The sequence below is a fragment of the Hipposideros armiger genome, unplaced genomic scaffold (genome assembly GCF_001890085.2).
Source record: "Hipposideros armiger isolate ML-2016 unplaced genomic scaffold, ASM189008v1 scaffold_168, whole genome shotgun sequence".
NCBI classification, from domain to species: Eukaryota; Metazoa; Chordata; class Mammalia; order Chiroptera; family Hipposideridae; genus Hipposideros; species Hipposideros armiger.
In genome coordinates, this window is record NW_017731518.1 from 1,708,504 (window position 1) to 1,767,307 (window position 58,804).

The window sequence follows — 58,804 nt, forward strand, 5'->3', positions numbered from 1 at the left end:
GGCCGCTCACGCTGGCTGCTGGCTACACACGGTAGCCCATGGCAACCCACTGCCACAGGGGCTGCAGCCTACACCGTTGCCGGCGACTCACGGCCGCCCAGCTTCAGGTTGAGCTGTTGTTCAGCATCTTAGCTGTAGAGGGCAGTGTCACTGGCCCTCATATGTGGGATCCGGACCGGGGCCCTCTGGTGTCCCAAGCCAGTTCTTAACCAATGCGCCACTTGGCCGGCCCTCCCATTTCTAAATTTACCTCATAATCCAATATGTCTGCTGCAGCCCAGTCAGCATTTCTGTATTCTGATCTGCAAGAAGGAGAAGGAGAAGGGCATGCTTCCTTTAGGGACACTCCTTAGATGTTGCACAGACTACTTCTCCTTGAGTTTCTTTGGTGAAATATTAAGCCTGTAGCTACACCTATTATAGCTGTGAGGAAGGCTGGGAAATGTAGTTTTTATTCTGGGAGGACATAGGTCTGGCTAGCTAACATTCAGAGCTTCTATTTCCATGAGAGAGAAGGAAAGAAAACTGGGCGACTAGGCATATATGCCACATCAATTTCTTCTTCGTCAAGTCGGTCGAGCAGTTCCTAAATATCAGTGCAACTGCTAGGCTGATTTGCCACACTTCCATGAAATTGGCCAGTAAGGAAAAAGCAAGCTCAAATGGATTTAGACAGTGTATTACTCAGAGCACAATGGGCAACATGAGTTTCGTGTTTACATTGGTCCCCCTTGTCCCCCAAGTTTTGTGGGTGTCAATGTAGAGTAAATTCATGTGGGTGCTGAGCAACATTGAACCTGTGTCACAGCTGAGGAGCACTGAGCTTAGGAAACCCTCCTCCTCTCAGAAGAGAGGCATTATCTTTACCTTGGAATGTAAGCACATTTTCTCTGGGGATGGGGGAAGACCTTATTATCATGGAATGTCTTGTCTTCAGGGATGAAGATGTTCTCTATCATACTGGTCAGGAGACAAATCTGCCTTTGTCCCAGAGCAAGATACTACCTCCCAAACAAAAGCCTTGAAAAAGTGGTCCAAGACATGTGGAAATGCCAGAGCAATGACCTCCCAACATTCCCCCTTTCGAAAATCTGCATAAATGTATGGAACTAGTTAAATAAGGGACTATCACACTTTTTTTGAAACCCATAGATTTAGTTACTATTCTCGTAGTGTGTTAAATTCTCACACAGATCTATAAGGGGACAAGGATGAGGGTGTTTATCTCAGCACTGTTTGGGGGTGGTGGAAAGTTAGAGACAGCCTAGGTGTCCATCACTGGGGAATGGAGAAGTCAAATGTGGTTGGTACACACTATGGAATACTCTACACCAGTTAAAAAAGTGGAAAAACTAGATGTACATATATCAGCAAGGCAAGATCCTGAAAATATGGTTGAAAAAAAAGTTAGAAACTATCAAATCTATAGTACATCTATATATCCTAATAAACTTACACAACAGCATCACTCATACATGCACCAGGATTTCCACGCATTTTAAAAATCCAAGGCTAAATAGTAAACATATCAGGGACATCGCCTGTTGGGGAGGGGAATGGGAGTGGGGAAAGAAGATAAAAGAGAATGAATAAATTAAATAAAGCGAGAGAGGGGCCTTGGAGGTTCCATGTGCCATGAACTCATAGATTATGATTAACTCAGCCCTCTGCACATGAGGTTAAATGAAAAGGAATCAATAGCCCCCAGTGGTTGGGAAATCTTCAGCTTCTGAATCAGTGAAGGTCAGCTCCAAGTTTACCAGGTTCACAACTGCACATCATGTGACATGGCGCCCACCCCTTCGTGGCCATTGACAACATCTCAATGGTTTGCAGGATGAATTCTTGGATGCTTCTTCTTGACGGGCATTGTCAAGTGCAATTTTCTTAGGACCCAGAACTGTCCTCATTAGTAACAGCAATACAGTGCATTCCATCCACATTCAATAAGAAGATAGCTTAAAAATCATCTACAAAATTCATGTCACAAGCAATCTCATCTTAAGAAAGTTTTTATCTTAGTACATGGATACATTTTACCTTTTTTGCCAGAATAATATATATATATATATATATATATATATATATATATATACACACACACACACACACACACACATATACATATATACATACAGTAAAACCTTGGATTGCAAGTAACTTGATTGCAAGTGTTCCGCAAGACAAACNACACACACACACACACACACACACACACATAAATGAAGTGATTAGTAATTTTTTCTGAGGTACCAGACAATTAAGTGTGTTCTCTTCCCAACCCAGATCTGGGGCATTTTTATGTGAGATGGGATTAAGAATTCCATTTTTAGCTGGTGTGAGGAGAAAATAGAAGTGTTATTATTTTGTTGACCTAAAAAAATCACTAGCTCAAAAAGGAAAGAATATTTAAGACCCAGTTGACCTTGGAATTGGGTGAAATGTAGTGTGACTTTGGACCATTCATTTAAACTTTCTGGGCCTCAGTGTCCTTGTCTATAAAGTGAGGATGGTGCATAGTTCGTAGGGTTGTAAAACCATCCATGTGGAGAACTTGGCTCAGTGTCTAACAGAAAGTGTGCATGGAAATAAGTTGCTGTTTTTGCTTGTTCTTGTTCATTGTATATCTTTTGTATCACTGGTGTTGTCACATTCCTTGCTCTCCTTAGCATACCAGCAGCATCAAGGGAAGAAATGATGTTTGCAAGGTCATCCTGGGGCAGAGGAAACTTCTTCATTTTATGTCTACCACACTAGAAAAACACTGCCATCAGATAAAGGATACAGTTTCCTGAGGGTGGAAGTCAAGGTCTTGCCTTTCATGTTCAACAACACTGAACTTCCAATTCACCATAGGAAATGCTAATCAGACACCCAGCTGCCCTTGGTTAGCAATTATACTCAATTATGTCTGTATTCTTAGCAGTCAGTAGAAAGCCTGGCATAGTAAAGGCTCAAGGAATCTTAACAACCTTTAAAACCCCCATTTTAAAGGCAAAGAAACTGACGCATGGACTTGAGACTTGACTAAAGCTCCACAGTTAATTAATCAGTGGTGGAATCCATTTGTTTTGAATCACAAATGAGAGATTTTTTTTTTCTTTATTGGTGACTGTTTGGTCATTCCATCAAAGAATTGTGGGAGGGCAGGGGGTGGATTTCTAGCAATCTGTATTATTGGCTTGTTTTCTCTGAGTCCTTTAGCCTCTCCTGGGTAAATATTCGGCAGCCACCCAAGGCCTTGATGCCCCTGAGTTTTCACATCCTTTCTGAACCTCTGACTTCACTGCGGTATTCTTTGATATTTTGTCCCCCCTTCCCACGCCCCCCCCCCGGCCCCCCCCTTGCTGGCAAAGAATGCCTCATCTGAGTTTCCTAATCTGAAAAAACTGTGCGAATGACATCTTCCTGCCTACTTGAAGGAGTCTATGCTCCAACACCCACCAGCTCACTCCTAGCCCATCCCCTTATTTTATTTTCTTCAGAAGGCTTAGCTCTGCCTAAACTTATCTATTTATTTTCTGTCTCCCTCGCAGAACGCTAGCATGGAGGGGGAAGCAGAGTCCTCTGTTTCACTCATTGCTGTATCCCCAGTGCCTCCAATACTTCCTGGCACACAGTCGAGGTCCTCAATCATTATCTGTGGTCATATGCTTTTAGACAGTATCTTCTATTTACTGAGCATTTAACTCTATGGTAAGAACTGTATTCAATGTTTAATGCATTACCTCATCCTTCTCATTCATATTCTTAAAGCACCCTGGCAAGGTGGCTCTGCTATCCATCCTCCTTAGGGTGCCCCCCAGCGGTTAGGTATAAATAGCTCCGGGACACATGGCTGGATTCCAGCCCAGGTTTCTCTCTTTCTTCCCTTTGCCCTTTTGCAGCCGTACTCAGCGTTCACAGCGTCACCTTGTATATAGTCAAAGCCCAGAAAGGTAGTTTGCTTAGTGGTTAATAGAAAGGACCAAAAAAAAAAAATAGGGATCCTGGCTCTGCTTCAATGGGTGGAGGCCGGGGTAGAAAGGATCATTTCTTATCATTGTTATCATCAGGCGGTCGCAGGTTTAGTCCAAAGCAGAAAACACGCTTGTCATGCTTCTGAGCGTCCCGGAAGGGCCAAATCTGTTGAATCGCCTGCTCACAGGTGGCCCTGCACTTGCAAGGCTAATTCCACCATCCTGGGCTGGCAGCCAAAGGTCAGGCCTCGGCCACACCCTCCCGCCCCAGGCGGTGACCTGGAGCTGCCTGCGTCAGGACAACGCCCACTGGGGGAGGCACCTCTGCAGGAGACACCTTTGGAACAGTCCTCTCCCCCTAACGTCAGGTTAAAAACCTCAGCACCACGTGCCTTAGACAAACCTGCCTGCGACTGACTGCCTAGAGCTAGAGATCTCACTCACCCAGAGCCAGCATGTCGGCTGTGGTCCTGGAGAGCCAACGCATGGGCAGGAAACTCTCTGACTTTGGCCTGGTGAGCCAGGGTGGCCCTCAGCTGCGCAGGGAGGGGATTTGGGCCCTGGGGTTAAAAGAGGTCCGCGGAACATGGGTGTTTCCTCCTTCTGTAAGCTCACCACAAAGTCTGACTCCATTTGAAGATGATGAAATGTCCAGGAAATCAACAGAGAGAACAGGCCCTCAGCTGTTTCCCACGGAGGACATCCGTCCCACGTGGCTCTCAGGGGAAAGAGCAACACTCTAGGAGTTGCCCATCTGGCTTCCAGAGCTGCCACCAACTGGCTGTGTGTCTTTGGACAGGACCCCTTTCTTCCCTGTCCCCTGCTTTCTTTTCTGTACATTGAAGGGGCTGGTCCTGAACCATCTGGAATGGGAGGTGGGATCTTTCTGGTCTGCTCTTCCATGATGTTCATATAGTGCTCTCAGCCAGGTAGGAAAATGGCAAAATTGTATCCTTTTTTCACCTTTGGGAGAATATGAGGCATGAAGAAAGTCTCAGATCTACTTAGACCTGGGGAAGGAGAACATGACACAGAGAGGAACATGAGCAAGAGTTAGCCTTGGACTTGGAATGTGAGAGAGCCCTAAATGGGACTTGGGGATAGTGCCCGGGGTGTGTCCCAGTCTCTGGGGTTTGTGCTTTTCTCTGGAGGTGCACAATTGCAGAATACATTCTTTTTTTTTTTCCACACTCCTGGACATTAGGGTTCAGATGTCACGCTCCCCTCTGAGTGATAACGTGACTCTGCAGCCACCTGTTGTCTGGAGGTTCAGTGAAAACCGTCTAGAGAACAGGAAGGTTAGCGAGGAGAGAGTGGTCGATGTTTTAGTATACCAGAGGAACTGCAGAACTTTGGATTGACTTTTTTTTTTTTGAGTCCCTAGAGAGAGAGACTTCCTTTGAAAATGACATGTGGTGCTTGGGAGATGGCATAACTTGGTGTTGAAAGGGGGACAGCATGGGGGTCAGACAGGCCCCAGAATAGATCCTGGCTCTGTCCTCATTTAGTGCCTGTGTTGTTAGCATCAGTGTCCCCACAACCATGTTGAGGAGGTTAGGGGCAGCAATAGGGTCAGGGAGCCACGGGAGCTTAAAGATTTATTTACGAAGCCCTTAGAAGATTGTGAACCCTGAATTGTCACTCTCCATGACTCGGGATAAATAGGAGGGCTTGGAGCACTCCCTGGTACCCCGTCTGCATGCAAAGCAGGGTATTTAACTTTGTAGAGGCTCAGGTTTAGTTATTTATTAATTTATTTTATTTTTTCAGGTTTATTCATTTGAAAAGTTGGGATAAAAATACCCACATCCTAGGATTGGTATGAAGATTAGATGAAATAATGTCTATAAAGCTCTTAGCACAGTTTCTGGGAGCATAGGCAAGTGTCGCTGGTGTCTAGCTAGAGCTGATTTATTTGTTCAACAAAATGTGTCTGGAACACTGGCAGGGGGGACAAGCAGTGGATTGGGCACAGTGGCTGGTCTAGCTTTGTCGTGGGGTGATGAAGTCAGGAGACCTGGGCTCTCGCTTCTGGTTTTCCTCAGCTATGGGTGGGGAAAGCAACCTCACTGGGGCGAGAAAGTTCCATTTGGTATCTGTAAAGTTGGGGGGAGGGTTTGGACTAGCATCGTCTTTAGGATTCCTTTTGGCTCTGACAGTCTGCAAAAAAGAAACAGTTGATGCCTTCGTGAAGCTCCCAACTCAGATGAAGGGCGCACACTGGGTGTAATTCTGGGAGAAGGCTGGAGGGCATATGGTATGTCAAGTACTCTACATATGCGACAAGCACAGGAATCCTGCAAGAGACCTTGGCTCATTCATTCACCCAACGAAGACTTATTGAGCACCTACTATGTGCCAGGCACAGCAGAGTTTCTGCCCTGCTGAGACTTAACAGGCTAGTGGAGAAGACAGACAATAAAAAATTAACCAAATGAACATACAGTTTCATGTAGAGATAGTGCTGTGAAGAAATATAGAGCAGAGCAATGATATAGAAGATAAGGGCACTCAGAAGCCACAGCTATGAATGGCAAAGCCAGTATTCTAACCCAGATAGAACTGACACCCTGTCTGGTCCTCCACCCCACAGTTTCCCTCTGTAGCTAAATGCTGGAATGTAGAGATAGAGTGTGTTCATGGCGAGATGTTTGCATCTTGTTTTCAGTTGTCTTACACTGTAGATAGGTGTGTGCATAATCACACAATCAAATATACACCTCCTATTATGCCCCCCTCAAAAGCACCAAGATTGGTAGGCAGTGCCCCTGGAATATTCTAGCCAAAGAGTATTATCACTTGTAAATTTGAAAAGTGTTCTTTTCCAAAGAAAATAAATGTATTGCTTAGGCACAACCAAAGAGAATATATTTCTATCATTAAATGTATTGCTCAATCATCAAAATTCTTTTCTTCCTGATTCCTAGTAAAGTTCTTTCTCCCTGCTCTCCTTCTTTCTACTTAGTGTCTGAGCAACTCTTCCCTACCTTTACCCATCTTGGATGTACCCGTGTTTCTAGGTCAACTCACATGTCTGTTGGAAACAAATAAGGTAGAGATTATGAGCCAATAGAAACATGTTCTGAAATGGGTTGCCCAAGGTCCCATGCTGGGTCAACATAGCAATGTTGGAATTAGTATCTACCCAAGGCCACACCATTTCACAAACTTCCATGAGCTTCCTTTCACTTAAAGTCCCTCAGCCTTTGAAAAGAGGAACTAGAGTAAGGACTTTAGTTGTTCCAGTCCAGGCTCTGCCACTCATGAGCTAGGTGTCTTTGGGAAAGCCTCTTAAACCTGCTGAGTCTGTTTCCTCATTTGCAAAATCATGGCATCCACTTCATGGGGGCTATTGTGAGGACTAAGTGAGCTATTATTACATGTAAAGTCTTAGAACGGTGCTAGTTGCTGCCAATGATGCTTATTAACTGTGAAAAGTACCAAGTATGGCTCCTGGCACACAGTGGGTACTCATGGCAGGCTCTACTATTAATATTAAGAACACTAAAGAGTAGTGACTTATTGTATGGTATATGTGAATTTGCTGAGCCATTTGAGAAAAGTCATTATTAAAAAAATAGGATGTATATTTGTTAGTGGTGTCAAAATCTGTCATGGTGAAGAATCATCTGGGATGCTTTTGAAAATGCAGCTTCTAAGATCCTACCCCAGATAATTCTGATGTGATAGGCTTGGGAGGAGCCCGGGAATCTGCCTCTGAGCAAGGAATCACCAGGTAAGTTTAGAGTGGAGGTCGAAGGAACACTCGCTGAGAAACCCGGATTAGGAAGTGTGTGGGGAGAATGGGCGGGCATGGATAAGGGGTGGTACTGAGTCACGGGGCTCAGGCCAGAGCAAAGCCCTTGCTTTGGAAGGGTCTACGGCCTTAATATATGGACCTTACATTCATTGAAGAGGGAATTGTATAGAATGACTGATATTTAAGCTACTCGTGTTTGAAAGGAGGAGAGAGAGGGGTGCCGTGCATTCACCCCAATGAAGAGTTGAAAGGGCAAGGGGAAAACCAGTTTGCTGTGGGGTGTGGGGGCGGGGGAGTTTCCTGGGGCTGGGCCTCAGGAGACTCCTGAATATCAGAAAGAAGCATTTGATCCTGCTGGCCATGGGGAACTTGAAGAGCTCTGAGTAGAAGGATGTGAACACAATTCTGTTAGGGCTGAATCAATGTGGCTCACTAAGAGCTGGATTAGTGTGATGGTGGTGGGAACAAAAGCAGGGCCTGACCTCGAAAGTCACGTGTGCAGAAGGTCAGATTGGACTTAGTGATTGGCGGGACAGGCACAGGCGTGGGACGTTGGTGGTGATGGAGTTTTGAGCACGGTGCATTCAAGTCTGAATTGCCCCAGTCATAGGTGACACCTGTGGAGACGTATCAGGAATGTGTTACTTTTCCTGGAGGCCAACAGGAAAAGAGAATGTTGCTAAGGGGACTAGAAACAGGGCCATTCTTTGTCATTTCAAGGAAACGAGGAAGGACTAAGGGCCCAGTGTTCTCTGGTAGGCAGAGGACTGACGTCAGAAACGCATCTGTGTATCTTTGGCAGGGCTTAAAAGAGGGAGAAGGCAGGGTAGAGTCTATAAGAAGTTGTGATTGGTAGACAATATGCTGCAGTCAAATGGCCTGGGTTCCTATCCTAGGTCCACTACTGTGTGACTATGAGTAAGTTACTTGACTTCTCTAAGGCTTCATTTTGTCATCAGTGAAAGGGGACACTTGGAGATTAATAAAATTTACCTTCTAGATTGTTATAAAAACTAAATGAAATCATCCAAATCAAGTGCTTATTATAATGCCTGCAACATTATAGGCCCTGAGTAAATGATGGGTTAACAATTGTTTAGAAAGATGACATCATGGTATATAGGGATATACTAAAGTTCAGTCTCCTGGTTCATTTGAAGCTCTCTCTAATCACACTAACTGATAATTTTGGTTTTCCCCCCACACCTCTGTTTCAGGTTAATGCCTGGGAAAATCTAAATTCTCTGAATTGAAAGAATTTCGTCTTAAAGGGCCATCAGTATTTCTGCAGGGCTTATAATGCCAAGTCACTGATAGAACCCTCCCAGCACAGCCTTCTCGCTGAGATAATGTAACACTCATTTCACTAATTTCTTTAATTTGCTTACAAGAGGGTAATTTTTCAGCACATTTTCTCTTTCCAGTGTTAGGTACATGCTGTTTTGTTGTGGGCACGCATGGAACTTTATATATTATTACAAAACTTAATATAAAAATTTTAAAAGATTTCAGCAAACTTTCTGGAATGCCAACCATAATCCCACCTTAATTTGCTGTTACATGCATGTGGAAAGCGCTAGATCCTTGATATTCTTTGCTATTTTGTTTATCTACCTTCTAATAGGTTATTTGTGTACTTTTATGTATTGTATGACTATTTTTGTACATTGGATATCTAAGATCCTAGTATATAAGAACAAGTTAATACTTCCTTGAGATCTTTGCTGAAGGCTAAGAAGTCATTCCTGCATATATACAACATTTCCATCATTTTAATAGACTTCTCTTAGTATTCTATGTAAACAATTTTATCTTCTTCTTTTTCTCATCTGAATACAATTTAGACAGGGCTTATAATTAGTATGTGAGGACTCTAAGAAGGCTAAATGATTTGCTCAAAGTGGTCCAGCTTTGAAATGAAAGAGAGGATCCCAACTCAGGTCTTTAGACTCAAAAGCCTGCATGGGTTCTCTTTTTATGACTTTCCATCATATATTGTTCAATGTTTTCTTGGGGTGCTTTTTGAACCACTTTTAAGGATTTTTAAATTTATTTTTTAGTTATTTGGTTTACCGTGTGTCTATTAAGCCAAAATTTGAGCTCCTGGAGGATGAGGCATTGTCATATTCATCTTTGTATCTCTCTTAGCCCTATTAACTGGCACTTGGTAGGTGCTCATTAAAAGTATTGACTATAGGGTGACTGGTGACATCAGTGAATAATTGAAGCTTCCTAAAGTTGAAATCCGACCTAAAACCATCATTGAAAATATGGCTGCTCTCGACTTAACTTATTTCTGCCACACTATCTACTTCCGCATAGAATATATGTAGCTCTTTGTATTCCAAGGCTTAACTAGAAGGAAGTTCATGATGGCCTCTGCCTTGCCCATTTCACAGGAATGAACTGCAAACTGTAGAAAACATTTTAACCAAGTGCATTTAATCCTGTAGGAAACAAGCTACATTGAAGACAACTCTGGTAAAAATGGTGCCATCTCACTGATCTTCTCCCTCAAAGAAGAAGTTGGTGCTCTGGCCAAAGTCTTGCGCTTATTTGAGGTAAGAGATTTATTTATTTCCGCCCATGGGTAGTGGCATCGTTGACTTCTGTGTCATTTTCTAGTTGGATGCCGTGAACACAGGATCTGGAATCAGAAGACGTGATTTTCAGCTTAGGCTCTTACATTAACCAACCGCGTGACTTTAATTGTCTTTCATTTTCTCTGAGCTTCAGCTTTATAATCGGAATCATTCAAAATTACTGGTTGCACATCGGGGAAGCCAGCCCAGGCCTCGGAGTTCTTTTCTCAAACTTCCCTTGAATTAATGACTACCTTCTCAGTTTCCCAAAGCACTTGTTACTTTTCTTTTTCTTTTTCTTTTCTTTTTTAGCACTTGTTACTTTTAACGGCAGAACTTTCTTGCTCTAAGTGTATATATATTTCTGTCTGTCCCTGGATAGTTTCCTCAGGCAGGAAACTTTGGCTCAGTCACCTTATATCCTCTATGGACCCACATTTTTATATATTAAAGTGTTCAATTAAGAATGAAATTAAATTTAAATATAAGCAAAAGAAAGACTTTTCTTTTATTCTTTTGCCCTGGATTTTAAGAAGGAATATTTTGGAGCCAATTCATTTTTTTACCTCGAGTTCTTTAATAAAATTCACTCTGATGACTGAATACATAACTAAGTGAAGAAGAGACAAATCTGCCTCGCAGAAGAATTCCACATAATTTAAGTAGATACTCTGGACTCAAAGAAGGAGAGGGAAACTCCCCACTTGAGTGTGGGCAGCACAGAGTGATTTTCTTCCAAAGAAAACAGTATGAAAACAGGAGGAAAGAATAACTTTTCAGTGGAGAACTCAACAAACAGTAGCTCAGCCACATGATCAAGGTCAACATCAGCGGTGATAAGTCATGTCGACAGTATGTACCTTTGAGATGATGTGAGAGGAATGACAATTTACCACTGTGCAATTCCTCTCCAAACTCCGTAACCCCAGTGTAACCATGAGAAAAACATCTGACAAATCTCAATTAAGGGACATGGTACAAAGTAACTGACCTGTACACCTTAAAATGGTCTAGGTCATCAAAAACAAGGAATATCTAAGAAATTGCCATAGCCAAGAGGAGCCCTAAGGGACATGGTGACTAAGTGTAACATGGTATCTTGAATGGGATCCTAGAACAGAAAAAAGACTTTAGAAATAGAAGAAATTCAAATATAGTATAGTCTTTAGTTTATGATATTGCAACTATATTGGTTTATTGATGTTTCACCATCAATAGAAGATGTTAATAATAGGCAAAGCTGGAAGCAGAGTATATGGGAATTCTCTGTACTATACTCTCAATTTTTCTGTAAGTCTAAAATTGATCTAAAAAAATAAAGTCTATTAAGAAAACTTAAACTTGGCTATCCACAAAGGAGCTGGGGGTGGGAAAAGGTCTGCTTGAGTGAGAGCAAGCAGTGCGTGGAGACGAGAAACAGTGCTTTCTGAATGACAAGCTGTTCATGAGAAATAATATTTCTGTAAAATGCTCCTCTGTAACATTTTAGCCTTTGTATTATCCAGTTAATCAGCATTTCCCCCCTGAGAGGTCAGGCCTTACTCAGAGTTAATAAAGTAAATAATATTAATAGTGAATTAATGGAGTGTTTTCAACTTAATAAATAAACCACAAGTAACTAAATTACTCAGACTGGATGAAATGTCTCCTAGGAGTGTGTGTGTGTGTGTGTGTGTGTGTGTGTGTGTGTGTGTGTGTGTGTGAGTATACTCTGGGTGAACTTTTTAAAAGTTAAATTGACTGAGGGGACATTGGTTGGTAACATTATATAAGTTTCAAGTGTAAAATTCTATAATTCATCTTCTGTATATTGCATTGTGTGCTCACCATTTGGGGTAACCTTTTAAAACATTATTCAAAATCTCAATTGCCCTGGTCAATAAGTGGTGTTACTATATGCATTTACAGAGGAGGAAACAGAGGTTACTGTACTGGATGACTGGAGAAAGGGTTGCTGTGAGTGTGTATCGATTTTATTTTTTCCAGACTTATTTCAGAAGTTTTCTTAGACATTGTACAGGCCAGCATACCTTCTATCCTTATGACCAGGCTGGCAAAATGCAGAGTCAAGTTACAATCATTCAAAGTGCCAAGGCAAGGAAAAACATCTCATGCTTCATTTGCTTCTCATTCAACTTGGTGAAGAAGGCATTACTCCATTTTATGAACAAGAGAACTGACCTTCTGAGGGCAAACCACACAGCTAACGCGTGGTGGGTGGAGATGGGGTTGAGTTCTGGATCTCAGATTCCAAAGCCCACGAGCTCCCTCTGACACCCCACGCCTCTGCCACGTATAGCTGTCCGTGCACATCTGAAGCACCTCTGCAGTTTGTAAAAGAATGCAAATATTCTGGCCACATCCTCCCATTCTCCAGGAGGAGGGGAACCTGTAACCAGGTCTTCTTTCTTTTTTTCAAATGGAAAAATGCGTCAAAGTACAAGAAAAATAACTACCCATAATTCCACCATCAGCAATCAACCACTGTCAACATTTTGACATATTCACTTTCATTTTTTTCATGTATGACTATAGTTTCCAACATTACAAATTAGCATATTGTTTCTTTAAAAAAATTGGAACATTAAAGATACAGCTGTAGTCCTTTCTGATCTCCCTTCAACCCTGTCATCCTACAAACTTCCTGGCCAATGCAACATTATTATAAGTCTAATAGATTTCCTTCTAGTCCTTTAAAAAGCTGTATTGATATTGACAGGTACCATGTTATGCACATTGTTTGGAAACCTCTTGGAGTCAGTTCAATAGAGCGGTCAAGGGCACGGACTGTGGCTTTGGGAGGGTTGTTTGATTTCTCTGTGTTTTAGCTTCTTATCTGTAAAATGGGAATAATAATAGTGTCTGCTTCAAAGGGTAGTTCAGAGGATTAAATGACGTAAGAATACATGTGAAACCCTCAGAATAGTTCCATAATAACTGTTCAGTAAGAACTGCTATATATATATATATATTTTGAATGCAATGTTTTGAGACATGTATTTGTTAACACGTACAGATCAAGGTCATAACCTTTCCATTCTGAAGAGTAGTTCTTACAATGTGTACTCCATGTGATGGAAGCTTTCTTAGCCCCCGAGCACCACCAACAAGGCATCCTTGCTCCTCAAGGAAAAAGAGAGGTCTGCAGAGGGAGGGCAGACTTCTCCCGGGATGGCCAGCTTTCATTCCCTGCTTCAGAGTCCACCTTGTTTATCAGATGATTAGCTCCAAGGTCACCATCCCATAAAGAGATAGACGGTGTTGCTTGCCAGTGGCTTGTAGCTTTGTAGGCCTCGGCTACTAACAACATCAGAACACAACACAATGGGGTTGATGTGTATAGTAGAGACACAGAGTGCTATGTTTACATGTGTTGGGTGGGTGGTGGGGGCACAGAAGCAGATGTTTTAGTGAATTGGGGCCAAATTCCAACTATATTAGGAAAATACTGAAACCTTTACCTGCTAACCTGCGAATGTCCCACTGTCCTCCGTACATTGTTCTTACCCTCAATTCTTTATGCATGTATTGAAACATTTTCCATAACTCTCTAGTTTTTAGCCTCTACTACTTCATGTCCCGTGTGTTCTTTTAAAAAAAGTCCCCTGGGTCTTGACTGCAAGTGGCTTAGTAATGGGCCATAAGATTAGAAGCAGGCTTCTTGAGGAAGGAAGTTGCAAAGAAGAGGTATCCTTTCCTCCACCAGCACGCCACTGATCCCCTTTTGTGAATTAACACAAATCAGCGGATATACGGAGTTCTAAAGTGCAGGGGTATGTTCTATTTGCATCATTTAATTATGGAGACATTGAGGTTTAGATGAAGCAAGCTGCCCAAGGCTAGACACTTGGAGTTAAACATTGCTTCAGCATTTCCCCCCTTTTTAACAGTGGCATGGTCTTTTGGAAACAAATGGAAAAGGGACACTCTATGTTTGTCACATTCACTTTCTATACTTTACCTCTCCCTCGATGACCCATGCCTTCCCCTCGCCAGATATTCAGTGAGCTCCTACTCTCTTATGTATGCATTCAGTTAATATTTTTTGAGTAGCTACTGTTGTCAGACCCTATGCAGGTGCTGGGGAGGCCGTGGGGAGCCAGTCATTCGTTCTCCATCCCTACAGACCTTAGAAGAGCTCAGGGCTCCATGAGCATTCTTTTTTTTTTTTTTTTAAATTTATTGGGGAATTGGGGGATGGGAATAGCGCTGGGGAATTGGGGGAAGGAGAACAGACAAGTTGCTGTTGTTTTGTTCTTCAGTCTAGTTGTGGAGGACATTGCTTCACTGGCCCAATCATTGTGCTCTTCCTGGGTGAGGCAGATCAGTCACCGGCTTCTGGACATCCACTCACTGCGGCTGCTGGCCGCTCACACTGGCTGCCGGCTACACACGGTAGCCCATGGCAACCCACTGCCACAGGGGCTGCAGCCTACGCCATCGACGGCAACTCACGGCAGCCCAGCTCCAGGTTGAGCTGTTGGTTCAGCATCTTAGCTGTAGAGGGCAGTGTCACTGACCCTCATATGTGAGATCTGAATCGGGGCCCTCTGGCATCCCAAGCCAGCTCTTAACCAACATGCCACTCGGCCGGTCACCCATGAGCATTTCTTAACCCAGACTTGAGACAAAGTTGGCCAGGGGAGGTTTCCTTCAGACAATGTTTAAGTTGAAACTAAAGGGGTTCTGGCCAGGGGAGAGGCAGGGGGCAGTAAATTCCAGGAAAAATAAACAAATGACTTGAAGTGAGAGAATAAACCAGTGGTCAGTTCACGAAATCCTCACATTCTTTACCACCTGCCAACCTCAGTGCTCCTGGGGACCAAGGCCGGGTGGCAGAGGGGACATACAAGCAGATAAGTGGTTTATTTCTCTACAGTTTGGATTTTAAGGCCTGCCAGTGACCTCTGGGTCTGGCGAGCAGAATTCGATCAAGAGTGAATCACGAGGGTTGCTTTTACCCCTCTGCAGCCTTAGGTCCAGCATTAACATGTTTACAGGGAACATTTCTTCTTTAATCAAAGAGCTTTGCGTCCTACTGGAGCAAAAAAGTTCTTAAAACCCAGATGACTTTTTCATTTTATTTAACCTCCAAAATATAGAGAACACCCAAGTAACTCGCTTCCTGCTTAAGAAATAAAACTTTGTAAAAATAGCTAATGTCCCTGGGGACCCCTCCCCATGTACTCCCTCCTCAGAGGTAGCCATTAATCTGAATTTAATATATGTTATTCCCACGCATCTTTTTGTACTTTGTTGTATCCATTTGCGATACACAGCATACTTTTGCAAGTTTTATTCTTCATAAAAGTGTACTCATATTGTAACTCCCCTTTGGTAGCTTTCTTGAAGAGAGGGTAGTGAACATCGTTTTTGACATTTGTCCCTGCAGTCCTGGCTCAGTCACTTTTCCCTCTCTGTATTCCGTTGTGTGGCTATAACTTACTTCCTGTTGGTGGAAGTGGCTTAGGGATGGGCTGTAAGGTGGATACTTCGGTGGTTCCCAGCGGTACTCCATCCAGATGGTGCTGCACTAAACACTTTGTGCAGGTCTGATGACCTATTTTTTTACTAGAAGAACCTCAAATGGAAAACTGGCACTGTTTCTAGCTGCTGAACAGTTCAGAGCTGGACACACTTGAGAAATAACAACACACAGAGCTTACTTTTCAAACTTTCATTATGAAAGTAGATCTCATGCTGTGACCACTTAGAGTGCTGTGGCCTGTTGACTGCACGTGTGTTGTGGTTGTCCCCCGGTAGCCTGGGCTGGAACAGGCCACACACACACACACACACACACACACACAAATATATATATATATATATATATATATATATATATATATATATATATATATATATATATATATATATATATATATATATATATATATTTATTTATTTAGTTTTTAAATTAGTTTTGGCTGTACAAAGCAATACAATAGGTATATATAGTCACAGGGCCATTTATTTATTTATTATTTATTTATTTATTTACATTTTTTATTAGTTTCGGGTGTACAAAGCAAGGCAATAGGTATATATAGTCACAGGGCCTTTTTGATCTTATCACTCTGGGAGCAAGATAAGGTGTAGAAAGAGGAACAGAAGGAAAAGATAGTCCTTTTTCTTTAAAGCCTTGAAAAGAGCCTGGATTAAGCTGCTCCCCCAGCTCTCCCCAGAAAGGGGTCTCCTCTGACTGAGATGCAACCCCGACTACATGGAGGGGAGGGTGGGGAAGAAATAATCTACCGAAGAGAGAGAAGAAGACTGATGGAGAAAAGGCCAAGAGATTACAACAGAGACACTTCTGGAGGAAGTGACAGGAGGGTCCCGAAAGATGGTCTCCAGGGTGTGACTCCTACTGCGAGTTCTTGAACCGGCTCGAGAACTCTCCTCTGGGGTCAGGGTGGGGAGACTGTTGAGCTCTCTCTAGAACTTAGTCCTACTTTCCTAAATGTTTCTGGTTTCCTGTTAATCCCAGTAGATTTAATTTCCAGGCTCTTGATCACTCAGGGCTGTTGCTGGCCCTGTCACAACAGGAGATCAGTAAAATTTACAAGATGCCCGGCCTGCACCTCCATGAGACTTCTTCTCTAATATTTCTAACTGTCATTTCTCACCCCCAATACCGTAGTAGCCTCCAGACTATTTCTGCCCTTGCCCCACTACCGTCTATTCATAAAACAGCTGCCAGGAGGCTTCTTTTAAAACATGAGTCAAGGGATGTCTCTCTGTTGCCTGATTACCCCCCGTAGCTTCTTACATCACTTGGAGTATAAACCAGAGTCAAGGCCATGGCCAACAATACCTTACACGGTCCTTTGCCAGTTCCTTCTCTGCCTCATGTCCTATCGCCCTCCCTCTGGCTCACTCTGCTCCAGTCACCCTGGACTCCTTGATGGTCCTCAGTCATACGGTACACTATCGTACCCCAGGACCCTTGCACTTGCTGTTCCTGCCTGGCTTGCTCCCTCCCTAACTTCAGGTCTATGCTTAAATGTCGCCTGTTTATTTGTTGAGTCCTTCCCATATTGTTTAAAATAGCACCTCCATTCCATTGCACCCCTGGAATAACTGATCCCTCTTTCCTGCCTTGGCTTTCGCCATTCCATCTGAAGATTATATTTTACTTACTTATCACAGTTACCGTGTATTTTCTTCCTTGAGAATGTAAGCTCCAGGAGGGCAGGCATATTTTCTTACTTTGTTCACTGTTGTACCCTAGGACCTAAAAAAATGTTTGGCACATGGAAGGTGCTTGATTTGGTGCATTACAGGAAGCCCCGGTGTGTTGACTTGAGACCAGTGATTTGGGACATTCTCAGTGAATGTTTTTGATGTTACCTCTGAAATGGGCCACCGCATAACTTCTTTTATGCTTCCTCTTAGGCCACAGCATGCCATGGTCCAAGAAGCCCTCCCATTCCAGTCTAGTCTCATCTGAAAATATGCTCAACTTTTCCTCCCCCATTTTGAAATATGCTCTTAGGAAAGGAGCTGAGAAAAGTTTAGGGCACAGCAAATATTGAAGGGTAAAATGACAAATAAAACTTAATGTATTTCGATTCCCAGGGAAATGTGTATATATCCCAAGTTGGGAGAGGCAGAGTATAATGAGTTCTTACTGAATACCTCTGAATGAAGCCAAAATTGTGCTTTTTCTCTTTTTTAATTCTCATCAAGCTGCCAGGTAATATTACAATATTACCTTCATTTTGAACACGAACAAACAAAAGTTCAGAATGGCCAGCTAACGTATCCAAAGGTACTGAGTGGCAGAACCAGAATTTGAACTCATATTAGTTCACTATACCATTGTCCTTTCCTCAAGCAATGAAACGGAGGAGGAGGGGAAGGGGGCTAGGCTGGAGGTCAAGAAAAGATCCAGAAGAGCAAATCCAATTTTCACCACTGTGAACTCTGTGTATTTATAGCTTTATCCCCTTTAGAAAGATTTTCCTCAAGGGTGAGAGCAGAAAGGGGTTTCTGATCAATCCTTGTTAAAATAGACTGTTCACTTCACTTTTCTTTTCTTTGGTCCCCACACTTTCTGCTCAAGAGTCCTGATTATCAAAGTGTTACACAGCTATTTTATGCATAAATTAACCTTTAGATCAGGAAATTGTCTTTGAAATGTTTAGCTGTAAACCTTCCTTGCCTCCTCCCAGAGATCCCCATGGGGTAAGATGAAGAGTCCTTTCTTTATCCCTCACCCAAAGGTGCGGTGAGTGTGTATGGGTCAGTTTGTAAACCTGCACAGAGCTCATGCTTAAAAAAAATTCATTTACTAAAGCTTTGTTTAGCAACCAGAATTATTGGTATCTAAGTATCTATACTGATAAGCTGGAAAAAACTTCAGTACAGAAATTGCATGACAAACTAGAGAGCTAATTATTAACAAATTGATTAAAATGGGAAAGAAACAGTGTAGGGAATTTGGCTGGGTGTTCTTAGCCAGACACTTCACTCACATTTAAAAGCGATATTTTTCTTTTCATTGTATGGGCAATATTATCAAGACTTTTGGCAAATAAATGGAAGTTACATATAATCTTGTCATAACTCATTTTGATGCATTTCATTCTAGTCTTTTGGGGGGGACTGGGCATAGTTTTTTAAAACATGTTTTAATGATCACATACCTATATCTATCGTAAGTATTTTCCTGAGTGGTTATCATTATAACCCATGGAAGTGATAAAGTGATTTTTTTCATTATAAAAGTAATACATATTGTTTTTAGAGAAACTGAAGTTGGATAAAAAAAAGAAACTAGAAACAGGAAAACAAGACCCCCTCTAGGCCCATTATTTAGAGACCACCACTGTCAACAAATCTTGGCGCGATGACTGACACTTTATTTCATGCAGGGAGCTATTGCTTGCTTTTTAATAACCTCCACTAAGTGATTATACTATTGTCCACCTCACCATTCCTCTATTACGGGAATTTCATTCGTTTACAAAATTTGGTAAAAAATTTCCCCATAAGTTAGACCTCCAGAATTGTAAAAACTGAGGCTTTGGGCACAAATTGTTTTATGGCTAATCCCAAAGTAAAAAGCTTCCCCCTGGAAGTGCTGTTGCCAGGGGTGGGGTGTGGGCGGGGAACATTAACAGCCTATCGTCAGCCTCCCAGCCCTTCTTCGACCCTACACCCCCTCACACACACACCGCCTTTCCTTAGTCAGCAAGCAAGCGCGCCAGGGCTATGGCCATTCTGGCTATTGGTTTTGCTCTAGTCTCTGCAGGGATTAGCTATTTCTTCTTTTGAAGTTTCGACTTAGGTAAATAGCAGGTGGGGCTTACCCACTCTGTTTTTTCCTGAGCCAAAAATGATGACATTATTCTTTGCTTTGTGTAGAAAGCTACCTCTGTTTGCCTGGAAAGCTTCAGAGAAGGAACGCTATCTCTCTGCTCTGGCCTTCCCTCCTCCACGTTCTCTCTCTCTAGTCGCATTGTCCTCTTGTTGGGTAACCTGGCATTGCTGTCAGGGGCCTGTGCTGTGCATCTGGCATTCACAGATAATGACTCCATCATGCGCCCTTGGGGAGTGTGCGAAGAAAGAGCAGGAAGGGTCCCTGTGGGGGGCTACTATACCCAGAGGTTTGCATGTGTTGTGTGCTTGGCATCATAGTCATCACAATGACGAAAGGTGATGTTTGGGGAATGCTCACTGTTCCCCTGGCAGGAGAGGCAGTGTGGCTAGAAGATGGATGACTCTGAGGTTAGAAAAAAATGGGCCTCTCTCTCCCGCCACTTTTGGCAAAACATCTGCATCTCTGATCATTTTTTTTTTTAAAGATTTTTGTTGGGGAATTGGGGGAAGGGGAACAGACAAGTTGCTGTCCTTTTGTTCTTCAGTCTAGTTGTGGAGGACGTTGCTTCACTGGCCCAAGTTTGCACCATCATTGTGCTCTTCCCGGGCGAGGCAGATCAGTCGCCGGCTTCTGGACGGCCGCTCACTGTGGCTGCTGGCCGCTCATGCTGGCTGCTGGCTACACACGGTAGCCCATGGCAACCCACTGCCACAGGGGCTGCAGCCCACGCTGTCACCGGCGACTCACGGCAGCCCAGCTCCAGGTTGAGCTGTTGTTCAGCATCTTAGCCGTGGAGGGCAGTGTCACTGGCCCTCATATGTGGGATCCGAACCGGGGTCCTCTGGTGTCCCAAGCCAGCTCATAACCAACGCGCCACTCGGCCGGCTCTGATTTCATTTTTTACATCTGCTTTAACCTTCTCAAAGGATTGTTGGGAAGGTCACAGAAAACAATTCTAAGCTGTACAGTGACATTCAAAGTGAAAAGGTATCATTGTCGTAATTATCCATGTTGTTTGTCTTCAACCACATGCCATTAACCATCAGGGGAAAAACATATGTGTACTTCTTGAACTACAAGTTTCATGAATTTCGTTTCTTGAAATGGTGGAGTTATTCAAGTTCAACGTTTTTCAGGTTTACATTTTGTTCATTTCAATCTTTGGGGAAACCCATGTTGTTTATTTTAATAAACTATAGAGGGTACTCCTTAGTTTTCTTCACAATGAACATTCCTATCAATGAAATCACAGACTTTCTGAATAAGTAGCAGATAACTTGCCACACGTTTAAATTTGAAGACCAATTTAAGAAAATGACTCTTTTTTTAAATGACAAAACCCATAGTAGCTAAACTATCACCAGCCAAAGACATTGAAGTTGAGTAGCTATAAGTAATTATCATTTTTTACGGCATTTAATAAAAGCAGCCCATATGCTAATCTCCCCTTCTCCATGAGGCCTCATGTGTCCCCCCTATTAAATGCTGCAGTCTGCCCTACTCCCCTAGCACTGCCTGTCTGTCTCCTGTGCTCTGCTCTGCCTTGTATTCTTTCCTTAGCCCTTATCATTAGAAAATAATAAATCAGTTATCTTTTATGTTTGTTGTCTCCCCACAACTTGAATGTCTGCTTTATAAAAGGAAGCATCTTTGTTTTGTTCACTGATGTATCCCAACCACCTAGAAGTGTCATCGGTACCTGGTAGGTGCTACAGATGCATTTGTTGCATATTTGAATGAAAAGCACTTATATACAAACAAGAGTGGTAATTACATTAGATTATTTTTTACTGAGCCTTTACCATGTCCCTGGCGGTGTGCACATCTTATCCAATGTTCCCAGCCAATTAATGAAGCAGGTACCATTAATACCACCAAATGACAGATGGGGACACTGAGGGTTAGAAACATGAAAGCAAATTGTTTAAGGTTTCATAGCCGATATAATTAAGAGCTTGGATTTAAACCTAATAAGCCTGACTCTGGTGGAGCCTCTTCAAGCAGAATGATGTTGCATTTACATTGTTGATTTATTGAGATATTATTATCGAGATTCCATGGGATTTAATTTGGGATATGTACAAAAATATGTACATATTTTTGGCAACCACTGTCCTAGACATTAGAACCAAATCAATATCCCATTATTGCAACTCTAGGCCTTCAGCAGATTTCCATGTGATAAAATTCTGCAGCATTGGATCTCTTCCCCCCACCTTATGCCATTTGTTAAAAAAAAAAAAGTAAACAGTTTGTGTAACTTTCAGGACTTCCTTCTACTCGAATCATAAAAACAATCTTGTTCCTCCCCTGCCTGCATTTCACTGTGTTGTGTGTTTGGTCTGTGTTACTCCCGGTGTCTGTCCCCTTCACACTCCCAATTCTCTTTTCTAGGAAAATGATATAAACCTGACCCACATCGAATCCAGACCTTCGCGTTTAAAGAAAGATGAGTATGAATTTTTTACTCACCTGGATAAACGCAGCATGCCTGCTCTGGCCAACATCATCAAGATCTTGAGACACGACATCGGTGCCACCGTGCATGAGCTCTCCAGAGACAAGGAGAAAGACACAGGTGAGAAACAGTGGTATTTTGCAACACCAGCGACTTAACCATCTGGTCATAAAATAATGGCAAAATAAATACGTACCCTAGGAGACACCCTGGGAAATCAGGGGAGAGGATGTAGCTTAGGGACCTGGACAAGTGCCTAACATATTTTAGACGTTCAGTAAATGTTAGTTCTTTCCCCTTCCTCAGGATAGCTGTTTCTTTTATTAGTCGTTTTTGTTCTGTGGCTGCAATTTTTATACATCTTCTATTTCTGGATTATCTTGCTTTCAATCTCCTATCTGCAGAGGTGGGATGGTGAGGGGGTCCAGGGTGCTTTCTATGTAAATACAACTTCAAGACAAATTCCGTAGTTATCTCCATTCCAACCAGACGGCTGTCCCCATGTCCTTCTCATAATATGCCAGTTCTGGGGCTGGGGACTGCCTGGCTCCATGTTCCTAAGGCTCTCACTGTCATTGTCCATCTCTTTATCTTCTCTTCCACTAGCTTAGGAGCTTCTTACAGGCAAGGGAGTCTCTTACTTATATTTATATCCTTGGAGGTTAGCCCAGTGAACACAGAACACAGGTGCCGAGCAAACCTTTGGGAGTAAATGGTTAAATTGGGGAGTTGTCCAGACTGGATCTGCCTTCTTATCAACTTGCTGAAATGCTGTCCTGAGCAATAAGGCAGTAAAGCAGAGCAATGAAGTGTAGGCATTACAAGTATGGACTTGGGGTTGGGCAGACTTCAGGTCAAGTCCTGCCTCTTCCACTTCTTGACTTTGAGACCCCTGATACGTCCCTTTAACTGCTCTAAGGGCTTCTGTGAGGGTTAAATGAGATCATACATAAACAGTGCTAAGAACATGCCTGTCTGGATAAATCATCGAATGCGGTTGTCGTTACGATTATGATTATCCTAAAAAAAATAGAGAGCGGAACAAGGTGACTGCTTTTTAGGATACAAATCCTATTCAGATGAGCTAGTTTTAATAGACTTTTAATTTTTTTAAAGCAGTTTTAAGTTTCCAGAAAACTTGCGCAGGAAGTACAGCGTTCCCATATGCCCTCTTTCTCCTCCCCCCACCGTACCCCTTGTTATTCACATCTTGCATTCGTGTGGTCCATGTTTATAACTGATGAGCCATAGTTATATATTATTATTAACTGAAATCCATAGTTGACATTAGAGGTCATGCTTTGTATTGTTTGGTTCTATTGGTTTTGACAAATGCAGATACTGACGTGGTGATTGATGATAGTGGGTGATGTCATGTCTCCACCATAACTGTCTCATGCAGAATGGTTTCACTACCCCTAAAATGCCCCATGCTCCACTTGTTCACCCCTGTTCCCTTATTCAGGCCCTCTGGCAACCACTGATTTTTTTTTTTACTGTCTTCACTTGTCTTTTCCAGAATGTCATGCAGTTGGAATTATAGAGTATGTAGCCTTTGAAGACTGGTGTCTTCCACTTAGAACCCGCATTTAAGGCTTTTCCATGTCTTTGTGTGACTGAATGATATCCCATTGTATGGATGTGTCCCATCTCCTTTACCGGTTCATCTACCAAGGGACATTTTGGTTGCTTCCAAATTTTGGCCATTACAAATCAAGCTATTATAAACATTCATGTGCAGGATTTTATGTGGGCCGAGTTTCTAGCTCATTTGGATCAGTACTTAGGAGTGCAATTGCTGACTGAGGTGAGCTATTGTTTTTTCCTAAATAAACCATTTTTTTCTATTGTAAAATCAAAAGGTTTTTATTTTTATTTTTTTTTGGTAAAAACACTGAAGACTTTACGTCAAGAGGATTTCAGGCTCTGTTGCTGAAACTAGCATTTTAATAGGCCAAGACGCTTTAAAATGAGACAAGACTCACCTCTTAGCACAGGCCATTGAAACAGTTTCTAAAAGCTAGCCCCAGGCTTTCCTAGGAGATCTCTCTTCTTCCCCTGCCCTCGTCCTCCTGTGGCTGTCACCCAGACAAGGAAGTCCCAGGGTCCTGCCCTAGCCGAGGGTTGACAGCCATGCCCATGGGCTCAGGTCGCTGGGGGTGGGAACTTGGAATTCCTCCTGAGAGCAACCCTATCAGCCTTCCTCCCCCTTCCACCTTCCAAGCTGCTTCCCTGATGATCGTCGTCTTTGGCTTTTCCGGCCACCTGCTCCCAACAGGAGCTGCAGGCTCTCAGGACAAAGGGCCTGCTGGACCCCGGGCCAAGCTCTGCCTCTGCGTGGAGCAGGTGGAGGCCTGGCCAGCTGGGGCCCTGGGGTAAGAAATCAAAGCAATTGACAGGCAGGCATGCGGCCCCTTGGGGGCAAGGGAGGATGTATGTAGATCAGCTGAAGGGCTGGCGGCCTGAACTGGAGACTCAGAAAGGAGGTTCTTAATGGGCCGTGGAAGAATAGTTAGGAGCCCAGGCTCTGAGACCAGGGCACACCACACTTGGTGTAACGGCAAATTGCTGACTTTCCCGATCTCCCGCTGTATCAGATGGGAGTCACAGGAGTCTCTATCTCATAGGGTTCATGAAATAACACCAGTGGCGCATTGGGAGCAGGAGTCACGAAAAGCCAGCCTGTACACAACTACTTTTGCAGAGATTCTGAGATCTGGAAAATGGCCTCAGAGGTCATGCAGCCCAACAGACTCCTGAATCTTTCATTGGAAAGAACAAAGGCCGTGACTTGCCTTGAGGCACAGAGTGAATTCTGTGCAGTTGTGGGGAAGTGTGTGTCCAGCGATGCTTTGTGTCAGGCTCTGTGCTGGGAGCGGGAGAGAGAAGGGGTCAGCACTGCCTTTTCTTAAGGAGCTCACAGGCTGATGAGGGCGACAGGGCGACGGGACACCGAGGTGAATACAGTAGAGGGACAGGTGCTGTAATGGGACAAGGCTGATGGAATTTGGCCTCTTTCCCACTGTTTGTCTCCAAGGACCCAGCAAGTGTGAAAGTGAAAAAGCCCACGTTTCCACACAGAGGTATCTTGTCATCAGTTTTGGGCTTATGAGAGGCTAGATGGATCACAGGTTCAAGTCCCTGGCAGGGCTCAAAAGAGCAGGACATTGATATTTGAAGTCGGGTTGACAGTCTACCTAGTGAAGAAAAAACTGCTGAAACTACCACTTTAAAACAACACAGGTTTTGTGACCCGGAATTCTTAGGAGGGTTGGTTACTCCGTCCCACCCAGGCTGCCCCTACCTGACACGGTGTCCTGACTTTCATTGCCACGTAATAGAACAGCTGCTATGGGGGCAAGCGAGGCTGAAACGGCACGGCCTCGCACCTGCAGGGGGAGACGGGCCCTGTGGGTTTGGGGGTAGTTTTTGTGAACTGGAATCTGGGCCCAGACAGAGATCTTTTTGGGGGAAACATCCATCCATCCCTCTGCAGAGTTATTCTTTTCGTAGCACTCAGTGGGAGAATGATTAGAGGAAGAAAAGCATCATTGGAGATCTGAACCTTTGATTCTTTTCACTCAACAAAATGCCCTTTCTAGTGAAGGGCTCAGATCTCAGGGGCGAGTCTGACAGCAGGTTGAAGTGGGAGATCTGAACCCCTCAAATCAATTAGGCTAAACCACTTTCCACTCTAGTTTTTAAACCATTCAAAGGGCCGTGTGGGTGATAGAAAATGAAACTTTTCAGTTTCTTAATTGCTAAAGTTCCCCACCCAAAACAGCTTAAGGGAAGGTTAATTATGGTGACATGTTAAAGAAACCCCAACCTTCCAAAATGCCTCCTGGAGAAGCTGATGTGAGTTTAATAGGATTTTAATCCAGAAAGTCTTTTGAATACTTGAGGTCTATTCTCCCGCTACCCTCTCTCCTGATGACCTCAAATCCTTCTTCAACCCAACATGAAAGAGCATTAATATCTTCCATCGATCCATCTCCTAATCCTCTTACCTTTTCCTTTGAGTCTTCTGCATGGCATTGCATTTAGAGGGGGATGGAAAATTCCTACATGGAGACAGATTGCAGCCAGGAGAGGCAGACGGACAACATATCTTGGCTAGACAGAGGTATAGAGGATCATCACCTTTTGAGAAAATTAACTGTTGGGAGTGATTTTCTAAGAGCAAATGGACATTAAGTGGATTTTGTTCAAGTTGTGGTGATTATAAGCACCCTGGTGTGGAAGCAAAGATAGTCCACATTGCTCTGTGGGGAGCAGAAGGGCCATTTATTATCTATCTATCTATCTATCTATCTATCTATCTATCTATCTATCTATCTATCTATCTATCTATCATCTATCTATCTATTTATCTATCTATCTATCTCATCTATCTACCTTTCTATCTAGCCTGGAAGCAACTAGGATTTTATCTTTTTTATTTGGATAAAGTCCTAAAGCAATGCTTTAAGGGAAAAATTATTGTGAGAAGACAAAATAACATTGTTCTATTTATTCCTCCCCTCTTATACACCCCGCCGCCCTCCCAGCCCTCTTGAGTTTTCTCTTTTTTGCTTCATTATTGCCGCCCTGAGTAGTGCCTTGATAGGGCTGGAGTTTCAGATCAATCGCTGGGGGAGGAGGGATATCATTCCTTGGAGGAGTCTAAAAAGCTCCTAGGATTGTGGGCAAGATGATACACATGTGTATATGTGAATATTTTTTAAGAAAGAAGACTTTTTAAAGATATCTTGATTCCCAGAGAGATGGGAACCTTTACAGAGAAGCTGCTTAAGGCTAGATGGTAGGTTCAGGTGGTCGGGGGGTTTCCCATTTCCCACTACCTGTACCCGCCTTTCTTCTCTCCCTTTCTCTGCTCCTCTGTTCTGTGTTTCCTTCTTCTCTTTGTCCTCCTCCCAGTTCCAAACCTTCTCCCAATGCATTGCACTTGGCCCCACGTGTGCCTCTCAGGGCTGGAGGTGCTGGTGGCGCTGTGTCTGCAGAAGACCAAGTATCTGTTTGTAAAAACACATGGGATCGATGGCCTTTTGCAGTCTACCTGGATGCTGGCTGGATGTGTTGATGTTGCCGTAAGTCCTGGCAGCTGGGGATAGGGCTTTTGCTTCAGCAGATCCCCTATATCCCCCAACACCCAGAACTTAACCTCTCCTGGGTCGCATTGCCTTAAGCCTTGTCCCTGCTCTCCAAGATGACAGCTGGTGAAGTCCTTCTCTTAATCCTCAGGCCTGGCCCCCGCCCTCTGAAGCCAGCAGGGCCAAGGAAGGGATCCTGGAGGGAGACGGACATTCTATGGAAGAGGCTTTAGAGGTCTTCTTTTGATCCAGTGTGGGTTGACCGTAACTCCAGCTGTAAGATCTCAGTATGATGTGAGCGCTCAGAAAATAGAATTCGGCATTTGGGGACATAGTGGGCAATCTGCCAAAAGATATGTTGATGAGATATGTGACATCTTAAAAAGGATATTAGGGAGACAGTTCCAGTTTAGACTGGTGATTAGAATAAATGACCTTACAAGTCATTTTTTAATTTATTCATGATTTCGCTCATATCCAGTTACTTATTCCATCCATTTATTCATTTTAACACATTTTCACTCTTTACTTCATGGCTAGATCCCTTATATTCATCTGGTCCTCATTCTCATTTTAACCTGTCGACCGAGAGATCAAATGCTTTGCCCATCATGCCAATGATAGCAGTATGTCCTGAAGCCACCAGGCCTGGCCTCTGCCCGTTTCGGGAGGAGGAGAGAGAGCTTGGCAGCATTAGCCAGCGTTTGGCTCACTTGTTCTTGCCAAGACTTTCCTGAAGGAAGGGCGTTCCTTCTCTAGAAAGAAAGTAGAAGCCCCTTAAAAGAGGAAACTATAACCATCAAAATTCTTCATCCTGCAGGATGTTGACAAGCCATTGCTTCTGTCTTAGGGGGAGCTGTTGTGATTAGCACAGTGACTGCTTCTCTTGGGGGCTGGGGCCATTGCCTGGGAGGAGAGACATCCAGGAGCCAGGGAAGAGGGGGTGAAAACATCTTTCTATTTTGGGCCTGAGAAATGGAGGATTTATTGCTCTCCCTGAGACAGGCTGGAAGCAGAAGTCTGGGGCAAGCCTGGGTGCCTTGTCAGCTAAACCCTGGGGCTGGTGGACGTCTGGTGGATGGAGGGGGTTAGATGGGACTCAGTCTGCACCTTGAGCTGCTATAAATTTAAGAGCCCTGCTCTGACTCGCTGGCCAGGAAGCAGGCTCCAGCCAGGCCTGTGAGGCCTTTGGCTCAGGAGCCCTCCAGAGCCAGCCGCCCCTTGGCGCCCGGGCTGAGCAGTTGACCCCGACTTAATGAGACCACGACGTGGGTGTCCAGGGCCAGTTCTCCCGCGGGCTGCTTCCCTTAGAGCCAAATCAATATTTATTAATGATCTGCCCCCCGCCCCGGGTGCCTCTGGCTTCACAGACGGCCTCTGTTGCACCAGCCTGCCCAAGTCATTCATTAAACCACCAAGCCCAGCAGCCCGTGAGGCCATGGCCGGGCTCACAGAGGCCAGCCCACCACTGAGGTATTTGCAAAGGTCATTAATGAACTAATCTGATTTAACTTTTCAAAACAGAGGCCTGGGTCACGGGGGTCAGTCTCTCTTCCCAGCGTTGTGAATGAGGCCGGGTCGGGGAGAAGCATGCGACCTTCACTGAAGAAGAGAAAGGAACCGTGAAGGTGTCTTTGAGGAGCCAAGAACTTAGGTGTTAAAAAGATATGCCCCCAAATCTAGGGAGGTTTGGGATGAAAGGTGGGAGGACCCAGGGCTGTCCTAGGGGTTATCTTCACATCCCTTTAGATTCCTGTTTTAGTTCATCACCTCCTTTCCTTCTCCAGGTGGGAGCACAGGAACCTAAAATCAAGGACCCCTACACCCCCCCTACCTATTCTAAGCCAGCCCAGCATAGTGGTTAAGTACATGAGCTGCAAAGCTCTAATTCCGACTCAGTGATCTTGAGCAAGTCCCTCCATCTTTTTGAGCCTCAGTTTGCTCCTCAGGAAAGCAGAAGTAATAGTGGTATTGCCCAGGACTGCTTTGAGAATTAAAACAGGCAATGGAGGGGCATCCCAATTTCGGGTACGCCCTCTTATAAGAGAGCTATACTTTTGCTTCAATAAAATCTTTGCTCTTTAAAGAAAAAAAAAAGAAAGAAAGAAAAAAGATAAAAAAACAAAACAAAACAAAAAATCTTTGCTCTTCTAAAATAAAAATAAAATAAAACAAGCAATGGAGTAAAGTGCTTAGCACAGTATTTGGTGCATTGTAAGCTTCTAAGCTCTCAAATATGTAACTTTAAAGGACAAAAAGATAGGTAGCTATAATTTTATGGCTGAGAAAATTGGACGAGCCCAGTTGTAGAGGACAGGGACACAGCGTTGCCACCAGTGGCCTGTGGGACCTTACTTACCTAACTAGACAAGTATTTCTCTCTCTCTGGTTCAAGTGTAATGACCACAGATTGACCTGTGGGTCAGTTGCTTCTCAGCCCTACCCAGGAGATTAGTGAGGGATTGGCTGCCTCACCCATTTCACAGATGAGAAGCCAGAGGCTCAGGCATCAAGTGACTTGCTTGAAGTCACAGTTTGTGGGTGGGAGAGAGAAAACTTGAACGTAGACCTGCTGGCTTCCAATCCAGGATGTGCACACTCTCTGTGCAGTATAAAGCACAGGCACACATGTAAAGGGCTGGTCCTGATTTCGTCTGGGGTCCTCGGCAGCCTCTCTGCCTTGAGCCCTGGTGTCCCCACACTGCTTGCTTCACAGTCCTGCTCAGGTCGCCTGTTCCCCAGGAAGTGAGGCACGTCAGGACCTTGATCCCCAACAACCAGAACGTGCCTTTCCTGGTCTCATTTCCTCAGGCCTCTTCCCTGCTCTCCAAGGTGACAGCTGGTGAACTCTTAATCATCAGTCCTGGCTCCGCTCCTCCTTCTACCCAGGTGACACATGGGCTGCACCCAGGGAGACAATGCCTTCACGTCAGCTTGGGCCTGAGGAAGGAATGAGGCATAAATTCAAAGGGCTGGGCTGCTGCCTGGAGAAAGTGTGTACTAGACCTGTCACGCCTTATTGCTTGATAATAATGATAATAATACCACCAAATACTTATAATGCACTCGCTATGTGCCAAGCATTGTTCTATGCACTATTCATGCGTCAATTGATTGAATCCTCACATGCTATTATTACAGCCATTTTATGGATGGGACTGAGGAACAAAGAGGTTAAGTCATTTGCCCAAAGTCCCAAAGTTATGAAGCAGCAGAGGCAAGACGTGGACCCAGGCAGCCTGACTCCAGAGCCTCTGTGATTAGCTACCAACTTCGCCACTTCTCCAGCCTGCTGTGATAATGGGGGTCCAGAAGCCACTGGGGGCCCCTCAACTTGGGTGAGCTCCCCTCCCAGCACAGCCTGGGGGTCCCTCACAGCCTCTGTGACAACAGCCTGCTGCTTTGTCAGCTGCTTCGACCTTTGTCTCCTCTTTGCCAAGACTTGAATCCTTTGAGTCTTTGCACACGTCTCAAGTTCTCCAATTTTTGTCCCCCGCCCCCTCCCGCACCAAGAGGTCTGAATGAAGCCATGTGGCCCAACTAGGGTTTTTCCCTTTGGAGGAGGGGTGGAGAAAAATAAAAAAAGTCACCCAGAGCTGAAAAATATTCTGATTCTGCTGCCCTCTGGCGTTCAACTGGGGAACAGCCAGCACACAGAGCTCTGAACCAAGGGGGGGCCCCAAAGGCTTCTATCTGTGGAGTAGAACCTTGTTTCTTTGATGAGAGGAGAAAGGGAAATGGTAGGGCAATGCATTTTGGGAGCTGAACAAGCGAGGCTGGCACCCCAATTGAACTGGAAGTGTATTTTCATGTGTCTTCTGGTCAGCCTCAGCCTTTCACAGGCATTCCACAGGTCTCGGAATATAAAACCCCAAAGGAATTGAAGCTACAAGTGAATCCAGCAACCCACTTTTTATGGAGGGGAAACTGAGGCCCAAGATTAGGAAGCCTGTTAATGTCACAGCTGGACTGACCACCACCTCCCTGGCTTCAGTCTTTCCTCTCTCTTCTCCTCCTCCTCCTCATCCCTCTCTTCTTTTATATCATCATTAAAATTTTTGTCACCCTCATGGTTAACACATGGTTAACTTACTGTGAGCCAGTCACTGTGCTAAGATGTGCCACACTGGCTATAGTATTTAATTCATGCAATAAGGCAACAACAATACAGATAGTTTGTGTCCATTTTGTGAATTAAAAAAACGAAGGCTCTGAGAAATACACTACTTGCTCAATTACCCAAAAAATAAGTGGCAGACTTCCTAGTCTCCCTGGAAGACTTTCTGCTCTGTTCTCTGTGCTATGCTGAGCTAAGGGCAGAGTAAAAAAAAAATCCCTGGAGCTTGCGGCTGAACAATAACAGCACAGTTGACCCTTGAACAATGTGGGGGTTAGGGACACAGACCCCCCCCCAAGCAGTCAAAAATCTGCATATAACTTTTGACTCCTCAAAACTTAACTACTAATAGCCCACTGTTGACTGGAAGCTTTGCCAATAACATAAACAGTCGGTTAACACATATTTTGCATATCATATGTCTCATATACTGTATTCTTACAATAAAGTAAGCTAGACATGTTATTAAGAAACTCGTAAGGAAGAGAAAATACAATCACAGTATTTATTGGAAAAAAACTGCATATAAGTGAACCTGTGCAGCTCAAACCCATGTGCAATTCAAGAGTCAACTGTATTTACTATGTGCCAGTACTGTTCTCAGCAAATGATATCTATTAACTCATTTAACCTCATATTATTCCTATAAATTAGTACTTTATAGTGCTATTATTATCCCCATTTGACAGCTAGGAAGACTGAGGCACAGAGAGGCTTAATAATTTGTTCTGGGTGCCACAGGCAGTAAGTGCAGAGACAGCATTCCAGCTCAGGCTGTCTGGCTGTGTTGCTCAGGCCCTTAACCATTGACAGACTGACTGTCCCTGAGATGCACAGGGAACCAGCTCTGGACTAATGAGGGACCCTGGGTATCCAGATCCCCTTGAGTTATGGCAAGGCAGTGTCAAGTCACCAAACCCTCAGTCAGGGGTCTGGAGCCATAGGATGTCATATAAAATAGTATCCCCATCCCCCTCCATCGCCTCACACTGCTTTCTTCTTCTTCAGGAGCTTCCTGGCATTGTTATAGTATATATTGAAATTGATTTCTTACTTATTTCTTGTTGCCCCCCACTAGAACATAAGGGCGACAGGGGTGACGACTCCATTGTACTCACCCCTCAATGTCCAGTGCTGTAGTAGTAGCTGCTCAGTACATATTTGTGGGATCTCCTTTGGCAAGTCTAAGGGTCCACCGAGACAGAAGGTGGTGCTGCAAGAAACGGCTGGCTTGTCCTGTGTCTGGGGGAAGCTGTTGCTGCCGGAACTAGGGATGATTCCCAGGCAAAAGAGAGATGATGAATGAGTTGGGGAAGAGATGCTTTGGAAATAGTGATGGGAAACAGGCATGGTCTCAGAGGAGAGCCATAGCCCTGGCTCTGACTACCATGAGATGTGCTTTCTCAAGTCCTTCCAAACTTGGGCGGGGAACAGACCCCATTTCCAGCGCCGACGACGGAAGTCCATTGTGCAAGGCAAAGCACTGGCCTCATGAAGAAAGGAAGGCTTGGCGAGAAGTTCAGGTGACCAGGTGGGAAGCCAGGTTCCTTGCTACGAGAGCAGAGCAGGCTGAGTTATCCCAGACTCCAAAGCCTAGCAGTTGGGGCCAAGGAGGTCTGTGAAGAGACTTACCCTCCTGGGTCCTCTGTTTCCTCATCTGTTAACTGAGGGTACTAACACCTCGCATGTCATGGGGCTGTGATGAGGATTGGGTGAGGTAGTACATGAAAGTGTTTATAGGACGGTGCCCGGCACACAGCAAGGGCCATCTAAGCATTAACCGAACCCCTCCGACAATGCCTGTTCTAATTGCATTATCTTGGGAGCCTATCTGAAGGTGTGGGCCGGGCTTTGGGGGCGTGGAAACTTCCAGCTGGGAAACTGCAAAGACAATCAGGCAGTTAGGCTCTGGGCCAGCCCTTCTAACCTGCGTGCACTGCCACCTTCCCGTGAGTGGTAGGATGGACTCACAGTCAAGACCTGAAGCCAGCCGGGAGTCAGCCGGGCCTGAGTTTGAATCCTGACGCTGCTGTTTCCTAGCAGTGTATCTGGGTTTGCCATTTAACCTCTCGGTACCTCAGTTTCCTCATTTGTACTACGGAGAGACTAATATTACCCACCTCATTGTTAAAATATTTAGAACAGTATTCAATGTTGGTTTTTATTACTGACATAGGCAGTAGAGAGTTTAGCACTTCAGACCTGTGGAAACAAGGCTTTATGTGAACCTGTATTAATGCTCTCAAGATAAGCGTTTTGTCTTGGTGGAATGTGGCTGATGGATTCTTGCCTGACGTTCCTACGTATAGATCATGGATGACATTTCCCGAGTTTGGCCACTAGATGGCATGCATGTTCTTTCTTGCCCTACCCAAGCAGGGACACCATCAGACCTAACAAGCGTTGAGATGGAAAACTGTCTTTTATGGGCCAGACGCGGGGTGGCGCCCTTTGCCTACATTCTCGTTTACTCCTCATATTAAAAGAGGCATTCCACAAAAAAGGCTTATCACAGTGCCTAGAACATGGTAAGGTCTCAACAAATGTTCCTTATTCTTCGAATTGTGGTTACTATTATTCCCATTTTTATAGAATTAGGGCTGAGGCACAGAGAAGGAGCCTGGATTCTAAGCCAGACCTGACTGACTGTAAATTCAGCATCTTCTCACCTAAACCTCTTTTCAGGGGAATGGGGCGAGGTGGGGCGGGGGGGAGGTGCCTTGGACTCACTTCACTGCCCCCCAACATGTCTACTTTTGCTCTCTGATTTCTTTCTGGAGCCACCACTTTCTTACTTCCTGTGTGATCTTAAAATCATTATTCAGGTTTTCAGACCCTCAGTCTTTCACCTGGACAGTAGGAGTCACAGTACCTCCCTAATTCTGGAGTTACTTCAGAAACAGCAACTAGACCAGAGTTGACACTCCATGGATGATGGTTACTGTGGTTAATGCCTTACATGGTAATATAATCAGACTTCCTTCCCCGCTCTGCCCATCCTCCCTTCCTCCCCCCTTCCTTTCCTTTCTTCTTTTCTACCTCTCTCCATCCCTTCTTCTTCCCTTCCTTTCCTCCATGCACCTGGAACTGCAGTGCACACATGGTTCCTGCTCTCATGGAACTTACAGTCTCTATGAGTGTCCTAGTCTCTGATCATTCCTGGGACATGTCCACCCCCAGTGTGTCTTTTTTCCTGTAGGCCACTCCCTCCTCCCCCACCCCCGCCCCCGCCCGGGGTCCCTCCCTCTGCAGGACCCAGTCACTGTAGGCTGCACAGCTCAGGCCCCATCTTCTCCTCCACTGTGCTGCTCCAAACGCCAGCCCACAGGTTCTTCGGTTCTTCCGGGCATCATCAAATCCCAGGCTACCCGACTGCATTCATTCCGCTTCACCAGTAGCTTTCCAATTGGCTTTGCCATCAGAAGATTCTGCCAGGATGCCTGGGGGCCTGTGGGAGGGAGACACGTGCTGGGAAGATGGGGTCTCAGGGGCTATTCCTTGCTTTAGCATGGAACAGCTCTGGCTTTATTTGATTTATATTCTGGGGTTCCATGTAATATTCTGCTGCTAAAGAAAAACTTCAAAAACTACTCTAGCATGATAGGTGGGAGGGAGCTGAATTCTGAGATAATTCAGAGACAATCTCCAGGAAATTGAATAGGTTTGGGAATGTGTTTTAAAATTAGATTCCAAGGTGCTAAGTGAAATAGGCCAGACAGAGAAAGACAAATGCTGCACGGTATCCTTATATATGAAACCTAGAAAAAAAGTTAAACTCATAGAAACAGAGAGTAGATAAGTGGTTGCCAGGGGCTGAGGGTGGGGGCAATCGGGAGAGGCTGGTAAAAGGGTACAGACTTCCAAGCATAAGGTGAATAAGGGCTGAGGAGCTAATGTAAAACCTGGTGACTATACTTGATAGCACTCTATCATATAGTTGAAATTTGCTGAGAGCAGAACTTAAATGTTTTTACCCCCCCCCCCAAAAGATAAATATGTGTGAGGTGATAGATGTGTTCCTTAACTAGATGGGGGAATGCTTTCACAGTGTTTATGTATATCAAATCACAATCATGTACCCTTTAAATATCTTATAGTTTTATCTGTCAATTATACCTCAATAAAGCTGAAATTAAAAAAAAAATCATAAAATTAGTTTCCAAGGAAAAAGGGATTTCACTTTAGAGTCATAGTAATTTGGGGGTTATCTGGAACCTCACTTGCCACCACCGTTGACTTGACCGACTGGGGCTGACCCCACATCTCTGACCTTGGTGTAACCTTTGGCCCTGTCCTGCCAACCTGCTGCTCAGGACTTTGCCTTTCTGTGTTGCAGTGCCCTGGTTCCCCAGAACCATTCAAGAGCTCGACAAATTTGCCAACCAGATTCTCAGCTATGGAGCGGAACTGGACGCCGACCACCCCGTGAGTCCGTGGCCCCACGGATGAGATGCTCCCCTTTCTTCCTTGCCTCCGTCCTACCCCATCCCCCACCTCCCTGGGAGCAATGGGTCTTCAGTTATTTGCTTACACAACAATCGTTTATTGAATGCCTACTTACCCATCATTACCATCTTGGTCATTTTTATTGTTGGAGCAAATCTGAACTATTTGTTTATATATAATACACATATGTAAGTATGTGTGTACACACACATATATGTGTAAGTCATCTTTATTTCCAACTTTGTACAATTCCAGAGGTTTAATTCAAGTGCTTGGGAAACAGTAAACTGTACTAACACCTCCGCCAGGTCCAGTGGGGCGTGGGGATAGTGACATTGGAACTGGATCTTACAGACTGAGTGGAAGATGCCAGGCAAATAAGAAAATGGGAAGCCTGACAGGCTGAGGAAGCAGTATGTGCAGAAGCTCAGAGTCCCGAATGAGCGAGAATATTCTAGAATGGCTGGTTGGTGTGTTAGGTGTGAGGGTCAGGTTTTTAAAGGCCTGATGATGTGCCAGACAGAGAGCTCAGGTTGCCCTGTGTTCTGTGGGCAGGGGACTGGGTCCTTTAATGGTTTCTGGGTAGAGGACTAGGCTGGGGAGATTTTATCCCCCTTTCCTCTGGGGGAGGGGGGTCCTGGGGAGAAGTGGCTCAGGCTGGGTTCAATGCCAGTGTGACAGCCTTCCTAGGGGAGAAGTGCCACCATCAAGCTGACTGACTGTCCTTTATTCTCCCTTAATCTTTTTAAATGACTTGAAAGCTGTTTTCATTCGCAGTGGTTTAGCATAACTCAGTGGGAGCGCCTGCATTTCATCAGGAGCCTGTTTTCTCCCCACATCTATGGGGGTCCTTACAGCTGAGTAAGTTGTGAACTATCCCCTTTGACAGGCCTGTGTCTGGGGCCTCTTGGCTGTGGGCCCAGAGAGCAAAGCATCTCCAAAGATATTGTTTCTCTGGAAAAGCTGCCTGGCTGCCTTTGACCCAGTCCATGGGATCGGCCCATCAGGGTCCTTCTGCCTCTTACCAGCCTCAGGCCTCCTGCCCTGACCCGCGCCCCTGCCGTTGGCAGCACCGCCCGCTTGTCTGGGGAAGTGGGAACCGAGACCAGTCCACAGACATGGCCGTTTCCTCCCTTTATCCTCGTGTCTCCTCAGAGGCAGATGGGGCTGACCTTAAAACTCTGGAATTCATTTCTCCTTACAGACCCAGCCCATATCTTTGGCTTCCTGGCCTCTCAGTGTCGTGAATTTTGTCATAAAAATGCAATTTATCAGGTACACAGTCCCCCCGATGAGAAGGCCAGGCTCTCTCTGTTCCCTCTTGTGGCTTCTCATCAGATCTGGGAACTGACAGGCCAAGGACAGAGTAAACCCTCCAGAGTGCTTCCCCACAGCCCTGCAGGCCCCACAGGCCCTGGCCTCAGTGAAGGGGGAGAGGCTCGGGTGTTCTCGCTCAAAGAACCCTCTGTTCCACTCAGTCCCCTGGCTTTCAGGAAGCTCTCGTCTTCCCCTGATCCCCTGCTCTTGCCAGCAGGCTCTGACGTTTAACCTAATATCTCACTGCAGGGTCTCCAAAACAGCTGCTCTGAGAAATGAGACCAGGGGAGGGTTGTTCCCGAAACAGAGGGTGCAGGGCATCGGCCTTTCGGGGCTCATGAAGTGAGAAAATGAAATAGGATAGCTGTACTCCTGCCTGTCCATCCCGCCTTCTTCCCTCTGTTGCTCGCGTCTTGCCTTCCCTCCATCCTTGCGACTCTTCTTCCTCCCACAAACATTTATTAAGCAAATGATATTCAGAGCTAACGTTTCCTGAGTGTGGACGGTATGCCAGGCACTATGCTAAATGCTTTACCTGCATTTAAAAAATTTTAAATGTTTTAACCCCTGGGAGGGTTATAATTTCTCATTGTCAGGTGAGAAATCTCAGAGAGGGTTGCATGGCCTCATGAGTGTGTGAACTGTGTCCCAGGCCATGTGCAGGACAAGGAGTTGAAACGATTAATAGGACGTGATCCCTGCCCTCCAGGGGTGGGGCAGAGTGGGGGAGGGGTGCCTGCTCTTCCCACTGGCAGGGCAGAGGGGACTGGGTTACGACCTTAAGCCTGATGATAGGCAGAATCCAGGGGGCTCTGTTTGATTTCCATTCCTGAAAGTGACTCCTTTCTCTGACTTTTCCCAGCTTCTGTGCTCCTGTCCATGTTGTTTCCTGGGCCTGGGATGCTTTGGCTTATCCTCCCAGCTGCTCTCTTCCTGCTGGAAAACCTCTATTCCTCCTTTAAGGCCCACTCATACATCCTTAAAGCCTTCCACCTACCTGTTCCCTCGGCCCAGTGATTTTCATGCTGATGCTCTAGAGCAGTGTGTACTGTGATTTATACTTGGAGTACAGAGTGTCAGATCTAAATACATTCACTACGTTATGACTTATAATGTCAGAAGAAGCCTAAGATACATATACACGAGTGAAAGAGTTATACGCACATTTCCCAAACTAGAGTCTGTGAAACAAAATCTCATGATCAGTGGGAGAAATCCTGTATTCTAGGGACCCCATTGTCAGCATTTACAAGTCCCATTATTTCATTAGAGGCTTTGGAAAGTCCTCCAAGAATGAAACCCATTTAACCTAATGTTTCTCAAACTTATTTACCCATGGAACCCCCTTTTAACCCCTAGCAGCAACATTATCTCGAATGGTAGTGTTCCATGGAACACAATTTGGGTAATATTTGGTTCAGTGACAAAACAAAAAAGGTACGTGATGAAACACCAGGTTTAAGGCATCAGATAATATATGCTATCAGTTCCAAGGTCACTGTGGACTGGAATGGTTAAGGGGGGGGGCGCTCCTGGAAAGAGGGAGATCTGAATTAAGCCCTCTAGCAACCAGCATAGACTAACTGCTTATCATATAACCCCTAAATCTCAATGGCTTAACCCGAAGAAAGTTTATTTGCAGTGTAGTCAGTAGGGAAATTGTTCCACGCAGTGTTGCGGAGATCATATGGTCTTCCACCTAATGGCTGCGCCCTCCTCCAAGTCCTTGAAGCCCTCTGCATTCTGCCAGTGCAGGGAAAAGAGAGTGAAAGAGAGTGAGACTTGCTCTCGGGAGGTTTTACGGGCCAGGGTTGAAGGCGACTCACACCCCCCGACTCTAATTCTATTGACTACAGCTCAGCCAGTCTCAGGGCCAGTACTGACTACAAAGGAGACAGAGAAAAGTAGGTCAACAGTGTTCTCTGAAAGATGGAGGAGGGGACAGAGCTTGGGGAGCACCAGCAGCCCCTACCCTACAGACCCTAACCCCAGAGCTCCCTGGTTCAGTTTCCTGAGCATCCACACCTGTGTCTAGGTGAAGACCTGCACTAGAGGGGGCTTCCTGATGGACAAAATGTCCGCCAACACAACTACTCTTCTGTGTTTATTTCTCCCTTTTTATCCAAGTCTTTCTTACTGCTTTTCCATCTTTCCAGGTGTAGGTATTGCCTTTTCCTACTTGCCAACAAGAACCTTGCTCTTGCCCAAGAGCAGAACTCTAGTTCTAGTACTTCTCTCCTTTGCTCTTACGGCCACCCAGCCTTCTCCACCTGACGGCCCTGATGGAATTTATCCTAAGGGCCAGGCAGCCAGTTGAGTCATCAAAGATTTGTTGCACTCCTACTAAGTTGCTCTGTCAAAGTACAGTTTTCACAAAGTTAGAAACAGCTGTCATACAGGTATAGCTAGTGAACACCTGTCAGTGATCCATTGACTGAGTGGTGAGGGACACAGCAAGATGACAAAGGTGGTGCGAAGGAAGATATAAGAGGCCCGAGGATATATGGTCATTGAGAAATAGAATAAGACCACAAAGATGGCTACACAAATTCTTAATGTCCTGTAACGCAATAAAGACATAATTCTGAGTGATCTCTTGTCTACTGGGCAGGAATCATTTGCAATTTGATCATAAAATAAGTGTTGCAACTCATTCTGTAAGTCAGGATCTAACTTCAAAGAGCTTGGGCCTTACTAGGTAGTAAATTGCACATCAAACCAATATACGTGCCCCTAGAGTTCCCAGTGAGCTTGCTAAACAGTGATCTAATATGACTTTGAAAAGGCACAGCAATTTTTTTTGCCTAAGTTTTGCATAATTTTCTAACAACTCTTACCCAGGGGTGTGCTGAGCATGCCATGCTTGGAAAATCCAGTGATAGGACACATTCCCGAGTTTAATAATGATTAACAAGTATGATTGTTGGAAGGGAGAAACACTTGGATTGCTGAGGGAGCAAACTATAGAGGAAAACCAATAAACATCAATGAAGATCTCTAAAAGTATAATTTTAACCAAGATGGAAAGGCCAAGTAGTAGCTCATTGGTCTGAGAGAGTGGGGGAAAGTATTCCAATCAGAGGGAACAGCATATGTGAAGGCCTCAGTGTGGTAAAAAGCATGTGTTTAAATAATTAAACTAAGACCAATCTGGACAAATTTGGAGACATAATATGTAGGCAATTGTAGGTCAGTACAGAGAAATGTAGGCGGAGCCAAATCACAGAAAGCCTATAGACTATGTTACGGATTTTGAACTTTAACCTAAACATGATGAGAAGCCCCTGAAAGTTCTTAAGGGAAGGAGGGGCCCCAGCAGACTTGTATTTTATCAGTCTACTTAGGCTGAAGTGAGTTGTGGAGTTGTGGAGACGAGACAAAGAAAGGCCACTTGGAAAGCAGTTAATAGTAGTCCAGGCAGAAAATGATGGGGGCCTGAGTTAAGGGAGAGCAGTGAGAGAACAAAGTAAAAAGGACAAACTCAAAATATTTGGAAGGAAGAATGGACATAAATTGGTGGTTGGATGTGAAGGAAGAGAGGAGGAGAGAAGTAAAACAATGACTCCCAGGTAACTGGCTTGGGCAACCAGGTATCCGAATCCTTTCCAGAACAGGATTCTTGGCTTTGTTGATGGCAACCATGGCCAGCAACGCAGAATGGGTGAGGGGACAGGGCAGAGTCAGCCTACTTTTGTCTGTTGGCTGCAAATCTTTGGCCGTTGTCTATAGGATGGCAATGGTAGATACTTAAAAAGTACTACTTTGAACCTCTCCTATGTATTACCCTTCCTCCAGTTGGCATGGGACTGATGGAATGCAAAAAGGCTCTCATTATTGGCCTAGATGAAATATAAATAGCCAGAAAAGAATTCTACAGATGCTGATTAAAAAGCCTAAGGATGGGTGATGGGGCTTGGTTACCCATTTCAGAATATATCCTTTTTATGTTCAGAACCAGACTTCTCAGCTTTTGGATTTCCACCATTTTACATAAGTACGTCATTTTTTGAGTGTCTCCTTTATACTTAGTTTACTTGGTGCCCTGCCTACATTACCTAATCTAATCCACGCAACACTGTGAGGTAGCTACCATTAACAGTCTCATTTTACTGATAAAGAAACTAAGGCTGTGAGAGGCTCACTGACCAACCTCAGACCACGCTCCTAATGACCAAATGGTTTAGTAATCCAACCGAGCCTGTCCGACTTTAAAACCCCTGTGCTTCTCCTCACGAGTCTAAAGATGGCATTTCTGAGGTTTGACCTCAGCCATGATATCAGGAAATGATGAAGTAAAGATCTCAGTTGCTCTCTCCCCCATAGCTCCACAAAACCAAAATCATACACTTCAGCGCACTCAGATAACAAAAATTCTGATTAAGAAAAGTGATCGCATGTAATGATTGCAAGTGATATTATAACTTTGCATCCTTAGGGTTCTCGCTACATTTTCCCCATCTCTCCTCCCCCTTCCTCTCCTCCCTCCTTCACCAACAATATATTTTCCTGTCAAAATATACTTAGTTACATGCAGTGCGACCAAAATTGCTGCTATTAGCCTAATTGAGACAGAGTGATTATAAATAAATTACATGCAGTGCTACTGAAATTGTTGCTATTAGTCTAAATTGAGACAGGGCAATTAGTCATCACCAACTGTAGCTTAATTCAGAGTGTACGCCATGTGGTTGCAGAGGCCCTGTGGTCACCTGGCAGCCCAAAGGATGCAAGGCCAACTCCTTGAGAGATGGACTTCAAGGTTACAGCTCTCTGTCACTGGTAGGTGAGATCAAAAGTCCAAAGTCCATGCAGCCTAGTTGGTGGGGGCCCCTTGAAGGCTGATAATGAACTTCTTAGCAACTTTTAGCTGGATAGGACAATGGTTAAAAACCTTTCCATGTAGAAAGTCTGTGTGATACATCTGTGTGTTGATATATCTAAATGTATGAATATGCTGCCACTTCCCATAATGACCTGAGATGGATCTTTTACTATTATTTAACTGTTTTCCAATTATAAAAAAATCCACACTCACAGTTGAAAACTTCAGAAGCATCAGTCGTGTAGAAAATTACAGTAGTTACTGTTTCTTATTTTTGTAACGTTTATTACACTTCGGTGTATTTCTTCTATCACTTCATTTATATATTGATATATTTCCTCTGTTATAGTTATACCTACTGGAAATACAATTTTATAGAAAGCTTTTTTCCACTGGGAAAAATATTGCAGCTACCTAGAGCAAGAACATTATAGGTTAAAGATAAAGAGTCGGACGGAGAAGACAAATGATCACGGACATCCCATTTCTGGAGGTAGCATGATGAGGGGAAATCCACTGGTTAAGGAAATTCTTCTTTGTCTCCTTGGCTTCCTGCCTCAACCCTCAAACCTCCACTCACCAGCTTAGGTAGGACCAGAAAACCCGAGTGGAGGTGCTGGTTCTGCAGGTAAGGGCCCTTGGGCAAATGTGAAACATTTGAGGGTCACCCTCCGTAGATCTAGATCAAAATATAGAAATAGATGTTCTCCAGGGCACCTGCAAGTGCAAAAGTCTACCCTTCATACTTAGGGGCTGGAGAAAGCCATTTACTACTGACTGTTAATAAGACTGGTAGGTAAGGATGACTGTAACGGTAAGCCTTAATGATGGACACACATGACATTTATATTTTGAGTTCTAAGTATGGAGGTGTGTTCTTCCTTTAGCCCAGTAGACAGGTTCGTCAAAGGGTGTGTTAGTGCTGCTTGGAAATTCAATGACGGTGCCCAATTTTCTTACCGCGTCATTCCCAAAGCAATTTATCTTCACCCAGTAGAAGTGGACCCAACGGTCGTTTTAACATTTCAGATTCCTAAGCTTTTCCACCTGTAATTAATGATTCAACACCATTCAGTTTGCTAAGGAAAACAATAGTTACACTTTGTAATAATCATGTCATTGACCCTTTTCTAAACCTATAATCGCTTAATTTATTGGGAACTTCAGTTAGAATGAAAAATCTATAGTAATTTTTTTCCCTCAGTGTAAAACATTTGGATTTCTCTATTTCTCAAAATATATCCTAGAAAACAAACTAAAAAACTCCTTTCTTGCCTCCTTGTCTCCCTGCTTCTCTTTCTCCTTTTTCTCCCTTTCCTCTTTCAACAAGTGCTTGCAGTGCTTTCTGTAGGACACAGGTTCTCAGATGAAATGACATTATGTATATTAAATATAATATAATTTCATTTGGAATTAGCAGTAGGGCCTGATTTAGGGGAAAAAAAAACCAACCAGCCAAACAAAACAAAAAATAGCATCTGAAAACCAGGGAGTATGTATCCTTTAAAAAGATTCCTTTAAATATTATGCTCCATGATGTAAGCCTTTATTTTTGATTCATGAACGCCTTGGTTTGGAAGGATGGTGGGACAGAGAAATTTCAAGTTAAAGTGGTAGATGACACAGTTTATTGGGAAATGCATGGAGAGAACAAAGCAAAGTTCTGTGGTGATGACACCAGGCTCTCTCTTGTCTTTTTAAAATTCATGTTACAATAATTTTTTTTGAAAAATATCTTTTTTGATATTGAACCACCAGCTTTATTGGACATGTAATTGACATATAGCAGATATGTAATTGACATATAACATTGTGTAAATTTAAGGTGTACAACATGATGATTTAATACACATGTATATTGTGAGATGATTACCGTATCAGGTTTGTTAACACATCATCACCTCACATAATTACTTGTGTGTGTGTGTGTGTGTGTGTGTGTGTGTGTCTGTGTGTGTGTATGTATCACATTTTCTTTATCCATTCATCCATCAGTGAGTCTTTAGGTAGCTTCCATGTCTTGGCTATTGTAAATAATGCTGCAATGAGCATGGAAGTGCAGATATCTCTTCAAAATAGTGATTTTGTTTTCTTTGGATAAATACCCAGAAGTGGGATTGCTGGGTCATATGGCAGTTCTATTTTTAATTTGTTGAGGAACCTCCATACTGTTTGCCATAGTGGCTGCACTAATTTACATTCCCACCAACATTGCACAAAAACTCCCTTTTCTTTACATCCTCAACAATTACTTATGTCTTATCTTTTTGATAATAGCCATTCTAACAGGTGTGGGGTGATCTTGCTTTGTGGTTGTGTTTTGCATTTCCCTGATGACTAGTGATGTTGAGCATGTACATCTGTATGTCTTTTTTGGCAAAATGTCTATTCAGGTCCTCTGCCCATTTTTAAATCAGATTATTTGCTTTTTGACTATTGAGTTGTATGAGTCCCTTATATATTTTGGATATTAACCCATTGTTAGATATATGATTTGCAAATATTTTCTCCCATTTCATAGGTTGCCTTTTAATTTTCTTGATTGTTTCTTTTGGTGTGCATAAGCTTTATTGTTTGATGTAGTCCTATTTGTTTATTTTTTATGTTGCTGTTTGTGTTTTTGTTGTCATATAAAAGAAATGTTGCCTAGACCAATGTCAAGTAGCAATCCTGAGAAAGAACAAAGCTGGAGACATCATACTTCCTTTCAAACTATATAACAAAGTTATAGTAATCAAAACAGTATGGTACTGACATAAAAACATACACATAGTCCAATGGAACAGAACTGAGAGCCCAGAAATAAGCATGCATATATGGTCAACTAATATTTGACAAGGTAGCCAAGAATTTTCAATGGGGGAAAGGATAGTTTCTTCGATAAAATGCGCTGGGAAAACTGGATATTCACATGCAAAGGAACAAAATTGGACACTTACGAGTATACCACTTACAAAAAAGTAATTCAAAATGAGTTAAGGACAAATCTCCTAGAAGAAAACTTAGGGGAAATGCCCATTTAATCAATTGGGGTCACCTCTGACTCAGAGGTGTGCTCCCCCAAGCCCTCACCCCGCTCCCAACATGGAAAGACACACTTGTCTTCTTCACTCAGAAATGTGCAGCTTGTGACTTGCTAGGGAAAGGCTGCATGCAGGTCAACCTCAGAAGAGAAGCAATTATCATCCTCTTTAGGTACCGAGACAGATTTCTCAGTTACTTAAGCCTTCGCCAAGTTGTAAAGTTTGACGATTGCTGATGTGTAGTGAAAAGCGCAGGGAACTGGGTGAGTCCAACCCTGGCCTCAACTTCTTTTGACTCTGTTTCTCTGAGCCACTGTTTATTCTGGAAAGAAGGGGATAATCATACTGGCCTACCTTACAAGTTTGTTGTGGGAGTTATAAATAGAATAAGCTCCTATCACACACAGGCTGGCACATAGTAGGCACTCAATAAATGGTGTTTTTAAAAGTTGCAATGGCAGTAAGCATGTACTGTTTGTCTATCAAGAAGTTAGGAGGCAGCGCTAGACACCTACCATGGATCAAACATTCGGTGGATATTATATGTCTTCATCACAGACATCTGTCCTACGGACTGCCTCATCTAGGAAGTTTACGAGTTAGAAATGCTGTGGATGAGATTTTTTAAAAAACCTGTATGGTGTTTGCACTTTGCAATCCTGTGGCACAGAGGCTCACACTGAATTGAAGGTGTTGCTAATTGTGTGTCACTCATGATATTGGTGGGAGAGCTTACCCACAAACTAGCTGAGACTTTATCCTCAGGGTATTACCAGGGGAAGGAGAGACACACTGTCAAAGTTCAAGAGCCCCCATTCGAAGCATGCGTAGGTACACCAGGCCTCCCCCTCCAAAGCCAGCGGAGATACTAAGTGTCTGCTTTCTCCTAGGGTTTTAAAGATCCTGTGTACCGAGAAAGACGGAAGTATTTTGCTGACATAGCCTACAACTACCGACAGTAAGTCTGTCTTGATTGTTGAGATGGAAGAAGCGAGCACGTGCCTAGCCTACCTTCCTTTGCCCATGGTTGGAAAAGACCAACATGGAGAATCCTGCTTGCCGTGTGTGTGTGTGTGTGTTTAAACCCTCCCTTTAATAACATGTGTTTAAAAAAAAAATCCTGCTAGACCAAACAAAATTACCCACTGCACTGGGGCCCAGCTCTCTCCCAAGCTTTGTTATGTAATTACGCAGTGATGTCCGGCGTAATTACAAGAGGCCTCCAGTCCTGAATAAAACAGCCTCTGGTATTCTCCACATTCAACATGGGAGAAGGAAAAAAGGAATCATTTACCTTCAGGAAGGAGTTGGCTGCTTTGCTGAAATCATGAATCATGTGAGGTTTCAGGCGAGCCAAGCCTCAGCGTTCTACTTTTATCTGATCTGACCCAGCTGTGAAGGGCGATTTTCGGATGAGTCTATTTTTTTCTGTCTGGGATTCTATGCTCCTCCTCTACCCTATTTTAGCCAAAGGAAAATGCAAATACCAAATACATTATTGGGGAAGAGAAGTGTCTTGCTACTTGGGAGTCCTCAGGAACTGCTGAGAAGCTGCCATGGGAAACTCAGTGTTTGGGGTCCGAGCTCCGTCCCTGTGCTAAGGGCATGAGACAAGACAGGCACAGAAGGAAGTTAACAGTTGACCGGAATACTGAGGTAATGATACTGGAACCACTTTGATAGAATCTGAGGGAGATGAAGGAGACGATAGGGCCCCGTATGCTAAATTCAAACTCACCTTTCAAAGGGAAGGATTTGTAGAGAAAATGAGAACGTTTGCTTCTCTGAATGACTCCTGATAGTGGAAGGATCCAGAACTGTGCTGACCACGGGCAGATCTAGGCCCCTATGGGCCTTGGCTTATGGCAAGCAGGAATCACAGAACATGGTGGCTTCTCTCCCCTGTCCCCATCTTTGACCCGACATGGTCAGGTGGACACCATCCAATCAAGTAGAGACAAGAGTTCTTTAGCTAGTCAATAATAACAGGTCACATTTATTGTCTCCTTGTTATGTCCAGGGCTTTACTAAATGCTTTGATTACATTGTTTTGTTTAATCTTAATAATAACTCTCCATTTTCCCGATGGGAAAACTAAAGCTTAAAACAGTTAAGTAACCAGCCAAAGTCATATTCTAGTAGGTAGCATGCTCTGGCTTTGAACTCAGGGTAGTTTAACTCCAAAGTCATTCTCAGCCACTTTCCTGAGTGTCTGTGGATTCTCAGAGTCAGGAGAATTTTTATATATTTTACTTTCTGCTGGTTTCTCTCCTTCCTTTATAAGGTTTCTTCTCAGCCTCCTCTGGCCTCTTCCTCTGACCCCAGAAATGGTAACATCTTTCAGGATTCAACTTTGGCCCTCTTCCCTGGCTTCAGCCACACTCCATGCCAACAGCCCCAATTGAGGTCTCTAGCACCTTCCCAGTAATTGTCCCACATGGGGATCAAACCCATGCATCATGAACCATAGAATCCCAGTATACTGATCAGTTGATCAAATGTGTCTGAATAGTTAGCCCAAGCTAGGCTCAGAGAGGTTTACCAGATTGCCCAAGGCCATTCAGCTAAGACATGGCAGAGCCAAGTACTGAACCCATCTTTGTCCCTCTCCAAAGCCTGTTCTTTTTCTTGATCAGCACTTAGCCCTGAAATAATGCTGTACCCTTAGCACGAGCTTACCTGATGTTTGTTTGTTTGTTTGTTTACAATTCCTGCTGGCCATTGCAGAACCTTCTGAGTTTGTCTTGCTTTTAATGCCTATGCAAAAATCTGTCTTTCCCCCCTAATCCCTGCCCACCTTTCTGTGGGACGTTCACAGTGACTTTGTTTTCATGTCCTTGGATGAGCTACAATTCTGAAAGGACAGGAGGGCCCTAGTTTGGAGCCTGCTGATGATCCATTATTCTCAGGTTAACAGTCTCGTCTTGTTCCGGACACTGTGGACCCTGTTAGGAAACAGGCCTTTAGCCCAAAAAACAGTTGCTGGGCTTTAAAGTCAGGCTTTCTCTGGTTTTCATTTGTTTTTACTGGTCAGAACACAGCTCATTCTTAGATGTTTCTCGTAAAGGACCTTTCAAACTAATGACTCTCAAACTATAGTGTGGGAGCTTACTGGAACCAGGTAACAAGCATCCTGTAACTCCGTTGTGTCATAGCAGAAGATGTTACGTGAGCAGATATTATCCCTAGCATGCATTCAAACACCTTTATAATTTCCCAAGGGCTGAAATATCAACTCCAGCAAGTGTATGGCCACTAAACAAGGGTCTCAAACTCAGGGTGCACGTATTAAATCTGCTTTAGCCTAAGATGTAATTGCTTTAGTTGATATAATACAAGACTTTAATTGAACTTGGATACTTGCATTGAACTTGGACGCCTTTGTTTAGAAAGAGGGTGCATTCTTCAGTTTCTTAGCCCCACTCTCCTATTGTCTATACCTGCTACTTCACACATTTTTGTTCCCTGCCTGGCTCCTGAAGGTAAGTGAATTCCTACCTTAGGTAAACAATTAGAGAAATAGGAGAGCAGAAAGGCCAAGTGATTCCCCAATGTGAGAGCAAATCCTTGGTGCAGTTGGCCAGTGGAGACCTTGTATTGTTGCTTCCCTAAAGCAGTTGAGTGTTTTCTACATCAGAAAGTGGAATTTTCCTCTTTCAAATAACTGATGACGCCTCCTGGCGTCTGGGTGGTGGCTGCTCACAGACCCTGGACCCAACTCCCTCTGCTAACGCTCCTTCGCCCTCCACCCTTTACCTGCCCTGCTGGAGACAAATACCTCATGCCTGTGTTCTAGTGGGCAGCCCATCCCTCGAGTGGAATACACGGAGGAAGAAAAGAAAACATGGGGGACGGTGTTCAAGACGCTGAAGTCCTTGTATAAAACCCACGCTTGCTACGAGCACAATCACATTTTCCCACTTCTGGAAAAGTACTGCGGCTTCCGTGAAGATAACATTCCCCAGCTGGAAGATGTGTCTCAGTTTCTGCAGAGTGAGTCTTCATCAGGGTCAAAAGGGAGGTAGGGGAGGGGGACACAAGTAAATGGAAGCCAGTGTGTGTTTGTGGTAATGCCTGCAGGCTGATTCTCCTAGCAAAAGTGGAACTTCACTGCTGTGCTCTGCCTCCCTTCTAGTCTCCACTATGAATCTATACTGACCCCCCACCCCTCAAAAGGCACCAAGCATTGCTTTTGCTTTATCCTTATCCATGTCCCTGAGAAGTACTTTTTTTCATACTGAAAGTCTAGGCTGTGCAGTCAGGGTTCTCCTGGCTGGTCTGCTGTTACGAAATGTCTGTAGTGTGTGTTTGTGGAAGAAATGTGCTATTTCGGGGGCAGAGCTAAGAGCCCTGAGCTCTAAATCTATGCATCCATCTGGTACGAATCTTGCCTTGACCTCCTCTAGTTGGCTGAACCTACCTCAGTTCGGTCATCTGTCAAATGGAGTCCGTGTCAGCCTTTCAGCCATCTTATAGGGAAATCGTGAGACTGAAAACGATGTTGCGTGTGAAAGTACTCAGCTGTGGACACTCAGTGCATTTGGGCTGAGTTGCACTGAGAATAATCTGAGTAACTCAGTGGGGAGTTCATTATTGGGATGACTGGCCTCTCCACGTCACTTCCAGGGGAGGTAAGTATTTTCCTGTCTGCCAGGAGGAGTTAATTCAGCAAAATCAAAATAAAACAAGCAACTAACCCATATGAAACACCTATGATGTGCCAGCTAGCATGAGGGTAAGTGAGAAGACTGACGACAGGTTTATAGCAATGAAGAACTTTCTATGCCTCTGAGGCATGTGGAGATGACATGGCCAGCTCTGGGGCAAGGGGCCCGGAAAATTATGTAGCAGGGAAAGAAGTGGCAGCTTGGAGAGATTGGGGAAGGGCCAGATGACCTTTAGGTTCCCTTCCATTTAGAGAGTGTTTACTTTTCAGGTAAATAGGGGACTTGAGAGCTCAAGCAGAGTGAACTTCACCCTGAAGGTCCAGGGAACATAGGAGGAGGGATGAGCGGTCCTAAAGACATTCTTTGGCTAATTACCCATGTTGCTATGGCCAACAATAAAGAGAATAAAACAGTGATACTAGCAGTTGGAGAGTTCTAGAGTAGAAACTGAGACAACAGCCTCTGAAGCCAGCCTGTCTGTAGCTGTGACCATGGACGAGAACTTGAACTCCTCTGTGTCTCAGCTCCCCATCTGTAAAGTGGGAATAATAAGAGCATCTACCTCGTAGAGTTGTTATGAGGATCAGTTAGTATACTGGGAGTGCCAAAAAAAAATGTATACATGTGACTTGTATTCATCTTTTGTTATCAGTATATATTGAGTATTACAATTTCAATACAGTTTTTTCCTTTCTTAAAATGTGTATGCCTTTTTTGGGTACCCTCTGTACATAAAGTGCTTAGAGCAGTGTCTGACACATGAGAGGTAATTATATAGTGTTTGTTATTATTATTATTATCAGGATTACTGTAATTATTATTCTCCTCCCAAGTCTGAAATAAATTGAGAGACAGATACAGGAACCAAAGAGATGGTGAACAAAATGTCAGCTTTATTACTGACAAACTTAGAGAATGTGGTGGAGCTGTGCAGCCACATCCCATGATTTCCCCCCTAGATCAGGTGAACCTTCTCGCCAATTCACTGGCACCATGTATAGCCCATTGCAAGGCCAAAAGCAGACAGAGTGGGCTCATCTGTGGGCAGTCAAGAGAGAAAGGGAAGAAAGGGTTGAATTGAGAATATTCACCGCTCTTCCCAAAGACTCCATGGGGTGGACTGTGAGAGGCGCAGGAGAGGAGCTGGAAGTGCTCCTTCTATACTTTTCCTTCCTGGGAAGTGGAGTGAAATTCCCTTTGCACTCTGGAAACCTGAGGAAGAGCGAATAAGTGTTCCACCTGAACAGACAATAATGAAAGCTGAGTTTACTGGATGTTTCCAGTCTAGGTTCTGTGCTACGTCCTTTCTATTTATTAGCTCTTTTGATTCTCAGAATAACCCTAGGAAGTATTTATCCACATTTTGCAGATGAGGAAACTGGGCTCAGGGAAGTGAACTTGCTTCCCCTGAATCACCCAGCTAGAAAGTATTGGTGCAGGGATTTGAAGCCAAGTCTACTTGGCATCAGCGCCCATGCTCCTAGACAGCTGGGGTACTGCTTTCCTACCTAAAGGTCTTCAGGTCCCTCTGGCTCTGCTGTAATGGGCTTTGAGTTTTCTTTCTCCTTTACTTCCTAGCTTGCACTGGTTTCCGCCTCCGACCTGTGGCTGGCCTGCTTTCCTCTCGGGATTTCCTGGGTGGCCTGGCCTTCCGGGTCTTCCACTGCACACAGTACATCAGACATGGGTCCAAGCCCATGTATACGCCTGAACCGTGAGTATGGTCCTTCTGCTACCCGTTGCCAGCTGCAGTGAGTGCCACCTCTCCCTGCTCCAGGAATGAGGTGTGGGTTCATTGTGAACTGATCCATAGAACAAGTTGCCTAGATTGTTTGATTGATACTAAGGGAAGAATTCATCTCTTCAGAGGATTTTTTTTCTGTCCAAATAGACCACACTAATTGGAGAATTGGGCATCCTGTGAGCCAAAGATTCAGACCTTTCCTGGCCATTTGGAACTTCCCGAGTTCCAAAGGGATTGTAGGAGTCAGAACTTTGAAGTTCCAAATGGGAACAGGAACAAATGGCAGGAAGCTATTTATCGCAACACCTCCTAAATACATGCCTAGATGATTCTAAGCTTTCTTTGCCTAGATCATGTTTTGGCTGGCCGTAGATTGTGGCTGGCCACTAGGCTGTTTACTTTTGCATTTAGCTCTCTTCTTAGTCAGCTAGAACTTAGGTGATTTATACAGCCAGCAGGACACCCAAAATGGTCTTTCCATGCCCACAAAGTTCATTACTTTACATCAGCAAAGACCTGTTCCTAATAAACCTGGTACATAAAGTATTAAATCAATGTAAGTTTTCTCCCCGGACTGACTTGCTGCCCACTCCAGAATAAGAGAGGAATGGCACAATTAAAAAAAAATTTTTTTTATACTTCCCATGGGGACTAACTGAACACATTGTATCTGCCCAGGGATGTCAATACCGAGGTGAAAAGCTGGCATGGGAAGTATTCATGGCCCACAGCCCACTCAGGTGTATGGGAGGCTGCCCATGGGAATATTGGCTCTTCTGTTCTGCACCCCTGCCCTGTCCTTTACTTTTCTTTCCCCTTCTTCCTTTTCTCTTATACCTTGCCTCATCTGATCCCAAGTTTTACACACATCTCTTATTCTTAGGAGTGAGGTTGTAAACCTGAATGAGTCACTTCATTTCTTTCTGACCATTCTTTTGTAGAAAAACTGAGTTTGGCTTGGCTTGTAACCCTCCTCCTTGCCAAGCTCTGTGCTTTCTGTTTTTCAGTGACATCTGCCATGAGCTGTTGGGACACGTGCCCTTGTTTTCAGATCGCAGCTTTGCCCAGTTTTCCCAGGTGAGGAACGGATCTCTTTAGCCTTCGAGCTACCGGGTTGAGACCTGGATTGCTCAAATGAATTGAGCCTAGGGAGGCGCCTCATGTCCTCTGCAAGGTGCAGTTCTGTGCTTCCACCTGACATGGGTGTGTGATCTCATGAAGATGGCTGAATACCCACTGCAGGGACCACAGCATGGGATTGGTGAATTGCTTATCATCTGGATTACATTGTGGAATCTGCTAATGTCACTTGTCCTACCAGTGTAGTTTAAGACCCTTTTCATCCATAAAAGCTTCCCTGATCCCCCTGTAGAAGTAACCTTACCTCTGTCAAGTTCTCCTAGCACCTTTAGGGCCTTTGTCACTTTCCCCCTTCTCAGGCAGATATTTTTGTATATGCTTTCATTAAGTAAGATTATATTTGCCAAGAATTCAATGCCAATAGCATATATATGTATATATATATATATATATATACATATATATATATATGCAAATACATTTTTGTCTTCCCTGTTATATGACTTCATTCACTGCAAAAATATCTACTGAGTGCCTTCTATGTGGCTGAAGGTACACAAATTGACATAGGTCCTTGACCTCATGGTGTTTACATTTGAGTGAGTGGAGCTAGACAATAAATAATAAACACATACATAGGTATGTTAGAAGGTAATAAGTTCTTTGGAAAGAAGTAGCAAAAAGGATAAAGGGGAGAGGGGGATGAGAAATGCCAGAAGAGAAGGGTGGGGTGAGGAAGGTGTGACTTTAAATAGGGCTCCAGGGTGAGCATCCTTGAGAAGGTGATATTTGAGCAAAGACTTGATGGAAGTGAGGTTGTTGGCTCTGCTGACATCTGAGGGAAGAGCCTTATGTGGGCTGAGTGTACAGCCAGTGAAAAGCTCTCCGAGGAGAAGAAACATTAGTTTGTTCAAGAACAGAGAGGGACCAGTGAGTTTAGAGCAGAGTAAGAGGGTGGGGGGAGTGACAGGTGATATTGAAGAGGGATCTGAAGCTCAAACATGTAGGACCTTTCTGGCTACTTAGAGCTTGGGATTTTCCTCTCAGTGCAATGGGAAGCCATGGCAGGACTTTGAGAAGAGAAGTGGCAAGATCTGGTTTATCATCAAAGATTCACTCTAGCTGCTGAGTGAGAGTAGGGTTATAGAGGGGTCAAGGGTAGAGGCAGGGAGACCAGTTGAGAGGCTACTAAAGTCACCAGGGTGAGAAATGATGGTGGCTGAGACCAGGTTGGTAGCAGTGGACATGATGGGCAATGGCCAGATTCTACACGCATTCCATAGGTAAAACACACAGAATGTTCTGAAAGGTTGGTTGTGTGTATGTGAGAGAGAAAGGAGTCAACGATGTCCCCCAGGTGCTTTTGGTGTGAGCAACTGGAAGAATGGAGTTGCCATGAACGAATATAGAGAGGGCTGTGGGTGGAGAAGGTTTGAGCAGGAAGATCAGGAATTCGGTTTTGGATAGGATGAAGAGAGATCTGTACTTGACATCCAAATGTAGGTATTGAGTAGGTGGTTGGATACGTAAATCTGAGTTTTGAGATTAAAGTCAGTGGAGATATAAATGTGTTCATCTTCAGGGTAGAGATGGTATTTAAAGCCATAAAATTGGGTGAGATAACCAAGGAATTGGTGTAGACACAGAGAAGAACTAAACATTGGGCCCACTTTGAAGCGAGAGACTACGTGGTCTTCATCCCTGTATTCCTGCCTGGGCCAAACGCAGAGCCTGGCCCAGATTACATGCTGAGAAAATGCTGTCGGAGTTACAGTGAACCAGATTCAGATACCAGCTTAGCCTGGCTCTACTCTCCTGCCCCTCCCCCATCTCTGCTCCAGATGTGCCACATTCCAAGTCTATCAGAAGCCACTGATAAATCCAAGATTGAAATAGTACCCTGTTCTAGTAGTCACCATTCTTTGTTAGCCCAGAGCTTGCCTAGAACAAGAGGTCCCTGGATTTCTCTGTGCTCCATCCCCAGCCCGTCTGTACTCCAGTGGGAAGCAAGTCTGCCTTTAGATCCAAAAAGAAAGTGCTCAGGGAACCTTCAAAAGCCTTGGGACTGTCCAGGTCAACGTTGGAACCGTGTGACATTTGATGGCCCGTAGCTTCCATCCACTCCTCTGTGGGACTCCCCAAAATGGAAATGGCTTAAGGAGGACTGTCATTTAGCTTCTGACTGGGGGAAATAGCTTCTGGTGGCAAGAACAAGAAGCTCCTGTTCTGCAAGGAGAAAACTGATTTTTCTTTGGCCACAGTAACAAATCCTGGCTTTAAATCCTCCCAAGTAATCAATGACATCTTGACAGCAGGAACCACACTTCTGAAAGCCAGATGGTCAGCAATAGTATCAGTCCAATGGTGATACTTCCACAGTCAAAATTCAACTAATCCCACTTCTAAAAGTCCAACAATTCTGAACTCCTCAATTCCCCACACCCTACATAAAAGCAACACTCTTCTTTGTTTGGAGAGGCTGTGTCTTTCAACCACAGTTCTCCCTTACTTAGCAAGCAGTGAAGTCAGCTCTTTGTTTGTTTGTTTCAGATATTAAGTGGCAGCCTCTTCATTCAACAGTGGAAATATTTATTTCTCCCAGCTGAGGGAAAATGCTTATAAAATTCACACAGTCCCATTACTCTGAAATTCGTACTTGGTCAGCATTTGCTCGTGGGTCATTCCTTGTGATCCTCACTTTTCTTCCTGAGGAAGGAGGCTGGCAGGGAGGGCTTTGTATTGCTCCACATCTGTGGAGTCTGAGGCACAGGGTGGCCTGGCAACTTGCCCGCAGATCACACAGCTGCTTGGTGGCGTGGCGGGGTCTTTGTGTGCATCGTTCAACAATCCCGTGATCCCACCCACCCAACCATGGTGCTAGGCTGCCTCTCAGTGCCCAGTGAAGATGAGTAGAATTCTTTCTCTGATCCACAGAGCATTTTGTCAGCCTGCTCACCAGTGCACTTGATCGATAAATCAAGGTCCAACCTGCTGCTTTGATGATGGTGGCATCATATAGCAGGGAAGAGACAAATATATATATTTGTATATATACATTGATACAAGGCAGGCTGAAGCAAATGCTGTAACAGAGACAAGGAGACCACTAGTTCTGCGGTTGGAGCTATGATGAGACGTGGTCCATGACATTTCAGACTCTCCAACTATATATACCTGGAGAGATGTCAAGCACGTCTCTGCGGTTCTCCTGTGATGTCTTCAGGGTACGTGATTAAGGCTCATCTAGTGCTCCAGGAAAAGTTCCACCGCTGCTGTGGGAGAATCATTCCTGAGCTGGAATCAAGAGATGAAGCTTTATACACAAAGTACTGGGTGACCTTGAGCAGGTCATCCCCCTTTTCTGTGCCACAGCTTTCTCATTTGTAAAGTGAATACAAAAGACAAACTCTTAGGGAAGGGTTTCCCCTACTCTAGAGCTCCGTGATTCTGTGATGTGCGTTTAGGGAAGACTGGACAGAACAGTCAGCGTCTTTCTGGGTCCTTCCAAAGGCATCTGGCCAACCATCACCTTCCTGTGGCCAAGTACGAGATGGAGACTGAGGATAAGGGTTGATGATAGGCAGGCCCCAGGCCAGCTGGTGACTCTGTTTCTCCACAATCACAGGAAATTGGCCTGGCCTCTCTGGGTGCACCTGACGAGTACATTGAGAAGCTTGCCACGGTAAGCCCCCTCTCTTCCTGGTGAATAGGGGGAGTGTTATAGGCTTTAGGCCTCAGATCTTTGAGGCTTTGATCCTCCCATGAAAGCCAGGCCATTTGGGAAGAAAATCAGAATGCGCTGGGTTACATTTGCATAAGTGAAATTTCACATTTGGATTTCTTCTTAATGGTTTGATTTTGAAATCAACGTCAGGCAGATGATTACATGGGATTTTAAACAGAGTGCCTTGAAAACATCAACAGGCTGTAATGATAACCCTTGAGCACTCCCGGGCATAAAGGGTGGGCTTGGGGGAAGTTGTCTGGATTCACGGCTTTGAAGAGGGAAAACATACTCTGCCTTTGCAGCAGAGCCAGCATTGGGAACTTTTCTTTCTCAGACACAAGGCAGCAATGGGGCGGGCTTTCCCCCTGTACCATTCCCTTCCCTCTCTCCAGGGAAGGTGATGACACTCATCTAGGAAGCCTGGAATCGGCAACTCTGCACAGCAGGGCGTTTCCTTCCTACTTGCTTTTTGAGTACCAGCTTGAGCACCATCCTCCCCACAATGTGCTCAGCCTGGAAGGCGAAAGATAAAACTTTATCATGGAATTAGGGATCACAAAAGCATGCAAATCTATCATTAAGATGATCAGTTTAGAAGTATATGAATTCAACTTATCAGAAGGGCAAAACCTCCCAGAAGGTTCTTATTTATTGACCAGCTTCTCTGAGACTGTGGGCAAGTGGCTTTCGCTTCCTTATCTTTAAGAAAGGATACACTGGTTTATATCCTACCCATCTCAGTGTACCATGAGGATCTAAAGAGTGAAAATTTATGTGAATGTGAATTTTTAAATGCCTGATGCTGTAGAGATGCAATAAGCAATTTTCAAAGAAGCTGCAGAGCTTGATAGAATCTCTCACTCATAAGAAGAAAATAAACTCAGAACTCAGAGTATCATGTTATCCACTGTAACAATGATAAAAGTACTCATCACTCACCTAATTTCTTTTAAAAAAAAGTATCTTATTATTGATATCCTGGGCTGGGAACAGTCCTGAGTTTTTGATCTGCCCTTGATATGCTGTGTAACTGTGTGCATGTTGTTTGACCTCTCTGGGCTGAAGACTCTCTTCTGTAGATGATACCACAGGGAAGAAAGCAAAATTCTTGTCATAGAGAGAGGAACTTGTTGGAGTGTCCTTTTGGGGCTTCCTAACACCCTCCCCCACCATCACTGCTTCCTATCACTTCGTCCTTTCAGCTGACTGTTGCTTCAGTAGGTGACTGGTTAGAAAGAGTTACAGGACACAGAGACATGACCCCAGGTCACACTGCTTCAGAGAACAGATCTGCACACTCTCCCACCTGGGCAGTCCTACCCTTAGCCCTGGGGCATCTGCTGCCTTCCCTTCTTTGGGGTGTGCTCTCAATTTGACTCTCTATTCCAGATTTACTGGTTTACTGTGGAGTTTGGGCTCTGCAAGCAAGGAGACTCCATAAAGGCATATGGTGCTGGGCTCCTGTCATCCTTTGGTGAATTACAGGTATGACCCTAACAGGAACCAAGGATGGATTTGAAAGTGGTGGCTACAACCAACCATTCTTTCTCTCTTGGCACTGTGGAAACGCCACGTACATCCATTTTGAAATTCAACCCAGGGGCTTAACTTCAAGTGATTGGTTTCTTAGCAGCTATGATTTGATCATGATTGTGGATGTTAGAGGTAGAAACTGAACTGCTAGTACACAGGTCTCCAGGACAAAGGGGCCTCCTGATTCCATGGCTGAACTGTGCATACAGATGTTTGCAAACACATGCCAGAAAATGTGGTTGGCTTTCACATTGTCTGTTGATCACCTTGCTTGAAAATGGTTGGAGTGCATTACTTCTTTCTATCTTACCTGTAGGTTTCAGATGGGCTATGAAGGGTAGGATCTAGTATATGCAAAATAATTTAGTTTACTGCACTTGGGCTATGGTGTGAGACGAATCAGGGTGAGATGGGAGAAGATGCACAAATGGCCCATAGGATGCAGCAAGACCACCGCCCTGGTTTAACTGTGTAAACTTCCTTCTTGGGGCCTGCAGTACTGCTTATCCGGTAAGCCGAAGCTCCTCCCCCTGGAGCTGGAGAAGACAGCCATCCAGGAGTACACAATCACGGAGTTCCAGCCCCTGTATTACGTGGCTGAGAGTTTTAACGATGCCAAGGAGAAAGTGAGGTGAGGTGGTGACTAAGGTGTGTCAGCAGCCCTTGGGACCTCCTGACTTGGTCTGGTGCCCCTGACCTGTGGGTGGTTGGCCAGGAGGTGGACCCTAATACCTACAGCAACAGAGTGCAGCAGACAGGGCCTCCCCACCCTCGTCCTGTTCCACCCTCTGTTGGAAGGGACCCCTTAGGGGGACTCTGTTTCAGAGCTTATTGTCTGGACGTTCTCCTCACTGCTGACAACTCTGCCACCTGACCCTTGCTCTGTGCAGCCACCAAGTCCACCCACTAAATGCTCCTGTGTACGGAGTGGCCACTGAGGTCCCTCCACCAAATTAGTCCTCAAAACCTTCCCACTGGGGGAAGTCTCTTGTTCACTTGATCCTCCCAACTTGCTCCCTGACCTCCTTCAGAGCTTCACCCACATTTCACCTTTGTGTGTCTTCCTTTTTTTTTTTTTTTAAAGATTTTTATTGGGGAATTGGAGGGATGGAAACAGTGCTGGGGAATTGGGGGAAGGGAACAGACAAGTT

General features: G+C 44.4%; 1 protein-coding gene across 1 annotated transcript; it reads left to right on the forward strand.

The window, feature by feature from the left end:
* Nucleotides 1-4,330: 4,330 nt before the first annotated feature.
* PAH (phenylalanine hydroxylase) lies at nt 4,331-58,284 on the forward strand (the record flags this gene model as incomplete). The annotated part of the gene is given in 11 exon segments (XM_019651903.1): nt 4,331-4,474; nt 10,173-10,280; nt 22,021-22,204; nt 35,631-35,719; nt 45,793-45,860; nt 48,699-48,895; nt 51,148-51,283; nt 52,321-52,390; nt 56,019-56,075; nt 57,510-57,605; nt 58,151-58,284. Coding segments are annotated over 11 exon segments (1,199 nt in total), but the record flags the coding sequence as incomplete, so codon positions are not given.
* Between the last annotated feature and the right edge of the window lie 520 nt (nt 58,285-58,804).